General features: G+C 41.8%; 4 protein-coding genes across 8 annotated transcripts; 2 read left to right on the top strand and 2 right to left on the bottom strand.

The window, feature by feature from the left end:
* Window positions 1-28786: 28786 nt before the first annotated feature.
* On the bottom strand, window positions 28787-30318 carry LOC126780956 (uncharacterized). Its single transcript, XM_050505663.1, has 3 exons — window positions 30127-30318; window positions 29916-29992; window positions 28787-29255 (listed from the first exon to the last, which is right to left on the bottom strand). The coding sequence occupies exons 1-3, from the start codon at window positions 30248-30250 to the stop codon at window positions 28977-28979; spliced, it is 480 nt and encodes a 159-aa protein (XP_050361620.1). The 5' UTR covers window positions 30251-30318; the 3' UTR covers window positions 28787-28976.
* A 1589-nt stretch (window positions 30319-31907) lies between these two features.
* On the bottom strand, window positions 31908-35055 carry LOC126780954 (putative OPA3-like protein CG13603). The gene is made up of 4 exons (XM_050505660.1): window positions 34965-35055; window positions 33983-34169; window positions 33790-33869; window positions 31908-33703 (listed from the first exon to the last, which is right to left on the bottom strand). The coding sequence occupies exons 1-4, from the start codon at window positions 35043-35045 to the stop codon at window positions 33542-33544; spliced, it is 510 nt and encodes a 169-aa protein (XP_050361617.1). The 5' UTR covers window positions 35046-35055; the 3' UTR covers window positions 31908-33541.
* A 5220-nt stretch (window positions 35056-40275) lies between these two features.
* On the top strand, window positions 40276-44038 carry LOC126780932 (dynein axonemal intermediate chain 2-like). Its single transcript, XM_050505629.1, has 7 exons — window positions 40276-40472; window positions 40547-40694; window positions 41242-41979; window positions 42051-42229; window positions 43445-43577; window positions 43652-43756; window positions 43831-44038. The coding sequence occupies exons 1-7, from the start codon at window positions 40276-40278 to the stop codon at window positions 44026-44028; spliced, it is 1698 nt and encodes a 565-aa protein (XP_050361586.1). The 3' UTR covers window positions 44029-44038.
* Window positions 44039-44949: 911 nt separating this feature from the next.
* On the top strand, window positions 44950-54386 carry LOC126780936 (uncharacterized). Of its 5 annotated transcripts, XM_050505637.1 has the most exons (11): window positions 44950-45363; window positions 45446-45606; window positions 46182-46374; window positions 46755-46906; window positions 47008-47081; window positions 50405-50525; window positions 50602-50903; window positions 51017-51175; window positions 51248-51416; window positions 51833-51907; window positions 52237-52359. In XM_050505637.1, the coding sequence occupies exons 1-10, from the start codon at window positions 45072-45074 to the stop codon at window positions 51854-51856; spliced, it is 1647 nt and encodes a 548-aa protein (XP_050361594.1). In that variant the 5' UTR covers window positions 44950-45071; the 3' UTR covers window positions 51857-51907; window positions 52237-52359. The 5 variants fall into 5 exon arrangements, with proteins under 5 accessions (XP_050361594.1, XP_050361595.1, XP_050361596.1 ...); XM_050505638.1 differs by lacking the exon at window positions 51017-51175; XM_050505639.1 differs by lacking the exons at window positions 51833-51907; window positions 52237-52359 and having other exon boundaries at window positions 51256-51361.
* The last annotated feature ends 17703 nt before the right edge of the window (window positions 54387-72089 follow it).

The following is a 72089-nucleotide window of genomic DNA, read 5'->3' as shown; positions in this document are numbered from 1 at the left end:
GGATGCGGAAGGCGGAGGACAGGGAGCTTTGGCGCACGTTGGGAGAGGCCTATGTTCAGCAGTGGACAATGATTGGCTGTTGATTGAAATTTTATAGTAAATATACTTTGAAAGTTGTTTTTAAAGAAAAATCGTTTCATGTGTAGTTGCTACAATAAAACTAGAATATATATAAAGTCTATTTCGGAACACATGTTTGGTCCCAACGGGAAGTTGTTCTCGGCAACTTCATAGTTGCGGCGGTGAGTTGAGTATTATAAGTATTTTTGAACAATGGATTTGGATTAAATTTTTGTAATATTTTGAGAAACTTTTATATCTTAGTTGAAATCTTGTATCAGGCATAAGAGATACGACATCTCAGTTCGCAAGGTTGGTGTCGCATTGGACATTTAACCATCAGGTGGCCATTTTCCAGTCCACCATACCTACTTTGATTAAAGAAATGAGTAAATATTGATTTTGAAATTAAAAATTTGAAATAATACTTTATCTTGTTTCGTAATAATCCAGATTGTGATGTGTACTCACTAAGAGCACTGTATTCATAACCAGACTTGAAGCGAACGTAAACACATATTGGGGACATGTCATCATATGGCGTCACGGTTTCGTTCGTTTCGTTCTCGAGTAGTAAGTAAATAATATACAAAATGCAATAAAACAAGATTTTGTTCAATGCATTGTAGAGAACGCAAGATTGTATTTTACCGGTTAATTGTATTATATTTTTACCGGTGTATTTTAATCGGTTGCGTGAGACTGGCTTAAAATGTAGATGAAGTTGTTTGTTTAATAATAGTTTGTAAATAATATATAGCCGCTTGGCGATTTTATATTCAAGGACAAAAAAAGTATTTTAAAATTGTGACAAGGTAAGATCACGTCTGACAGAATAACAGACGCAGAACGACAAATTAGACCTTGTGCAAACTCATCGGCTCAACCGCCAACCAGTAATGCAATGTGTTGCTTTATTCTACTTTAAAGAGTGAATTAGTCAGCGTTATTATAGGCACAGGGACGGCATCTACTAGCGAATGTGAACTCCAACCATCAGGTTACTTTCTACCTACATAAAATAAATTTAAAAAAATATGTATACATATACTTTTTTTTTTCATACATAAATATTAATTAATATTAGTTTTTTATTTTTAAAATAACACATAAAGGCCTTGCTCATTGCTAGTCAGAGGTAATTGAAACGAAAGCTGCAGTAATATTTTAGTTTATATTGCGATGCTTTATATGAAAAGCCATTAGTAATTATAAAATAAAAAATATATGTGTGAAGTAAAATATTTATAGAACACTGCATTCGAACAACGTAATATATTGTACTTTTACTTATAGACTACTGACGACACGACCGGCCTCCGTATTGACAAAGCGGTTTATGGATTTTGAATTTTTTTGAATTGCATTCATTTATAACACATGTTATGTCCAAATCAAATTTAATGAAAGTCGTAAAACGATATCATACGATAATATGAAGCGCTGATGGACATTTATCTATACTAGAAAGAGGAATTTTAGAATTTGTTGAAATGTAAAAGATTTCACTTTAACTGCAAGTTCTTTAAATGTCACCATTGCTGTTGTCTTATATTTCCCAAAATCAAATATCACATTTTACAATCACTAAATTATTAGTACTCAATGTCGTGTTGTTTAACTATAAGTACTCAAAATTCAGCCCGTGGGTGTCGGAAGAGTGCCATCGGCACTTTTTTTTTTATAGAATAGGAAGGTGGACGAGCATATGGGCCACCTGATGGTAAGTGGTCACCAAACGCCCTTAGACATTGGCATTGTAAGAAATGTTAATCATCGCTTATATCGGCATTGCCAATGCGCTACCAACCTTGGGAACTAAGATTTTATGTCCCTTGTGCCTGTAATTACACTGGCTCACTCACCCTTCAAACCGGAACACAACAATATCAAGTGTTGCTGTTTTGCGGTAGAATATCTGATGAGTGGGTGGAACCTACACAGACGAGCTTGCACAAAGCCCTTCCACCAGTAAACTTAGCGTAGCTTAGACATCAAAAACACTTCCCATGTAGGGCTGAAAAAGTAATACAAGCCCTTTTTCTTGCAGTCTCGTAACGCTTATTGCGACGAATTAAAATTAATGGGATAAGGGTAAGTGAGTTATGACGAATTATAATTGTAAATGATAGGAATTAATATGTATAAAAAAACCAGATAAAAATAATATACTCTTTATTGCAAACCACTTTTAAAAACAATAATCATAAACAAAAAAGCAAAGATAGACGTACAAAGGCGGTGTTATCGCTAAGAACGGTGAAGAATTGAGAAGTAAGTTTAAGTATCATACTAATCCCTTAAAGAGATTTTATTTATTTTATTATCGTATGGAAGCCTTGTGTTTATGAATAATATCGGACCTCCAACTCACTACTGAAACAGTAAAACAACGGATTTATATATGCCGATAGCAGTTATGGTGGGTGGACGATATCGCCCGGACAGGTAGCACTGCACTGGGCTCTAAAACTACTGGATACAAAAGGTATCGTATAAATTGTTTCTGTGTAAATAAAAAAGTCTTTGTTGAACTAAAACACCGTTCCTGTAGTTTGTCGGCGCTTAAATTTATTGCATCGAGTACAGCGCGCGAGCTCACTGAACTGTAAAGAAATCCCTCATCAGGTATTACCGTGGAGCAGGTTACAGCCGGTTACAGCCGGTTACAGCCAGCTCACTGAAATGTTGTGTATTTATTTTATTTTTAGTGCTTTTACTCGCCAGAACCTGTTAATATTATCGCTGGTATACATTTATTAAAGTGAAGCAAATAATTCTATTTTCGTTTTATTTCTATTCTTTATTATTAGTAACTGACATGCAGTATAAACAAGGTTAATCGGCATGTTTATAACCTCTGAAAATAATATTAAAATTTAGTAAAATCATTTAACCTCGAAAATTAATCTGATATAGAATATTAAATATTTCTTAATTTTTACTTTCTTGATTGTAAGTCTACAGTATGTCATATGTTGACCATTTGTACCACGCAACCCAAAAACCTACCGCAGTGGCACCGCAAGCTTTGTTCCAATGTATGATCGAACCATACAGATGCATTATTATAAATTTTGTAAAATTATAATTCACTTTTGTAACAAAACTTGTACAATTGGCACGTAGTCTTAGGCTTATATTTATTAAAATATTTTAAGCAAAATATTATCGATCTCATTGCACCCTCGCCAGCGCCCGTACTTACTTAGAACGAAAACAATTATAACGTTGGTTAAATTATAATTTTGAATAAATAAATGTATTAAGTAACTTATCTCGTAACTTAATCTTTCTTATTATATGTATAATATTACATGTAATAATAAAGATTAAGACTTAATGTATAAAATAATATGTTTTATTATATTTTTTGGAATCAAGATGGAAATAGGTTTTTTAAAGAGATAAATCAAAACAACTATACAACAGTAAAGTAACTATAAATTTAGACACAAAAATAGAACAAAAGAATCAAGACTGAGCAACTGAAACATTATTTATGAGATATCCGCCACAACCGAGAGTTCGAGCTGAAGTGTGTAAAGCCAGCCTGGTCGGCCGATGAGCTGGGCAGGGCCAGTCCCCACCACGATGACGTGATCAAGTCGAGCCGCTAGGCCACGCCCTTTCGGAAGATATTCTTAACAATATGATTTTGTTACCAGCACCAAAACTGCTTGCAACTATAACAGTTTAAAACTCAGAAGCAGTGATAGCTAGTCTATCTTTTTTATAGTATAGGTAGGCAGATGAGCATATGGGCCACCTGATAGTAAGTGGTCACCACCACTCATAGACATTGGCATTGTAAGAAATGTTAAATATCGCTTTCATCGCCAACATTGTTGTGAAACTAAAATGTTATGTCTCTTGTGCCTGTTATTACACGGGCTCACTTCCCCTTTAAACCGGAACACAATAACACCAAGTACTGCTGTTTTGGGGTAGAATATTTGATGAGTTGGTACCTACACAGACAACCTTGCACAAAACCCTACCACTAGTAAAATATCTCTGCGAGAAATACGATTACTTCTCACCAATCATTCTACGAACAAAACGTTATAATATTCTTAAATTCGATACTATCATGGTCTAAGACGCTAAGAAGAAGAGAGACACTCGTCGCTCTTCATTGAAACTCTTTCTTTTTTCATAGTCGTCTCGCCGGTGCTATTTGCACGCGACCACGGCGAGGGGACGTATCATCTTAGAAATTATTTGAACTTAAAAACTTACAACGTAAGCTGCAACTATCTAATATGTTATTATGTAAAATTGCTTCGTTAATCCAGTTGCTCGTAAGGCTGTAGTCCCGAACTCCTGGGTATTATTTCCGGTCAGTCCTAATAAAAAAAATTTAAGGGGGTAAGGGGGGAACGGAACTACCATCTAAACCGACCCAATTGCCAACCTCTGGTGCTCCCTGCTAGATAACAGACGAGGCTCTGGCGACCGATCAATGGCGGTATAACCATACGCACCATGATTGGAAAAAGGGAAACAGCGACCTTGAGGTACAAGTAACCTCTAAAATGTCTGGTGCAGAAGGCAACGGGAAACCACTGCACTATTATTCCCTAGTTATCGTCAGCTTTATGGAAAAGTCTAAGAAAGAAATGGCCCCGAGTTCCTGGCGTCCCTTAGATGGGACAGAGGTGCTAAGAATCTCCAGGTGGAAAAAACAACAAATGAAGATAGGAACGTGGAACGTCAGAAGTTTGAAGAGTCCTGAAAAAGTCTGCAATGTCTGCAAAGAAAGGCAACGAATGAAGATTAACATCATGGGACTAAGTGAGATTAGATGGATAGGCAAAGGTAAACACCAAATAGATAATAATTACACCATGTATTACTCTGGTTCCGAGGATAGCTCCAACAAGTATGGAGTGGGAGTAATCATAAACACAAAATACATTAATACACCTGTTAACTTAGTACCAAAATCAAACCGAACCATGTTACTTCAAATAGAAGCCAAGCCAAGAAATATCAACATTCTTCAATTGTATGCTCCCACTACAGATGGGTCAGATCAAGAAGTTCGAAACTTTTATAAAGAAATAGAAGATCTGCTCCAAATGACAAAAAATCACGAAATAAATCTAGTGATTGGCGATTTTAATGCTAAAGTAGGGAAAGGAGAAGTGCCAAAAGTAGCCGGGAAGTTCGGACTTGGAGAAAGGAATGAGAGAGGAGATGCCCTCGTACAATTCTACCAAGAGAGTGATTTTGCTATCATAAACACTTATTTTCAATTACCACCAAGGAGGTTGTATACATGGACGTCACCTAAGAATACCCCTCAGCAAATTATAAGAAATCAGATAGATTACATCCTGATCAATAATCGCTTTCGTAATTGTGTCAAAAGTGCTAAGACCTATCCTGGGGCTGATATAAGATCTGACCATAATCCAGTTGTAGCGACAATATCATGTAGACTCAAACAACTAAAGAAGAGAACACAGTACCACGCAATAGACGTGAGGAAACTTAAAGAACTTAACATCCAAGATAAAGTGGCGAAAGAAATAAACGAGTGGGCAGCAGATGAGAAACCTGGGATAATGCGTACGGTGGAGGAAGAGTGGTGTTCAATGAAGAACAAAATATTAAACGTCAATAAGACACACTTGAAAAGAGATTGGATTCCTAAGCAGAGTTGGATGACAGAAAAAATATATGATCTTATCGAAGAAAGGAGAATCTACAAGAATTCCGACAATAGCAAGTATACTGAGATTGATAAGAAAATCCGGCGTGAAGTTCGTTATGCTAGAGATGCTTGGTATCAGTGCAAGTGTGATTTTGTGGAGGACCTTTATGCTAAACATGATGCATTTAACCTGCATAAGGAAATAAAATCTTTGGTAGGACACAAAAAGACCACTCACCAACTTACGGATGAAAATAATATTCCCATATTAGATATATCAGGAAAAAAACACCTATGGGAACAATACATTTCATCAATGTTTGCCGACGATTTCCGAAGCATAGCGGTAAATTGTGATCCAAATGAGGGATATCCTATCCTGAAAAATGAAGTCACAAACTCTCTTAAAAAAGCTAAAACGGGAAAATCTACCGGACCAGATAATGTTCCCATAGAGGTACTCAAACTTATTGAAGACGAAAATATTAACTTCCTGGTTAAATTCTTTAACTTGGTATACGACTCTGGCCACTTACCCAAAGACTGGCTAACCTCAACTTTTATTACGCTTCCTAAGAAGACCAACGCAAGAAGGTGCGAAGAGTTTCGAACGATTAGCCTTATGAGCAAAGTATTGAAACTATTTCTGAATATCATCCACGAGCGAATAAGAGCTAAATGCGACGAACATCTCGCAGATAGTCAGTTTGGTTTTCGAATAGGAGTGGGCACGAGAGAGGCTCTTTTCGCAATGCAGGTTCTCGTACAAAAATGCAGAGACATGCAACAAGACGTTTTCCTTTGTTTCATCGATTACGAAAAAGCCTTTGACAGAGTACTGCATGACCGTCTAATTGCAATATTACATGATATCGGCTTAGATGACAAAGATGTACGTATTATCCAGAATCTGTATTGGAACCAGAAGGCTGTACTCGGAACAAATAATAGCAGAAGCAATTGAAGGCCAAGAATGTGGAGTCAAAATAAATGGCCGGTATATTAACAACATCAGATACGCTGACGATACAGTCCTAATAGCATCATCTCCTGAAGAGCTGCAATTAATTATGAGCCGTGTTAATGAGTGCAGTGAAAACGCTGGTCTGAGGATGAACCTATCAAAAACGAAGATCATGGTGTTATCTAAACATAGCTTCGATGACATTGCTATCATTGTAGCAGGCCAAAAAATTGAGAGGGTGCGCAAGTACAAATATCTGGGGACATGGCTTAATGACACCTGGAGCTGTGAACAGGAGGTAAAGACTCGCATCGAAATAGCTCGAAGTGCCTTCTGCACGTTGAAAAAAGTACTCTGCAATCGCAGACTTAAGATCCCTGTGCGCATACGACTCCTACATTGTTACATCTGGCCTATACTTCTTTACGGATGCGAGGCGTGGACAATTAAAGAAGACCTCAAAAAACGTATAGAAGCTTTCGAGATGTGGGTTTATACACGTATGTTGGCCATTAGTTGGACTCAAAAGGTCTCGAACGTGGACGCGGCGGGAAAGGAGGCTCCAGCCGCCTCCCACGCAACTGAGGGCGTCGAGGTCAGCGCCGCCAAGCCTGCTGCTGTCAGGCCGAAGCGGCCTAAGAGAAGTATGGCTGCCCAAGAGGCGGCAGCCAGGAGGGTGGCTCCTCAGTCGTCAGCGGAGCCGGCCGCCACTCCGGCTACGTGGAGCGCCGTGGTCGCGAGGCCAAACAGGCCAAAGAAGGCCGAGAAGACGCGCGCCAAGCCAGCGGCGGCGAAGCCGACTTCTTCCGGGGCCACCAAGAAGGTCCCGGTTAGGAGGAAACTCTGCCCCCCTCGCACCGCAGCGATAACGCTGACGCTGAAGCCCGGTGCTGAGGAAAAGGGGTGGAGCTACGAGAAGGCTCTGGCCCTGGCCAAAAGCCGGATCAGCCTCCGGGAGGTCGGCTTGACGGCGGTACGGTTCCGGACCGCGGCGACGGGAGCGCGGATGCTCGAGGTGCCGCCGGGCACCAACGAGGCCGAGAAGGCGGCGGATGCCCTGGCGGAAAAGCTCCGCGAGGCCCTCAGCCCGGAGATCGTCCAGATCCATCGACCCACAAAGTGTGTCGAATTAAGGGTACTAGACCTGGACGACTCCGTGACGGTGGCGGAAGCCGTGGCGGCGGTCGCTGAACAAGGCGGCTGCCCTACCGGGGCCATTAAAGCGGGCATCATCGCTGGCGGCTCGAGCGGCTCGGGCTCTCAGTGGCTGAGCTGCCCCGTTTCGGCCGCGAAGAAGGTCGTGGAGGTAGGTCGCATAAGGGTCGGGTGGGTGTCGGCGCGAGTTATGCTGCTCGACCCCAGACCGCTGCACTGTTTCCGGTGCCTCGAGCGGGGGCACATGGGGGCAAAGTGTGACCGGGAAGTCGACCGAAGCCGTCTGTGCTTCCGCTGCGGTCAGCCCGGTCACAAGGCTCGGGAGTGCTCCGCCGCCGTAGCCAGCTGCGTGGTCTGCACTGCGGCAGGTAAGCCAGCTGCCCATGCCGCCTGCAGCAAGTCGTGCCAGGGCGGAAAGGGCGCCACGCAGAAGAAGAAGGCAGGGAAGGTGGCGACGAAAGGCCCGGTAGCCGCGTCTCCACGCACAGAGGCGGAGCCGATGGAGACCGCGCAGTGATGGCCCTGCACTGTCTCCAGGCCAATATCAACCACTCTGCCAGGGCTCAGGACCTCCTAGTCCAAAGCATGGCAGAGTGGCAGATCAACGTGGCGGTGGTATCGGAACCCTATTTCGTTCCCTCGCGGGGAGACTGGGTCTCCGACCACAAACGGGTCGTGGCCATCGTCGCCCCTGCGGTCGCTGGCGCTCCGGCCATCGAGGGTGTTGCCAGGGGCAGGGGGTGCGTGCTGGCCGTCGTCGGCGGTGTGACGGTCGTCGCCGTCTACGCCTCGCCCAGTAGGAGTCTCGCCGAGTTTGAGCAAATGCTGGCAGAGGTCGGGACTCTGATCGGGCAAGCGGCGCCCGCACCGGTGTTGGTCGCGGGGGACTTCAACGCCAAATCAACGGCTTGGGGTTCTCCTGTGGCCGATGCCCGGGGTGAGGTGCTCGAGGAGTGGGCGGTCTCGTTGGGGCTGGCGGTCCTCAACAGTGGGTCCGAGAGCACGTGCGTGCGGCGGCAGGGCGAATCGATCGTGGACGTTACGTTCGCGTCCAACGCCCTGGCCCACCGTGCTCAAAACTGGAGGGTCGAGACTGGCGTGGAGACACTGTCGGATCACCGATATATTCGGTTCGATGTCTCTGCGTCGGCTCGTTGGGATGTTCGGCCCACTGTTGACGGAAGAACGGAAAGTCGTCCGCGTTGGTGCCTGGGTCGCCTCGACGGACAGTTGGCGAAGGAGGCGGCCATCGTCGAAGCTTGGGGGGCCGGTTCCGACCCGGTCCTCCGGATCGACAAGGAGGCCGACCGGATCGACGGCGCCCTGTCCCGGGTGTGCGACGCGGCGATGCCGAGGGCTAAGCCGCACCCGCAACGTCGGCGGGTGTACTGGTGGCGTCCGGAGCTCCGTCGGCTGCGCAAGGCGTGCGTGGCGGCACGGCGCCGTTACGTTTGGTGTAGGAGACGAAGGGTCCGTGATGACGACGCGGAGGAGGTCTTCTACACCGGATATAGGACCGCCTGCCAGGCCCTACAGAAGGCCATAGCACAGGCCAAAGAGGCGGCGTGGGAGGAATGGCTGGAGACGCTCAACGGCGATCCGTGGGGGCGTCCGTATCGGGTCGTGAGACAAAAGCTCCGACCCTGGGCTCCTCCGCTGACCAGCAGTCTCCAGCCGCATCTCTTGGCGAGGGTTGTGGACACGCTCTTCCCCGAGCGGGGAGAGTTCGTGCCACCGGCCATGGTGCCGCCCGCGAGCAGGCCCCAAGAGGAGGACGACGGGGGACCGGTGACTCCGATCACCGAGGCGGAACTGCAGGCGGCTGTCATCAGACTAGGGTCGAAAAAGACAGCCCCTGGGCCCGACGGAATCCCTGGTCGAGCCCTGAAGATCGCGTCGGAGGAACTCGGCGAGAGCATGCGGCGCCTCTTCACCGCATGCCTGTCTCAGGGTAGGTTCCCGCGACGGTGGAAAACAGGCACGCTCGTTCTGATCCGCAAGGACGGGCGTCCGTCCGATCAGCCGTCAGCCTACCGCCCGATCGTGTTGCTCGACGAGGTGAGCATGCTCTTCGAGCGGGTGCTCGCTGCCCGTCTCGTCGGCAGTATGGAGCCGGGACTCGACGAGCGGCAATACGGGTTCCGTCCCGGCCGCTCGACGCTCGACGCGATCGCCAGGGTGAGGGGCTTGGCCGAGGAGGAGGTGTCTCGGGGCGGGGTGGTGTTGGCAGTATCGCTGGATATTTCCAATGCCTTCAACACCCTGCCCTGGGAAACGGTGATGGAGGCCCTGCGGTTCCACGGTGTGCCGGGCTACCTGCGGCGTACCGTGGCCGATTACTTCTCGGGCGCCCTGCCCGAGAAGTAATCGGCCACGGTCGGTGGCCTTCCCGACTGCGGACGGATGGGCCGTCAGGTCGTTGTCGTGCGGTGTCCCGCAGGGGTCGGTACTAGGACCGCTCCTGTGGTGCATCGGCTACGACTGAGTGCTGCGCGGGGCCACGTTGCGGGGGGTCAGCGTCACGTGCTACGCTGACGACACCTTCGTGTCGGCCCGCGGCATTTCATACCGGGAGGCGGCCTATCGCGCCACGGCTGGGGTGGCGCACGTGGTCCACCGAATCCGCGCGTTGGGCCTCGAGGTGGCCCTACACAAATCCGAGGCCCTCGTCTTTCACGGGCCTCGGAACGCGCCACCTCCGGGGGCGGCGATAACGGTGGGCGGAACTTCCATCGCCGTCGGGTCGACGATGAAGTACCTGGGACTCGTGCTCGACGGCAGGTGGAAGTTCGAAGAGCACTTCCGGCGCTTGGCCCCAAAGTTGGTGGCTGCAGCCGGGGCGCTAGGGAGGATCCTCCCGAACGTGGGTGGGCCAGGAGGTGCCTGCAGGCGCCTGTACACCGGCGTCGTGCGCTCGATGGCGCTCTACGGGGCGCCGATATGGGCGGACGCTCTGAGCGCCCGTAACGTCGCCTCGCTGCGACGTCCGCAGCGAGCGATGGTGCTCAGAGCGGCTCGGGCGTACCGCACGGTGTCGTACACCGCGGCGTGCCTGCTCGCCGGAAGCCCGCCATGGGACCTCGAGGCCGAGGCTAACTCGAGGGTCTATTGGCGGATCAAGGCGGCAGTGAGAGCGGAAGAGAATCGGCCCCACCCACGTGAGGTTAGGTTGTGGCGAGAGGAGGCACGCGAGAGGTTATTCGCCGAGTGGTCGGAGAGACTGGGTTTCCCGGGTGCTAGCCGGGACCTCGTTGCGGCCATTCGGCCGGTGCTAAGGAAGTGGGTCGAGCGCAAGCACGGCTCACCCACGTATCACCTCACACAGCTTTTGACCGGCCACGGTTGTTTCGGCCGGTACCTGTGTGAGATGGTCGGTAGGGAGCCGACGGTGGAGTGCCACCGTTGTGGCGGAGGAGCCGTGGATACGGCGGAACACACGCGCGTAGAGTGCCCGGCTTGGGCGGAGCCTCGCGCGGTCCTATCCACGGCCGTAGGTGGAGACCTGTCGCTTCCGGCCGTCGTCGAGAAGATGGCCGAAAGCGAAGAGATCTGGGCGGCAGTGTCCCGGTTCAGCGGATGGATCGCAAAAGGAGGAAGCAGAGCGGGAACGGGAGGACGACGTGGACTCGCTCCCGCAACGAAGAAGGAGACCTCTTCGACGGCGACGTGCCTTCGCAGGCCGGACGCTACCGCAGAGTTAAGGTGTGGTTGGCGGCGGAGCAAGTTTGTTTGTTGATCCGCCGCGGGGCTTCAAGCCCTGACGCCCAGCCTCCAGTGGCGGACTCGGGGGAGTCCGTCACGTAACAGGACGGAGGCACAGAAAGGAGGGAGGCGCGCCCTAACATCCTGGCGCGCTCTCGAGATGGGTCGCCTTATGGCGACGACCGCTGGTGGGGTTGCGGTTGTAAGTCACAACGTTCCCGTGACCCCGCCGCCTTGCGGAGAGGCGGAAATCCGGGGAGGTTTTAGTGGGTAGGACGGTGGCCCTCTGCCCCGTGAGTCCCACTTACCCGTCCCGGTCCCCTCGGACCGGGCGGCAGGCGTAAATGTCTTTCCTCCACGAAAAAAAAAAAAAAAAAAAAAAGGGTCTCGAACGTGGAAGTTCTGCGACGCGTCAACCAAAACCGGTAACTTTTGGAGACTGTCAAGAAGAGAAAAGTTGCATATCTCGGACACGTGCTTAGGCATGAAAGATATGAACTTTTGCAACTGATTATGATGGGAAAAAATGCCGGAAGGAGAGCTGTTGGGCGCAGAAAAAAGTCTTGGCTGTGCAACATCCGTAAATGGACGGGAATCGCGAGTGCTGTCGAACTCTTTCACCTCGCGAAGAACAAGAAGGAGTATTTAAAGCTGACTGCCAACCTTCGCTAGTCGGAGTGGCACTCGAAGAAGAAGAAGTTTTTCTTCGATGGATGCCAATAATGGAAAACAACATTTGACGCGGACACTTCATCATCATAATGAACTTAACTCTCAAATAAAATACAATTTAGTCCAGCTTTGTTTTATTAACAAAAATAGATTACACAATTTAAATCGATTTTTGGTCCATCGAGTAGCCGCAGTCGCCCCACGAGTGACAACGCGAGCCGACACTCGCCGAGCTTCGTGCATTATGATTGTCGTAAAAAGAAATTATATCACAAAACATTACACCGAAATGAGCCTGCAACTGCCCTCAATAAAACATTCTCATAAATTCATTTAATGGGTAAAATTCTGCAACGACAGACCTGAACTCACCCATGACACACTGATATACGTTAATTATATTCTTTTATTGATAATCAAAATATTATTTATTCAAGTAGTCATATAAAAACTTTTGAATCGTCATGTTACAAGATTTAATCGAATAATAACTAAGACAGAAACTTGAAAGGAACTCAGTAGATACTCTTTTTATCAAATGAGATACATAGAACTGTATTCATTAAATTAACATGTCCTGCAAGTGTGCAATATGGTTTATTATTGCTTTTTTACATAATCGTTTATTTTATTAGTAGACAAAGTTAAAAATATCTGCGGAATTTAATTACAGAGACGAACACCTCGCCCCGTAAGGATGTACTTGGCGAAGTCGGAGACTTTGTATCATAAGTTTTCCGTAACTACTTGTGTGTGTACAATGCTTATGTTACTGAAATGTTGTACAAGTACGATTCTTGTCCACAACTGTTTGTAGAGATCATCACGTTACTGACACTGCAAAAGTTCGTATTTGAAAATAGTTCATACGTGTACAAACATAAGTATAAAAACTGATTAGTTCCTTATTTTTATTAGTATATATAATTCGGATTATTTCTTGAATACTCAATGGTAACTAAATTCATTTTAAAAAAAAATTCAATTTTTAAAAAAAATACGTAAGACACTTCCATAACAGTAGATATATGAATGTACGTAGAATGAAGTCGTTGTCACCTCGGCACGGTTATAGGTCAATAAACAAAACGTCATAATCGTAAAATGACAGATTTCAATTTCAGTTTGAAGGACCAAACCAGTCGTCGGAAGCTTAGCATACTATAGTTCATCAAATATGAGAGCTCGAAATTAAAACGTTGTTCATGATTAAACGCAACTCGCGAGCGAGTTTTATGATATTTACAATTTCTTCTCGACGTCAAATTACGTCTCATTTTCCAGCATCTCTGAATCTCTGCCGTGAATAATAAGCAAGCCGCTTGCACAAATTCGTACCTACTTTATAAACGGAATTTGCTCCGTTTCACTAAAATATATTGCGACTAGCGATATGATTAAAACGAAGAAGTGTTTGTTTAAAACATTAAATTAGTTATGCATCTCTGAATCAGCACTGCGGGTATTGTTGTCGCCGGCCGGACAGTAGTTAGCTATTAATTAAATATTTGCTCACGTTTTATTAAACTAGGAACGCCACGAAGCAATCGCCACAGGAGCTGGCTGGCTGGCTGACTTGGCAAATATTATATAGAATCGCGAATTATTCGCCTTGGGTCAAAACTAAGCTATTTTAAATTCATTTAGAAATTTATATTGTTTTTTATTGCAAATATGTATAGAAACAAACGCAATATAAACTGTTTACAACCATTATTTCGTTATAACCATGTCGAATACACAGCTTTACTTACGTTCAGCGTGTGGTTGTCCGATGCCGGCGCGCTGCGACAGTCGCGTCGTAGCTTTGTCGCTGAGTAACTGCCGCTCATCGATCACGCTCAGGCTCATTCTTCTCCGAGCTAAGAATTGTTCCACTATCTTTATTACACACACATACATGTATATACCTATTGTAAATATTATGTAAGAGTTGAGTTGCTTTAAAAAAAATAGAATCATATTTATGTACACACGCAAATATTACGTTGTATAGCATACAAGTAGTCCAAATACTATAATTGCGATCACAGGCTCACGGTAAGTCTGCTCTCAATTTTTGTATTTTCACTATGCGAATTTAGAAGTACTTAATCTTAAATGCGATTTCAAAAACACTAACAATAATTAAAGAGAAATACTGGACATTACGTCTGTTAGAATGAAAAAAAGAGAAACGCGATGCTTTCGCTTCAATTGATTTGTCTCTGGTGACGTGATGATATCGCTGCGGCATCGCAAATTGAGTGATTGATAAATACTGGCTGCGGCTTTCAGATTCCTCCATCAATAACGAAACTGTGCTGTAGTCACGATATTCACAGTCGAATCACGGAAACTCACACTGAAATTCAAAACTAAAAACTGTTACGTTAAGCAAACACAAATGATGAGTGTTCCAGCGTAAATACACGAACTATGGGCAGAACTATATAATTAGTGATTTTATTCCTCACAATCGTCTAATATAATCCAAAAATAATTTTAATACAAAAAAATCATGACAATAATCACCTGAAATTAGTTTACAAACCCCGTTCTTATGATTAAAAATATCTGCATTTCGAAGAGAAAATTGTCAACGAGAAACAGTTTACTTGTCGCGAAGCAACATTTATCGTAGAAACTCAAACAAGATTACTTCCGAGGCAAAAGCCACCGACTCATTTACGAAGCGCGTCTGATGTCTGTTATTAGTCGCTGAGGCGCGGCTCGGAGCGGAGAATGCAATAAATTGTAAGTAAAAATCTGAGAGACAAGCGCGCGGAAGACGCGAAATTGCAGGCCAAGAACTAGCACCGACTAACATCACGTAAAAGTATTTGATGACTACATTTTTAAACTTCTTTCTTCAACATAAAACTACACGTTGTTCTGTTTATTTTATTGTTTTAATTAAAATAACACCTCGTCAACAATCAGAGTTCGTCTCTTGTTAATGCGAAGTAATTGATGCTTGTTCAACCACCCAAAATACCCATCCACCTGGCATAGAATATCTTTAGCCAGACGCAGGCTTTACAATGTTTTTGTTCAACGTCATGCATGAAATCAGATAAAATTTATCAAGAGACAAAATATTTAATACATGAACAATTCAAAACGCTAAGATTCATCTTAACGAACTAGCTAACGGCTAAACAGCTGGTCATATTTCAAATTAGCTCTCCTGGCTCTTATTTTGAAACGCCAAATGTAAATTGTTAGAAATACAAAATTAACTTTTTTTTAAGGAAACTGATGATTTTTTTGATGCAAACAAAAGAAAATACGAGAGTAAAGTAAAACAAACTATACATTACAAATTTATAGAAAAAAACACGCCGTCTAAAAGATTGTCCTGTGGCATTTTTACCTGTGGCGTTGTACCCAAGACGCACTATTCCTTTTCTGAACTCCTACTCTGCCTTTGGGCGAAATAAGCGACAGCTCTTGGGTCACCAGAAGTGTGGACCGGAAAGAGTTCAGGCGCAGGACCAACGGTTTTCCGTGCTATCTGAGGTACGGGAGTGTACACAATTCCAACTTTCAAACTCTCGGCTGCTACTGAAGAATTTTTGACAGAAAAACCCAATAACTTTTTGTTGGCCCGACCTGGGATTTGCCCCAGACCTCTAGATCAACGGTCGTATCCTAGGCCGGTAACAGTAATTCGTAGTTTACAGGCACAGTGTTTTATTCAGTAGCGCAAAGCGATTAGATGATTGCAAACATTGGGAATAAATAAAACGGCTCCAGGTCATTTCTAGCAAAAAAAAAAATTAATAATATTATTGTATAAAACTTATAATTGTAAAATTTGAATTGAATAACGTGAGAACTGAGGTAATGTACATAAATCTAAAAAGGTAAAGAATTTTCAAATATGGGAGTTGCAAATCCATTTCACAATTGAGCAATTAGAACAGTTCAAAAACTGCGCAAGTAAATAAAAAAATCCATTAAATTAATTAATTGTATTCCAAAAAATACTTTCTTAGTAATATGAATTATTATGAACTATTCTGTAATTATTTTCAAATACGCAGATTCGATAACAGTGTAACTCGAATTCCAAAGAGTTTCTCTGAACAAAGGGCCGCCGGGCGGACACCTCGAGCTCCCGACACAATAAGACACAATTGGTGTTTTTTCCAGGACAAAGGCTCAAGTAACAGAATTAAAAGATTAAATAAAGCGCGTCCACAGCAAAATAATTAAACGCGGCATAACAAAAGCTATTATGCGAGAATGAGTAATTGCACGCCATAATGGCCGCTCCGCGCGCTGACCCGCCGACTCTCCGCCTTGACAACCCACTCACAAGGGAGTTTTATTTTCTTACATTATACTTTTTACGGCAGCTTAAGATTCCGCGCTAATGAAATCTTACGAGCTCGGTGCGCTTGTTTTTATTGGGAAAATTACTATTTTCTTAATGATGTCACGATAGCTCGTTCTTATGTCAAGAGATATAACATAATACATTCACTTCGCTCGGGAAAAACTAAGGATCCCATAACATTATTTTCAACAATGAAACATTAAAAAGTTGATATCGATCATCTATCTAAGCCGCAAATCTTTTTTCCAGCGTAAACGGTAATTTTATGGAAGGATAGATTGGAAGATATATGAATTAAACTATTACCGGGCTTTATCAATGCAATAGAACCCAAACCAATGATTGTTAGAATTTTTGTCTGTTCATCTGTGCATTTTTGCACGCTTATCTTAGAAACAGAACTGATTTGAGAGTGAGTGTTTCACTAACGTATTGTGGCTAACTTCACTTAAAATTTAGTGTTTGTTTTATTTCAATTAGTTTATAAATAAAAATTTTATGTCAATTTAAAGAATCACGTCGAACATTTATTCGATAAAAATGCGATGCGAAGTATTACGGATTACAAAAAAATATAACGATATATGTTATACACATTTCATTTGTTTTTTGATATTATAAATTAAACTAGCTATAGCCTGCAGCTTCACTCGCGTATAAGTGTAGGTAAAAGATGAGTTGTATGGAAATCTATGATTTTATCATGGAAGTCGGTGCAACAAAAAATAAATAAATACCAATATCCCACGAAAATAAAACTAAAAATATTGTACATACTGAAATATTATAAGTCTGCTCTTAGTGATTTCTTTAAGTTATACGTGGGTGAAACCGCGGGAACCGCTAGTTGTTAATATTTTCCGTTCAGCTTCAGTTTATGTAAGCAGCCAGTTATCTTTACATAAAAAAATTAACGAAAACGAAAACGCAACAACACATTCATACTATTAGTCAACACGAATTACTCATTAATTTATAATATTTTTACAAAGCACAGTAAGGTTATGAAGGTGTAAGCAATGATTTGATAGAGTGCGGCTCGCGTCGCGAGACTTACTGCTAATGAAACACTGCGGCGACTCCCCGCCGGGAGTCGAGCGGCCAAGGGACCGGCGACCTCATTATAACTCACTTATAACAGGAAATATACACGGCAACATATTATGTATATGATTGCACTCAACGTGTGTGCGTGCGTGCGTTCTCACTGCGACGCGAGTATGACGACTTCGGGGCTCACTGTCAGCCTCACGTCCATTCGTAATTATTGGTTCGTCGTTGAATTAAATCATTTATAAGATACTAGCTGTCCGTCCCGTCCCGACTGCGTACGGGTAAAATAAGATTTTTACCTCGTGCTATTTTTAATCAATGTGATATAAACATTCACTAATCAATCTATTCGCCTGATAAGGAAGTTAAAAAAATAAAAGCAAAATGTAAGTTTATTTTACGTATTTCAGGACAGTCAAACTGTATTTGAGATAATAAAACGGCTACTATAACATGCATTCGTTATTTAAATTTAAACATATGTTACTTATTTAAATAGATAATTTGCTAAAGGATACTTAAGAAAAAATATAAACCGCTGTATATTAAGCAAAACAATTTTAAAGCAATCCACTTTGTCTGAAATAACAATTCCAGTACAAAAATAAAACCGTTTATTCTTCGGGGAACTCGTTACTAAGACGAATAAACAGTCGCTCAACTATTTCTTTTGCCGCTACAAGAAGAGCACCAGCTTCGAGTATTATAGTAGGAATTGGATTAATTCATTTTATTCAAATTTCTAAAAAGAGGGAAAATAAATTTTGGAACTCGTATAGTATATTTAAGAACTGAAATAAAAGATAACGATGTCTCAGAAGTGAATACGCCTGCGTTTAAAGTTATTACCATAGTAAGCAATAATAGTAATAATAATAAATTTTATTTTATTTCTTCACAGAAAGTATACAATTTGACATATAACGTTTAATTATCAACTAAATAATGTGAAGACACCACTCTTCGTCAGTCAAGCACCAGCTTGCAATAGGAAAACCTGTTCTACAAGACACCAGGCCTCCATTCCCGTTTACATGAACATTGATGTTGTCATAACAACTAATCATTTAATAAAATTCCTCTAAAAACATCCAAAAAGAAAAAATAAATAACTATATAGTAATGGAGTAGAAAACAACCAAAAAAACAGTAAATGTATAAAACTGAGAAGTATGAAATAATAAATATAAAAATGGTACAAATAGGGTATGATGTCCGTGTTTATGTGAGCGTGTAAATCTGTGTGTGTGGGTTTTGTGTGGGTGCGTGCGTGCGTGCGTGCGGGCGCGCTTGTGTAATGAATTTAATTTAATTTTTTTTTTTGCCATGGGAACGACATTTTGCCATGGGAACTTGTATTTTGCAATGAAATGATTGAAACAAGTATTAGATGCTGTGCGTTTAGCCACATAAATGCCCTGTATAAGGCCATGTGAAGCCAAATAAATGTTTTATAATATAATTAAAATATAATCTTAATTTGAAAGATCCGTGTGAAAGTATTAGTCAGTTTTGAATAATTGTAAAGTAACAGAGAATGTTCAGTTTTTATTTCATCACGCTACTCCGAAGCGGTTAGTTGGATATACATGTGGTAGACTTTCATAAGACACAATGATAATAATTACGATGTTTTCCTTGAGTTAAGCACCAGTTGCATAATAAACACGAATTTTTAACCCTTAGTACTGTACGAGCGAATAGATTTTTTTGTGAATGTTTATAATATCTCATTGATTTTAAAATATCACGGGATACTTTAGACTATATTTATGAGCTTGTAACACCATCTTATATACATACATCTTATTTATATACATGTTAGCTTCGATAAAATAAATAAATGCAGCGACTAAAAAGCAAAAAGGCAGAACCGTCAAAGTGGCGAGCAATAACAAGTGTCCTTACACCTTCGAGAATAAGAAATAAAGCGCTCGCGTGTTGCAACACGGTGATGGCTCCCGTCGAGGGGAGCCGAGACGAGTTACGAAGTGCTGTGCGATGAGCACTCGCCAATAAGAGCTCGCAGTAGGTGTTTGTGAATGGCTTAAGAGGAGCAAACAATACGTCACATTGTTGATGTTTACAACCCGAGACCCGAGAGTCGTGTTCTTCTTACACTCGCCTACACAGTAGCATTGTTATATAAAATTATTCTTCAAATATGATAGTAAAGCTATATATAGTATATTCCCAATCAATCAATCAAAAGCCAATCGTTGTCCACTGCTAGGTAGGTCTGCAACATAGGTCCGCCAAAGCTCCTTGTCCTCCGCCTTCCACATCCAGTTGGTGCCCGCCACCTTCTTAAGGTCGTCGGTCCACCTGGCTGGAGGGCGCCCTACGCTGCACTTGCCGATTCGCTTGGAGCTTGGAGCATGGTAGGTCGGAGAGTAGACCTCATCATTCTCGATCTTTCGGCTTTGAAGTCGATATTTAGAGTGCCTCGAACCAAGCGGTGATCACTTTCGGTATTAAACCTGTTGATCACTGTAAAATCTCTAAATATATGCCTTTTATTCGAAATGATAAAGTCTATCTCGTTCCTTGTCACGTTATCGGGGCTTCGCCAGGTCCACCTCCTCTGAGGCTTCTTTTGAAAGAAAGAATTCATCAAAAAGAGCCCCTGCGCTTCGAGAAAGTTTACCAGCATTTGCCCCCTGTGATTTCTGCAGCCCAAGCCGTAAGGTCCGACTTTCGATTCACCGCTATCTTGTACTCCCACTTTAGCATTAAAGTCTCCTATAACAACATTGTAGTGGGCCTTCGAGGTGTCGTTGAGGGCCTTTGCGATGTCCTCGTACATCGCTTCGACCACATCATCAGAGTATGTCAAAGTTGGCGCATATACCTGTACGACCTTCAGGGAGTACCTGTCGGAAAGTTTTAGGACAAGGTACGCTACCCGGTTCGACACACTACTGATTTCCACAATGGTGCTAATGAGATCCTTTTTGACTAGAAAACCGACACCACCCTGGGAGAGGTTATCACCTTCGCGGAAGTAGAGTAAGTTACCGGACTCTAGAGTTATCGTGTCCTCCCCCTGTCATCGGACTTCAGATAACCCCAGTATATGCCAGTTTATATGACTTAACTCTACTTCTAAATCGGCGAGGTGATGGTCCAGCCTCATCGAGCGTCCATTGTACGTTGCCATGTGAAGTCGTTTTATACGGTAGCCTGCCGTGAACCAGTGATTCTTAGCACCCCCTGTCCTGCCAATACCGCGACCGCTACCTTGGTCGGGCCTAGCGGGCTTGCCGGTAACTGGGGGCCTTTTTTTGGGCGCATCTGTCATTAAGGAGGGTTTGCCCATACTCACCGCGCTGGGCAGGCGTATTGGCGAGCCCAGTAGGGGGGTAAGATGTTTGTTTTCCATAAAAATAAAATAAACAACAAACATGTGTTAGAATGATTCTTGGTCTCGCCTTAGAAATGACTGTATTTTTTTCCAGATGTCGGGTGAGGCTGATCTATCGAACACAAATGTACCGAGTGCTACGTGGAATAAAGTAAATAAATTATGATCACGCAGTTGGCGGCGACATATCGATTTATGCGTGCACTCTGTTAGTGTAGGTAGACAAGTAACGGTCCATTACTTCGTGTTACGCATGAATATGGAAACATCACACGGATGCGCTATTATTATATCGAGTGTCGCGTCGCACGCGCTACGTCGCTGATCGCTGACCGAATATCTAATACGCGGTCTGAGCAAAGTGGCAGTAGGCTTAAGCCTTCTTTTCAATGACCTACTTTTTTTTTTTTTTATATTCGCCGGGAGGGCAAATGACTCTACTCCACCTGTTGGTAAGTGGTAGTAGAGTCCAAACGCGACGACGGCCAGTACAGACGGGAAAAACGTTCTGCACTAGCCGCCTTCGCCTTGCCGGCCCGCAAGATGCCTCTTCACGCCTCGTTTGAAGGAACCCGGGTTGTAAGATTAGGGGAACACGTGAGCTGGTAAGGAATTCCATTTTTTGGAAGTGCGACAAAGAAAGGAGTTGCCAAATTTCTTTGTTCGCGATGGAATTGATGTCACAGTTAGGCGGTGACATCGAGAACCAGCTCGCGTGGACTTAAGAAGGAAGGGGGAAGCAGGAATTAGAGAGAATAATTCCTCAGAGCACTCGCCGTGATACAGTCGATAGAAAGCGCTCAGTGCTGCTATCTCACGACGCAACTGTAAAGGTTCAAGGGTGTTTGTGACCTTTACATCGCCAATAATGCGTACGGCACGTCGCTGCAACCGGTCCAAGGCCTCAAGTAGGTACTTAGCGGAGCCATCCCAAAGGTGCGAGCAATATTCCACGCAAGACCGTACCTGTGTTTTGTACAGCAGGCACAGTTGTTGTGGCGTGAAAAAGCGCCGCACCTTGTTCAGAACTCCGAGTTTCCGTGAAGCTGTTTTTATAACAGCCTCGATGTAATCCCTTGGACTAAGGTCGCAGCGAACGTCAATCCCCAGCATGGCGATTTTGCTTTGCATCACCAGCGGAGTACCACAGAGGGAGGGAAGAGGGGAAAATGTTGACTTTTTCGCCGTGAGAGCGCATACCTGTGTTTTCTTGGCATTAAACTCAACAAGATTATCAGAGCCCCATTTGGCGATGAGCACTAACGTCCTATCGAGTTCAATGACAAGATTCTTCCGCCTCTCCTCAATTTCCGCTCGCCCAGCCACTGCGCGTCCGTGGTATCCACCATGCACTGTACTATCGTCTGCATAGCAATGTATGTTCCCAAGAGAGAGCATATCATTGATATGCAAAAGAAAGAGTGTGGGAGATAGCACAGATCCCTGGGGACCCCAGCATTCACTACATAGAATTGTGAAGCGCAACCATCAACTAAAACACGAAGGCTACGCTTGTGTAGGAAGCTGGCAATCCAGGTGCATAGCTGAGCAGGCAGACCATATGCCGGCAGCTTGGAGAGAAGACTTCTGTGCCAGACCCTGTCGAAAGCCTTGGAGATATCGAGGCTGACAGCCAACGATTCTCCATGCTTGTCGATAGCTTCACCCCAGAGGTGTGTTACGTACGCTAGAAGATCACCTGTGGACCGTTTTGGTCGAAACCCGTATTGACGATCATTAATTAAACAGTGATCTTCTAGGTAATGGATCAGTTGGTTGTTTAAAATCCGGTCCATCACCCTACAAAGTACTGAGGTGATAGCTATTGGCCGATAATTTGCCGGGTCAGACCGATCCCCTTTTTTGGGAACCGCTTGCACATTAGCCCTTCTCCAAGCCTCCGGCACACATCCCGAAGAGAGAGAAAGTTGGAACAGGCGCTTTAACACAGGAGACAGCTCCGCTGCGCACTTCTTCAGCACTATGGCTGGTATTCCATCGGGACCGCTAGCTTTCCGTACATCAAGTGATTGCAGCTCCGCACGCACATCACGTTGCCTGATTTTAATGTCAGGCATCGTATGGCCACATGAAGGTATTGTAGGTGGCAGCGCACTACAATCGTCGATGACGGAATCGTCGGCAAAGAGTTTAGCCAGGAGATCAGCTTGCTCTTGCGGACTGTGAGCTAGCGATCCGTCCGGATTTCTGAGCGGTGGCAGCGAAGGTTGGCAGAAATTGTTTTGCACAGACTTGGTCAGACGCCAGAAGCTACGGGAGCCCCTAGGATGCGAAACAAGGTCATGACCAATCTGTACAATGCGCTGTGCATCCGCTCTCGTGTATGCCTTTCTACAGGACTTGGAATTTTTATTATAGTTTGCTTTCAGTGAGTCAATGTTAGATGCCCCGCTAATGCAGCCGTTGATCCACTTGCGATATGCCGCCTGCTTAGATGATACAGCATCGGCACATTCACGAGTGAACCAACGGTTACGCGTACTCCTACTGACGAGATCTGAGCTAGGAATGTAGTATTCCATTCCCAACATGATCTCGTCAGCAACAGCAGCGGCACCAGCTGTCGGGTCATTCCCACTGAAGCAACGTTCCTTCCAAGGGACCGACGCATAGTAATCGCGCATACCATCCCAATCCGCCGACTTATAGTGCCAAACGCGACGTTTGCATACCGCTAGTGGCGGCAGCTTGGCCTGTGGCACTCTAGTAGATATAAGGCTGTGATCCGAAGAGCCAAGAGGAGCCTGAACCACAACCTGATATTCCACCGGGTGAGAAGTCAGCAGAAGGTCCAGTAGAGAAGGTGCTTGCCCATCAATGTCTGGGATCCTGGTGGGCTGATCAACCAGTTGGGTCAAGTCATGTGTGAGAGCAAAAGCATGAGCAGTCCTTCCAGCATGGTCAGTTTTGAGGGATTTCAACCAGGATTCGTGGTGAGCATTAAAATCCCTCAAAAACACCAATTCCGCGTTAGGAAATTGCTCTTGCGCAGCATCTGCCACCCGACTAAGATGGTCAAATAATCGGCTTGTCTCCAAGTCACCATTGTGGGATCTGTAGAGGCACACGTAGACTCGGCTCTGACGAACCAGGTCCACACGTACCACCAACATGGAGAAGGAGGGGTCCTCCAAGCAGCGCAGTCGGTGACAGCAAACATCCGTCCTGACGAACAAGCATACTCCGGCTTTCGCTTTGAAGGATTCTTCAAGCGTGTAGCCGGGATAATTAAGGTAGCTAGTATCGGCAGGACGGAGTATTTGTGTCTCCGTGAGAAACAACATTGCTGGCCGTGCTGTCTCGAGATGGTGGTGGACAGCGTTGAGGTTAGTGTGGAGTCCTCGGATGTTAGAGAACTCGACCTCAAACAGCGAGGGTATGGTGGGGGTGTGCACCGCTGTACGACCGTTATTTCTGTTTTGTTGCGCCATTTGGGAAAAATAGAATGGAAAAGAGACGTGAAGCGAGCGATGTATTGCCACGATAGGGATGGGCAAAGCGTGGAGGCGTGTTTCCCCAAGTGGTTGCCAAAAGGGAAAATACACTGACCCGCCGGACGGAAGGGCCCCCGAACCCCCCCGGAAGTGGCCGCCGGGACCCCACCAACCGGTCACCAACCGGCACGACGGTCCACCCCGAGATTATGCGTGGCCTGGTGGGGCAGCCTCACGAGCTGGTTAGGCACGCTCGGGCCCCTGTACTATGCCACGGGCGGCCAGCGGAACAGCCGTTTCTTCGGGTCTCCCTGTCCGGCAGGTCAATACAGTTTCCCCCGGCATTGGTTCAACAGCCGTCTCCAATTGGACCAACACCCATCGCGGCAATACTCGCTCGGGCTCTGGCTGTGCGCTGGCTGACCTCGAAACGCGGCTGCAAGCCACTTCACGAGTTTTTCACCATGCGTACGGTGGTAACAAGCCAGGCGGATGTTAGCATCCTACCACCAGAGAAATATATATATATAATACCTACTGTAAATAAATGACCATTCTATAAAGCTATGAATAATAAGAAAGGACAAACTGTGTATACGCGTCCCAGTGTGCATATTCTGTGCATATTATTGCGATCTATTTGAAAAACATTGATTTAAAAAATACTCAGTAGTGTCCCTGACGTCCCACTAATGGTTAAACGGCAAAGTATTGCTGTTTTGGGATATCACAAGCGGTGAGTGGGTGATACATAGTTGTAACACCGGTATAAAACTTTTTTTTTTACATCTATAATATATTTGTTTATTTCAATTGTAATAAGCGGTGCTGAATAAATAGTTTAACAATACTGAAGTAGAGTGGTTCTGCGTTGCGGCCGAGATTACCGCGAGTCAGTCGTGCGCTATCGCTCCCATCTGCTTATAATTCGTCTACAATTAAACGAGCTCTTCTCCGGGAGTCCGTGACGCCACAAAAACACATTCCAACCTAATTCGTCTTAGGACTTCGCTCTCTGAGAATACAAGGGCATGTTCAGTTTAATTAGCGTGTAGACTAGTGTATAATTGCTTTGCAGTAAACACAAGTTGTTCGCTCGAGAGGTATAAAGTTGCGTCCTGCGCGCGCAACCCCGCGCCGCGCCCCTCGTAGCGCAGCGCGGAACTTAATGAAATTCTGTTTCGGAGACTACTTAGGACTTGTTGAGAACTACCGCCGAACCTATTAACCGAATACACGCAATTGAAACTTCATATTATTTAACTTCGCAACTACACAGACACGGGAGGGTCGTCGACGTCGGGAATGTTCATTGTGCTGAGATTGAAACTGTCAATTACTTTTTGAAACGGATTATTAGTTTAACAATACCGAATACTGAATATTTCCGTATTAAAATCTTAACTTTCTCCGTAAATGCTACAAAACAACTAAAATCGTGTATCATAGTAGTGTCAAGTGCGATGTGTGCAACTCAGAGTGCGTCATTGAAATGCATAGATCGTCGTAAAGTTATTCGCGTCCCTTCTCATTATAACAAGCAAACGTCTTTTGTGTTGCCAATTATTTCTCTACAGAAGTGCAACAAAAGTGTATTGTGATGCGCCGGACGCAATCAGACGCCTCGTTACGCACGGGCCCGCCGACGCGACGCGACTTGTACGAATGCAGACATCGACGCTTCGCCGTTCGGATGGCGTCCTCACGTTCGTTACGTGACACACACAGCAACGTTCGAGGATACCTTGGTACTAGGAATCCTTTTTCAATTACCATTAAGTACGTCTCAATTTTATTTAGAGCTATAAGACCGCCTACGGAATAAAACCATGGACTTTACTGTAATATTAACTTTACTGTAATATTTTACTGGTGGTAGAGCTTTGTGCAAGCTCGTCTGGGTAGGTACCACCCACTCATCAGATATTCTACCGCAAAACAGTACTTGATATTGTTCTGTTTCGGTTTGAAGGGTGAGTGAGTCAGTGTAATTACAGGCACAAGGGACAAAAAATCTTAGTTCCCAAGGTTGGTGGCGCATTGGCGATGTAGGCGATGGTTGGCATTTCTTACAATGCCAATGTCTATGGGTGTTAGTGACCACTTACCATCGGGTGGCCCATATGCTCATCCGCCTTCCTATTCTATAAATAAATAAATATGACTAATTTTACTAATCACGACAGCGTTACATTGCTTGAATTTTATATAAGTGTTGGCAATTTCTAACAAAATATCTTATAAACATAATCTGAGAATACTTTGAACTGGTCTATCTTTACAAATAAATAAAATTGAAGTGTCTGTTTATAATATCAAAATTACTGCCTCTTTTTAGGTATTATTAATATTAATTTAAATTTGCGAGTTACCAAAACTAAAACAATCATTATTTTATTTATGTCTGTCTCTTTGACCGGGGTTATCTTTAAAGGTGAGAATCCGATTGCATAATGAAGTTGCCCTCGAATTTTTTTCATCCGGAGCTGCAGCAATTGTATTGGAAGGTGGACAAACTTCACATTCTGCCATGAAACTGCCATTAAACATACTAATCAAAATCCCCAGAAATGGGAATATTCTAAAAGTATGCAAATTTCGTTTTATTTTTGGAAGGTAAAATAAAAGTTTTTACGAAAAAATAATATTTCAGGTCACGTTAGTTTTTTATTTTTTCAATAAAGAAGTCGATAAATAATAAAAAATCGTCTTTGTTTCTCTAAGGGCGTAGACACATGTCGATGGTGCGGCATCGGCCACCGTGTTACGGCACGGCACTGCTACCGGAAAACGGTGCGGCGTCGTGCCGCAGCACGGTGCCGGGCACGGTGCACCGCAATGTTTTGCTGTTACTTAGTTCGTTCGTGTTAATAAAAATTACTGACAATTTAGATGTCAACTTTTAAATTTACCTAGTTGAAGCACTCCCACCATGTGTCTACGTCCTAAATTAAACAAAAAGTTAAAACATTAATACCATATTATGTCAAATAAAAAAGTATTCGAAGTCATACTGCTTATATCATATCATCATCATCATCATCATCATCCTTTTCACGTCCACTGCTGGACATAGGTATCTCCAATGGCACGCCACTGAGCTCGATTTTCACCTCTCAATCTCCAACCGTTGCTACCTTGCGTGTATATATACCTAGCTGGAGGGCGTCCTACGCTACGTTTGCCAATGCGTGGTCTCCACTCCAGAACACGTCTACTCCAACGGTCGTCGGTTCTGCGACATATGTGTCCAGCCCACTGCCGCTTCAGCTTACTAATCATTTGGGCTATGACGATAACCTTGGTTCTCTGTCGGATCACCACATTTGAAACTCGGAGCATAGCCCTCTCCATAGATCGCTGAGCGACCTTAAAATGGTGGACCAAATGCACTGTCAGTGTCCACGTCTCGGCTCTGTGGGTCATAACCGGTAGACGCACTCGTTGAAGACTTTTGTCTTCAAGCATTGCGGTATCCGTGACGAAAAGACTTGACCGAGTTTTCTATACGCTGCCCAGCCCAGCTGTACTCTTCTTCGTGCCTCCCTTTCGAAGTTGTTTCGACCCAACTGCAAATTTTGCCTAAGGTACACATACTCCTGAACAACTTCGAGAGGAACTCCGTTAAGAGCTATTGGTTCCGGACTGACGTGTTCATTGAACATTATTTTGATTTTCTCCAAGTTCATCCGGAGATCAATTCGAGCAAAAGCATCAGCCAGGCTGTTCAGCATATATTGCATGTCCTACACGGTTTCTGCCACGATGACGCTATCGCCTACAAATCTCAAGTGCGAAAGGTACTCGCCGTTTATGTTTATGCCCCGCCCTTCCCAATGCAGCGTCTTGAATATATCCTCTAATACATTATATCACATCACGAATAAATGCAAAGGGTAGTATTATAAGCACGAACATTTACGATGTTACACCGTTTTGAAAACAATGTTACATACTAGTTTCCGCTCGTCAATTCGGGGAGAGGTGAAGGGCTGGCACTCTCCGCCTTTTCTGTACCCCTGACAACGTGTACGCCAAATTTTATGATTTATGATGATCATCTGTCTAGTTAAGATATGGAAGCGTAACAGGTAAACAATTTCAACATCACATCAATAATATGGCTTGTAATTTAAAAAAATAAAATAATTATGTTGATGTTTCAACCATTAATAATAATTCCGACATATTTACGCAATTCGTCTAATATTAGTAAAAGATTATTAACAGATCTCAATCTTGATAACCTAAGCCATCAATCTTTGCACTTAACCCTAAGTGTGTATGTGAAAAGTCATTTTCTGTGTCAGATCAAACTCAGTTCAATCTCGCGGGAAAATCTCGTCCAAGGATAGCCCTCACAAGTAAAACCATAGTGAGAGAATTGTATTTATTTTATGATTGCTTTAATTTTCACATACAGTGTGGTCGTTAAACATTCCAATGGCCACGTTCCCTTTTAATAACGAATTTAATATTTAAGAAATAAAATAATAATAGAAATCGCTTTTACAATTCAACTTAATTTTATAATATAAATCACGTAGATGCAATCGCTTGTGGTTCTAATCAATTAGAGTTCGATCCGCTGATGCTGCGGGTGCTGCGGGTAAAGTAGCTATAAAACGGCGGCGGCGTCGGGGCCGCTTCAGCGACGGTGACACCAGGCAGCCCACGTATACGTCTACCTCGGCAGTCCCTGAGCAGACTCCCCACAGGTCCTGAGAACGAAGAATGGTGACGTTGCGTAGATGCCGGTTGATGCGAACCGTTGGGAATGACGTGCCCTCCCGCACCATCACTCGCACTGATCCCGCTACACCGCCGACGCCGCACAGTAAAGACTGAAAAAAATGCAAATAATATAATATCCTGGGACATTTTTCACACACGGCCATCTGATCCCAAATTAAGCTTATACAAAGCTTGTGCTATGGAAACCAGACAACCGATATACTACATATACTACTTTTCTTTTGTAAATACATACTTATATAGCTAATTACACCCAGACTCAGGACAAACAGACATGTTCATGCACACAAATGTCTGTCCTGGGTGGGAATCGAACCCACAACCTTCGGCGTAAAAGGCAAGTATCTACCAACTACGCCAACCAGCTCGTCGCAACGCAAAATTTGTATATTTTTCATAGATCAACCAACATAGATTCTTATCGTACCTTGTATGTATCATAATGTGTTTTTTTTTAAATATAATTGAAATGATTCCCGAAAGAGAACCTGGATAAGCAAGTGTAGTAACAGCCTATAAATGTACCGCTACCATGCTTAGACCTCTCTCCTCAGAGGTAGCTTGGAGCTTGTTTCATCACTCTTCTCCATTTCGTGTTAGACGGTAAACATACATAAATTTGGTTGAATTGTATTCAACACATTAGATTATATAAATTTCCACATGACATATTCTTTACCATTGAGTTTGGATTGAAACCCCCGATCCTCCACAATAGTGAGGAATACGCTAGATAATATAATGATTACCTCATCAATGAACCCGCTGCACTGATAATTGGGAATAGTGAAGCTTGAAGTTTCCCTCGGCTTGTACCCCGCGATGCCTAGCGAACAAAACAAATAAAATCGTTTTGCAACCAACATTTCATTAAGGTTTTCTTTTTCATTAAAACTAAAATCGAATCGAATTAAATACATTATCAAATTTTCGTTATTTTAAGTTTACAAATTAATTTACTCTTTTCAGCTATAGTTGTGTATGGATGATTTTCCGAAATGACGGCGGGCAACACTGACAGCAGAGCTAGCAGCCGAAACACGCTGGTGAAGTAAAGCTTCTTCGAGAGCTGTGCCGCGTCCATGCCGAGGGAGTTGTGTCAACGACTACCGCAACTGCGAGTAAATATCGTGAATGTTCGACAAAATATATGCTCATTACGCAATTAATACCCGTAAAATGTGCCTTTAAACATTTTGCTACGCCATAATTAGCTACACGTGGACTTCAGTCTCTTTTACAGTTCATTCATATATAATTGCATTTGCTTAGTTATACTTACATACAATGATATTTCAGCTGGCTTGTAGTTTGTATGTTGAAAACTTTTCGTAATCAAAATATGACGACGATTGGTGAAAATGTCAGAAAAAAACCTGCAGACTTTGTATGATTTTATCTGACTGATCTGTGCGCCGCGTAAACTAAATATGTGTTATGAGTAGCTCGGCTATATCATAAAGCACTTATTTTATCCAAACACTCCTAGTGTTTGGATAAGAACCGCTAACTTGATATACCTAAAGTATATCAAGTTTTACAATGAGTTATTTATAACAAAAATAAATTGTTTAATTTATTTTTTAATATATAATTATATATTTAATACATAATAATATTTGTGATATGATTTATGCAGACCATGGAGTACTCGGCGTGTATGTACATTATATCTATAAAAAAAGAATTAAAGTATTAATCTCTAAATTAGACACACATCATGGTAAAGTATAATACAGCTAATCCGTAGCAACAAAACAAATGAAAGCCACTCCTCATTAGTTGTATCAAGTCAACTATCAGTCTATTCAGATGATAGCAATTATTCCGCTTACTTTTGAAACATATTTACGTAATAATGAAGTATTAGTTCAGCCAGCGATAAAGTTAATGAAGTTTTTTTAAGGTCAGAAAAATAAAGTTATGACGAGAACTGAGTCAGCAGCTTAAGTTAGACAACCGGCGCGAAGCCGCGGCGGAGTAATTAATCTTCGTCTGCATTACCCGCCATTATTACCTCCTACCGATCCGCTGTGATTTATGAATTGTTTTATTAGCCGCAGATTACGCGAATAAAGAAAATCAACGTCTGTGTTTACAAAGATAAACCATCGCTGGTCTAAGTATTAACCTAACTGGTTTAATGATTATTTAAACTCGTACTCCAAAATAAACAAACGTAATAAAATAAACTTTTATTTTATAAAAAATAACTATATTTAGAACTAACTAAAAATGTACATATTTCAATTAGAATAAAAGCGTCATTGTAGGAGAAAAAAATCATAGGGTACCCCCCTATGATTTTATTTTATCAGGAACGGAGCCGCCGTAGAGTTCGTGAAACGTCTTATGCGTACAGTACTCCATTCGTATCTAAATTACAAGATTTATTGAAAATGGTTTTTTATTTATTTTTGGAAATTAATAAAAAGAATACCTAATAATTTATTTCACATAAAGGTTTATACATTTACTCAGTCTAAACAAGAGATAACTTATACAATAATTAAAGTAACAAAGACACTTGAAAACAAAGTCTGGTCATCCTAGCTAGATTATAAGAATAACCTGTATTAAGGATGGCCAGCCATCCTCCCCCAAGTGCGAATAATTAGTTAATAGCACACGTAACTTTTGTGTCATTTATTTATATAAGCAATAGCAACAATGTTTACAAGCTTTAACAAACTATTCTTAAGAAATTATGTGAGTATGTATGTGTGTGGGGACATATTTTATTGTAATCTAAGCTTAAGTTACACTTTACTTAAACTCGATCCTCTTTGGGTCTGGCTATGGCTTAGAAAAGCACTTCAAGCGTCTAGTCGCTCGGATCTAGAAGATAGTGGGTGCCATGCACAACCTAATATTGGGGGACTGAGGGCTAAAATTCGCCTCCTTTATGCTGGTCACGGTTACTTCGCTGGATACCTGTGTAAGATCAGACACGAAGTGATGACGATATGCCACCACTGTTACGTGCACTGAGACACCTCCCAGCATACTGTCGAGTCTTGCCTCACCTGGATCGCGTAGAGAAAGATCGTGGTCAGCATATTCGGACGAGACTTCTAACTGCGAGCAGTCATGTCGGCGATCCTCCACAGGTAATCGTCGTGAAAGACCGTACGGAAACGGGAAAGGGTCGATTCTGCTCAGTAAACAGACGCAGGCGTCAGCCTGACTAGAAAAAGCCTGTGAATACCCCACTGCTGGGCTAAGATCTACTCTCCATGTTTGAGGAGAAGATTTGGAGCTTGAATGCGGTTCGGTGGAAAACACATATGGCAGAATTTCAGTGAAATAAGACCCATGCAGATTTCCTCTCGATGTTTTCTTTCTATCTACTAAGATAAGTTATCTACTAAGACATAGCTGTTCAACCCGGATGAAGTCGGGGCGTGCGGCCAGTCACTAAATTAACACTGTGCGCGATGACAGCGGCATATTGTGCACTTCCGAAAAACGGCTTCTAACTTTTGAATAGTAATAAAAAATGCCTGTAGGTGTTATAGTTCCAAAGTAATTAGTGACCTTGCGGTAACATATTTCGTTACATTTGGCTGTTCGTGTCCCCCTGGTAACTAACCGAAATGAAAGTCGTGTAACTTCAATAGTATGTTTTCTTAATTTTATTTTAATATTTAAAAAAACTTGTATGAAATTTGTTTCATTATTTTATTTATTGCAGGAAAGCTGTTAGACTTATAAGCAGATAATAATAATAATAATAGTCACCGCATACGGGCCACACGCGACAGCCACAAACGCCGCTATGAGAAGCTAGAAGTGGCCACAAAGATAGTTGAAGCGCGCGACAGCCACTTGCCACGACCCTAAGGATTGCCACACACACGGGCCTCCAGCCACAACCACAAAACGCCGCCACCGGCATATTTTCTGTAGTTTTCACACATTTTATATGGACTCGCTGCACATGTTTGACGCCGGTGGCCACTACTCTCTACAAATCGTCGTGACCCGCGCCGGCCACTAAACTCCGACACAAAACGCCGCCACACGCTACTCGCGCAATTCCCCACTCCTCTCTCCCTTACCTCAGGTAACCTGTTTGAGTCCCATGGCTTAAAAAAGTAGCAGCCAGTGACCGCAAGTGTCGACCACCGGCCACAAGTGCCTGTCGTGCTCTTCAGTTACCTTTGTTGCCACTTCTAGCTTTTCATGGCGGCGTTTTGTGGTTGTGGCCGGTGGCCCTTGTGTGGCGACCCTAAACATCTTTATTGAACACACAAACAAAAGAATAAATAAACCAGAAAAACCTAAGACTGATATAAAATTCACACAAAAATATTAATTACAAAATTAAAATTAATGAAGGTCATTGATGAAGTTGAATGGTTCACGCCCCACTTTAGCGTCGTTCAGAGGGACTATTATCTTGCTCTTGGAGAGACCTCAGTTGCAGCAGCGTAGAGCGCAAGTGCTCGATGTCGAGTTGTTGCAGAGTCAGCTCGCGTTGTAGCTCCTCCAGAGACAACGCGATCGCCAACCACTGTGACTTCTCGTTTAACACCTTAATTACATTCAAATGTAAACTGTAGTGACTTTATTTTGATTAAATATTCTAATTTAAGTTGTTTTTTTAAATAATTCAATCACCTTATCCTCTTGTTTATTTGCCTGACGATTGACTTCGAAAATAATTATAAGTGAACTCAAGGAAAAAATTATGATCTCACCTGCAAAATAAATATAAAATAATAAAAAATAATTTATTTAATACTTTCTTATACAAATTCAACCATTACAGATGCAACTTATTTTGCCAATGTTTGCAAGACAAATCTTCTACCTAACAGATCGCCACCTAGATTGACCGCCGTGCGAACGGGCAGTGGAGGTGGTCGCGCTGTCGCCGGCAGCGTGATGCCTGCAAGCCGCAGCGTCCACGCGCGGGCGTTCCACTCACACCAGTGGAATAGATTAGCGATACGAATGCACACTGCGGTGCCGAAGCGTGGATGTGAGACAGCATACCTCTACAAAAAAATACTCTACACTAGTTATAGAGGAACAGTTGCACGCAGTTAGATCGAGCCCTCATAGTGCATTGCGTTGCGTCGCGTCGTCGCTGCTTCGTTTTATATAATATATACTTTAGTGACATGCCACATTATGTGTTGCGTCGCTGCATGTGACGTGTGTAAGATGAGACACACCACTGTTACGTGGACTGAGACACCACCCAGCATACTGTCAAGTCTTGCCTCGCCTAGATCGCGTAGAGGAAGACCGTCAGCAGATTCGGATGAGACTGCGAGCAGTTATTCAGTAATGTACTACACGTTTCGACGGATCGACGGACAAGTGGTGAAGCGGGGGAGGGTGATTCGCTGCATTGTCGCAACTCTAGTGCGACGACGGACAGTACTCCACTGCTAGGGGTAAACTAGAGGTGCATACTGAATACGCAACGCAGATGTGGCATACAATGTGTTGACCCGTTGCGACGACGCAAAGCAACGCACTAATGAGGTTTCATTGCGGTACAGTTTATTTTGATGGCGTTCGACGCTAATTTGATTATTATTTACTTATATGTATAGTCCTGTATTTAAAATTTATATTTCTTTTTTTATAGGATATTTTAATTTTAATGATGAAACTAAATAAAGTATGTCTTTACTAATTATTTTGTTACTTATATAAAATTAAAAAATAAAGTAAAATATTTAATGAACAACTTTTAACATATTTGTTTCTATTGTATATTTAATGTATCTACTGTTGGTTATCCTAAATAAATACATCCGATTTCCTTCATCAAATCTAACCTTAATTCGTGCAGCGATGGGCGAACTGAGTTGTCGTGCCATTAGAGTCGCGAACCGGAACATCGGAAACTGATTCGTCATTTCCTCAGCTTCTGTTATGCTTGTTATCTCATTAGGTCTTACAAACAATTATTTTAATACAGTTTTATTATATGTATATACGGGGTCACAACTCTAAGCTTTACACTTTATCACCATAAATGTGAAGTTAACTAATTAGGTAAATATTTGAAAATACATTTAATATATTTGAAAATCTCACTTTTTTTTTCTTTTCTGGCGTGTGTCTACGCTATTTGAGTGCAAAATATTCTGCCAATGTGACCTATAAAAATCTCGCTATATTTTCAGATAAAGTGTGATAATGATTTTGTGACAATCCAACGACATTGACAGGAGGGCGTAGTTGTAGTTTTGGGGTTACTAGTTAACAAAATTTCCATACTTGTAGTAATACATCAATCCTTATTATTGAGTTTTGCTTATTTGGAGAAAATTTTCTGAATTTTATATTATTTAATAATAATAATAACTTATTTCAGACCATATCGCGTAGAAACCGTCCACGCGAGCATCCCCAAACATTGCCGGCATTGTCTAGGCTTCCCCATCACCACCCTCAACACATTCTTGTACTGGAAACTGTATGCCTTTTGCGTATAGTCAGACCACAGACTGTACGTACGTACGTGTAGAAAGATTGACATATTTGCGAAGAAGAAGTAGAGTAATATTCCGAAGAAGAAGAAGAGCATAGTAGTTAAGCTCCCGCACCGGATATTTCCTTACAGAATATCGTAGCTATTGTATCGTATCGCTCAATTAGATAACTATGCGTACATTGAAATATTTGTCTATTTCACAAGGCTTGTTAATTTTACAAATCAACAATCACGACTACTACAAAAATATCACACTATTACTACGCTAATCTCTTGACTATTTACATATCATTGTTCAAATCGCTGCATCGCTGACTAAATATCGTAATGATCAAGATGGTTATATTCAAATGTAAATTGTATTACTGAATAAATTAAACACAGTTATGCAATAATAAAATATCCCTTACCTATTTTTCAAATAAAGTACTATGATTGCATATAATAAATGCATACTACCTACCGTGTAAAATACTAGTGTCTTCTGTCTTTTTGCTTAGGTGAGTCTACAGCGAAAGTGAACTGATTCAATTTATAGACATTTATTCCTCAAAAAAAACAATACAGTCACTTACATGAGAAATGTTTACAATTTTAAAGAAAATATTATGCAAGTAGTTCGTCGTTCTTGTAATATTAATAATTTAGTGAAAGTAATATAATATTAAGTATGTTATATAATAATAAACTAATTATAAAAAATAACTCGTATCATTACGAGTATAAACAAAAGAAAATAACAATTAAACTGGTTAACAATACGTTGGTTGTACATGTGTATATAATTAAAATTAAAAATAGTTCTTTATAACATGTTGTGCTAATTTGGATGTAAACATTTGCATTTAGTTACAATTTTTAATTGTTGGAGGTAATTTGTTATAAATCTGCGCACCTTCGAAGGTAAGGAAGCTTTTTGCCAAGAATTTCCAGAATATATATAATTTAAGCCGTGAATACTCGGTACTGCCAACACCAGATGTTACTAATCCATATGGCAACGTTATGTCACTCAGTAAATTGTTCGTAGAAGAAGTCGACGTTTTGAGATGTCTTTAGTCTTTAAATACGAACAAATCACCCGGTCCTGATGGATTACCTCCATTATTTTTGAAAAAATGTGCAAAAAATTTGTATAAGCCCTTAACCACAATTTATAATAAGTCGTTAGAGACGGGCATATTCCCGTCTATGTGGAAAAAAGCTCATTTAATACCAATCCACAAAGGGGGTGATGTAGGTGATGTAACTGCTTATCGTCCTATATCATTACTATCTAATTGTGGTAAGATACTTGAGTCAATTGTGCATAGGGCAAATACTAGGCCATGCACGTAAACATATAAATTGTAATAATCAGCATGGCTTTTTAGCAGGTAGATCAACAGCATCAAATTTAGTGTCTTATGTATTGCAAATGCCTTAGATAAGAAAAAAGAGGTTCATTCAATATACACTGACTTCAGAAAAGCGTTCGATGTTGTGAACCACCGGTTATTATTGAAAAAAATTGGACACATGGTCATGGTTCGTTATTGAGATGGGTTGAGTTTTATCTACAGAAACGTTCACAATAAGTTAATATTTGTGGTTTTAAGTCCGCAGAAATTGAGGTAGCTTCATGAATCCCTCAAGGATTACATTTAGGCCCTTTACTTTTTTAATCTTCGTAAATGATTTATGTATTAATATAAAATCGAACTTCAAATTTTATGCTGATGACTTGAAAATTTATCGCGTAATAAATAATGATTTAGATAAGCTAATATTGCAAACGGATATAAACTATATTTGTGACTGGTGCCACACAAATCAAATGTACCTCAACCCCACAAAATGTTTTTACATAAAATTTTCTCGCAAGATTATTTTTGATAAGGTGACATATTATATCAATAATAATTCAACTATCCAAGAAGTAACGAGCATACGTGATCTTGGCGTTATACTTGATAGTTCACTAAGCTTTAGGCTACATCTAGATCATATAATAAAAAAAGCGTCAAAACTATCTGGATTTATTAATAGACAGTTAAAAATATTTAAGCAACCGAGTGTTTCTATTCTTTTATTTAATACCTTTGTTCGAAATATCCTGGAGTATTGCAGTGTAGTGTGGATTGCCCTTGATATCAGGTGCACATAAATAGACTAGAATGTGTTCAAAAGAGATTTTTATATCACCTTTCTTACACCGATAATAAATGTCTCGAACTGAAATCGTATGCACAGAGACTGAATTTTTACAGAGCAAGCTCACTTTACACTCAAAGGAAAATAAATGATATCATCTTTCTATACAAGCTAATTCATGGACTTATTGACTCGTCCGATATCCTGCAATGCATACATGCATATAGTTTTCCATTCCTCGCCCAAATAGTCGCATGCGATATTGTATGACCTTTTGTCTTCCTACCTAAAACAAATGTACTTAGCCACTCGCCTTTATACCGCATATGGTTCTCTTATAATAGTATTCGTTTTAATTATGATATTTTTACCGACAGTTCTATAGCCTCATTGAAAAAAAGTTTAAAAAAAACTGTTTCGATAGATTAAATTATTTAGCTATTAAAAAAACTAATAAGCTTAGGTCTTTGTTGCTGTCACAGACTAGACGCTTTTTTCGCACTTAATCAAAAACGCATGTCGTGTCTACAACAAGAGAAATGTAATCATTTGAATTTTTTGATTGTCATTTTGTTTTGTAGACCTATGAACATCAAAAAAAAAATAATCATTTTTTTACCGTAGTTCGTTCGAGTCTTCGGGATTTCCAACCAACTAGCTCGGCGACAACTTCGCTTTGTTACTCCGTGTTTAAATGTGAATGCCAAGTCAGTATGGAGAGAATTTTTTAGTAGTTTGTGTATTCATATGCAAATATTGTAAATATATAATTGTTTAATATTCATAATTTTAGTGTGTATAAATTTTTGTAGTAGGTGTTAAATATGGGTACAGAAAAATTAGTTTAATAACTTTGTTTTGAATAATCTGAAGCTCTGCTAAATGAGTTTTTAGCGGCAGTAACCCACACCTCAACTATTTATAAAAGATGTAGTTTAACTGGGGAGTTATAGATGTTATAGCGTAGTGGTCGTGGAATACAACGAACAACATTACAAATACGACCAATGCACGATTGGTTGTGAAATACGCATATTATGTGGCAACGTGAATGCAAAAGAAATCGTGATAATTGTTTGTATATTTAAGATGGTAAAGCTTTACTGTCAGGGGGGTACCGTAGATTGAATAATGGAGTGATCTAAATACAAATAAACAGAGTTACGAATAAAACTAAATCTTACCAAATTAGTTATTCAGTTGGAAAATAACTCACATTAACAATTACTAATTTCAGAATTTTATGATTTAACAGCACATTAACTACAATGCAGCAATTAAATTAATCTTTATTTTAAATAAGTAGCAATCGGGAACGCGTATTAGCTTCGGCTCCGTATCAATTGTTGAGATGACGATCCCATTATCCATCGGTCGTTCACGTGGAACCGATTTATATTGTAAAAAGAAGAAACAAGCTCCGACCTGATTATTTAGATATATGGTGGTCAAAATTAAAGGATTGTTTCTCTTAAAAAACAGCCGAGATGGCCCAGTGGTAAGAACGCGTAAATCTTAACCGATGATCGTGGGTTCAAGCACTACTGAATTTTATGTGCTTAATTCGTGATTATAATTTATCTCGTGCTTTACAGTGAAAACATCATGAGGAAACCTGCATGTCTAATTTTACTGAAATACTGCCACATGTGTATTCCACCAACCCGCGCTGGAGCAGTATGGTGGAATAAGCTCCAAACCTTCTCCTCAAAAGAGAGAGGAGTCCTTAGCCCAGCAGTGGGACATTCTCAGGCTGTTACCTACCTACTTACCTCTTAAATATTATATAAGACTTAATCGTTCCCAAATTGTACCAATAAATAAAAATAGTAGAACCACATATAAAAAAATATCCATAGTTTTAAGACAAACTGTTTAAGTTATTTCAGAATTTCTATTATATCTTTTATATATTTTATACTCTAGAAGATATATAATTTTTATATCGTCGCGGAATAAGGCTTTAATTAATTGCATATAGGATTATTATCACAAATTAAAACTCAATTACTATTATACATTCCGTGATCGCGGTACCGATACCAGTACTAAGTATGGTAAGGCTTAGTGTTGGTAGTGTGACTGGTCAGGGTCAAGTTTTCTTTATTTCATCCACAAGCTGAGACACACAGCATCACAGCATCTCAACTACTTATAATTCCTCGATTATGGGTAGGTCTGAGAAGAATGTAACATCCATGAAACGTAAACAGGCAAGAAAACATTCGCGTTCGCGCTCTTCACGAGCTCTCTCAACGTGAAGCCTTCATTGTAGTAGAAATCAGAACCAATCTACTTACCTACCTAGGTACCTTTTTCTAATAACGAAAAACAAACGCCTGATAGATAGCACTAGTACTAAAAGTTTCCCTCGGAACTTAAATATCTTTAAACATAGAAGTTATTTTAAAGAAAATATAAACTTCAGAATTGACATTTTATGTCAACTGTTTATTCTTTCATCATAAAATCATAAAAATCATAATTTTCTATTAACCTTACGAATATTATACCAAATGGAAATAGCGTATTCGTACACAAAGAGACGCTGTGATTTCGGTCGCCAGCCGCTCTTCTGCGAACAAGGACCCGAGCTCTGCGACAGCATCGCTGTAAATGTCGCAGAACATAAACAATATATCTTGCGAAACCCTGTACACCAGCCTACGCAGAACACACCGTCCTTTTCAGAGAATCATATCAATACTATTCGGTCAGTCTTGGTTCTTATACCTGCATGTATTATAAAATATCGAAAGTTAGGTAAAATCTCTATATATATTTTAGGGCTGAATATACAACAACTGGCGCTAATCATGCCGAAGGTGGTTGGCCAAAGGATGTCAATGTCGTGGACCCTGAAGCCACTCAACGTTATCGAAGAAAAATTGAAAAAGATGACAACTATATCCATTGCGTTATGTCACTGTCCTCGGTACTTTCTTCTTCCTCTTATTTAATTAATATCTTAAGTTATCTGTCTCTTATGGCACTTCAAATGTTAAGTAACTAAAAAAATAAATAGACAATAATATAGGTTTTACATCAATATATAAAAACTGGAAGTTCGAAGCTATTATCCTGTTTGTGCATTTTTCTCAAAAACCTTATCTTAAATAATACAATTGCAAACTTGGCACATATTAGGTATCAGAATAAATAAAACTATTTTGATTATAATAATATCCTAGGACATTTTTTACACACGGCCATCTGATCCCAAATTAAGTTTGTTCAAAGCTTGTGCTATGGAAACCAGACAACTGATATACTACATATACTACTTTTTCTTTTGTAAATACATACTTATATAGATAATTACACCCAGACTCAGGACAAACAGACATGTTCATGCACACAAATGTTTATCCTGGGTGGGAATTGAACCCACAACCTTCGGCGTGAAAGGCAAGTGTTCTACCAACCACGCCCACCGGCTCGTGATTGTATTTATTTCATTTTAGAATTGAATTAACTTCCAGGGCATGGAACATTACGTTCTTCAAAATAATGCTATCGACATGTATGGTACGTATTACGCAGAAATGTCGACACAACCGCCTATTGAGAAGAATAGCTGTCGTACTGTTAATGTTTATCGCGATACGGCTGCTGGAGTTGGACGACCTATCAGTTCCATCTGTTGGCACCCAGAGGGCCATAGTTTTGCCGTTACCTATGTAGATGTTGATTTCAATCATAGCCCACGAGCTCCTATTGAGTCTTATATTTGGGACTTGGAAAATGCAAACTACCCTGACATTATAATTACTCCTCCAGCAGCACTCTTAGACTTACAGTTCAACCCCCGCGATCACAACGTACTAATTGGTGGACTAATGAACGGACAAGTGGGCGTGTGGGACAAGCGGCGTGGTGGAGTACCTACCGTCGCATGCGCCCCGCATGTGGCGCATAGAGAACTTGTAAAGAATGTTTTATATATAAACTCAAAATCAGGTCAAGAGTTTTTTTCTGGGGGATCAGATGGGGCTTGCAAATGGTGGGATATCCGTAACATGAGTGCCCCCACCGACGAAATGATCATGGATGTTGTAAAATCATCCTTCGACGTACAAAATATGGCATCAGCTAATGCTATTAGTGTTCTCGAGTATGAACCAACTATACCAACACGTTTTATGGTTGGCACTGAGAACGGTCTAATCATCGGTGGAAATCGTAAAGGCAAAACCCCTATAGAGAAATTACCAGCCAAGGTGACATGCTAGCTTATTAATATTTTTATTGTTTTTATAAAATATTAAAACGAATTCATATAAATTTATAGTACGAAGCACATCTTGGCCCGGTGTGGTCACTGGAGCGAAACCCTGGGTTCTTAAAGAACTTTCTAACTGTAGGCGACTGGACGATGCGAGTTTGGAGCGAAGACTGTCGTGAGTCTGCAGTACTGTGGTCTCTGCCAAATCGCCATAAAATTACTGCTGCTACATGGAGTCCTACTCGGTACGTCTTATAATTACTATCGATTACTGCTGCATTGTTATTTGTTTAAAGCATTTCATTTTTCTTGAAACTACAAGTTTTAAAAATAAAGTTTTATAGTGTGACCATATTTAAAGATAGTTTTTATATTAGTAAGTAGGAATAATAGGCCTCTATCAAATATACAAAAACAAGCTTCCGTTTGAGGCAAGTGTCAAAGTAGTGTCAATTTCTTCATTTAACCTTACAGAAACAGAATTTCGATGGTGGCAAAAAACAAAATGGCCCTCATTGCCAACAAGTTTTCCACTTTATATAACACTGTATAATAAATTAAAAGTTATCCCCTTTCTCTTATGTTGGTGCCGTAAGAAATTGAAAGATAAAAAGTAATACCATTAGCCAAAAACAGTCACCAACAAGAAGCCCCCCAAGCAAAAGTCATCTTGGGTAGATCACTCTCAAAATCCAATTGGTTATTCAGTTTTTAAAAGTTGCCTTAGAACGTAACTATTTCGGATTGCGTAAAAGTTATCTTTAAAATTCGTGATAAACAAATATGTAAACTGCCTAATGTTACCTTTATCTTATTTATTTACATATTTATAAAAGAACGTAATGACTCTCAATTGTATTCTTTATACATCTAAAATAAACAACCAAAAAACATTTACAAGTTTTATTACAATAAATATGTATTTATTTCAAATAAACTTAATTTATTATTCCGACATCTTATATCTACCGACTCCGATATGGAATCACACATACATTTGACTTTTGCTTTGGTTTTGCTTTATGCAAATCGTTACAAGTTATAGTTTTTTTTTTTTTATATATATAGAATAGGAAGGCGGACGAGCATATGGGCCACCTGATGGTAAGTGGTCACCAACGCTCTTAGACATTGGCATTGTAAGAAATGTCAACCATCGCTTACATATCCAATGCGCCACCAATCTTGGGAACTAAGATTTTATGTCCCTCGTGCCTGTAATTACACTGGCTCACTCACCCTTCAAACCGGAACAAAACAATATCAAGTATTGCTATTTTGCGGTAGAATATCTGATGAGTGGGTGGTACCTACCCAGACGAGCTTGCACAAAGCCCTACCACCAGTAAAAAGTAAGTTCAATAATAACTATAATTACCGTCTTCTACAAAATAAAATACATAGTTACGTTATTCTTTTATTTATCTAAATTTAGTTAGTATTAACATTGCACTACACAGGTTATCATTGATGCTTGTTTTGCAATGGAATGGAGTTTTGGCTATGTGGGATCTGCTGCGGCGCCAGCACGAGCCCGTGCTCACCATGCAAGTTTGCGAAGAGCCGCTCCTACGCGTCCGCATGCATGAAGCCGTGCGTATGAGCATTCCTTCTATGCCTTCTGAAATTGTAAGATAAAAATAATAAAGTGATTGCCTGAATTACAGGGGATGTTGGCAGCATGCGGCAGTCGCAAGGGAAACGTTTACATGATCGAGCTGTCCCAAAATATGGCACAATCTGACAAAAACGATAAAAGCTTATTGACTGCTGTGAGTATTACGAGGCATCACTAAGTCACTCTTAATTATTTAAAACGTTTTAATTGGCAAACATTATTGTGCAGATCTTTGAACGTGAGAGCAAACGTGAACGCATCTTGGAGGCGCGCATGCGGGAATTCCGTCTAAAACTGCGACAGGCGGAGGAAGGAAGCCCGACCGTGGGCGCTTCCGAGCTCGAGCTGGCGGTGGGAGACCGGGACCTGGCCGAGGCCGGCGCCGAGTACGCTCAGCTCGTCAAGAAAGAGCTCGCTTTGTTCTAGTTTCCCGCTTGAGGGATTATTATTTATGATATTCATTTATTTCTTTAAATCTAAATCAAGTAACATTGTAATAAAGCAAAATAGTTTAATTTTTTATACAAATCATACATTATATCTGGTATTAAATAACGAATCAATGGAATGAAAACTAATTCATTTTATGAGCTATTTTGTTTAAATTATACAATCAAGTATTTGTAATCTTAAAATATTAACTATTATTATTATTTATAGTAATATAAAGGTATTAACTTAAATCAAAATCTATATTTAATAATTATACTTTTTGTCATAATATTAAAAACTTTTTCAATTTATCATTTAAATATCATGTTAATTAGTGCATTATTTTATTTTAATATTATGAATAAAATAAAATTAAATATTGTTATTTTTTATGATTTCTTTTTAATGTAAGGTATAAGTTTGACTTAATTTATTATATATATATTTATACATTGGCTCACTCACCCTTCAAGCCGGAACACAACAATATCAACTACTGCTGTTTTACGGTAGAATATCTGATGAGTAAGCGGAGAAGCAGCGATTTTGTTTGATCTATTTATTATAGATTTGTTTCAATGCCAATTACATAATAATTATAAAGTAAGTAAGTAACAGCCTGTAAATGTCCCACTTGAAAATTCAGAGGTGCTTGCCCGGGCTTGAACCCACGTTCATCGGTTAAGATTCACGCGTTCTTACCACTGGGCCATCTCGACTCGACAATAATTATAATCAAGTGCTTATTATATTCATATTTTTAAACCCAACTTAAATATTTTTAAATAAGTTGTTGTAACGTGTATAGGATAAGAATATCATCTATCTCTGTCTTATTGTATTATTTCTAATAATACTTGTACACTGACAAAGAATAGTCGAATCATCCCACAGTCGCTCCAGCCGTGATTCGGAACGCATGCAGAGCTATAAATACAACAGAGTACACGTGCGCGTGCACGGAATCGCTAGAACAGTTGAATATCTTTAATATTTCACGCGCAGAACTCCCATTATTACGATAATGATTTACGGCGATGACAGATCAAGGAAAATGTGATACCGGGAAAGACAAAAGAGAACCATCACGAGCGCAAGAGTGGCATTGTTGGCAAGGTACAGGCGAATATGAGCCGTATACTGCTGTAGTACTGGACTGCATATTCGCTCGGCTGTCAGCACAAGCACTGTGGCGATGTGGAGGCGTTTGCCGGGCCTGGCGTCGCGCCGCCTGCGACTCCACTCTATGGCGACACTTACTGTTACCAAATGCGACGCCACAAACGTTGCGCGCTCTTGAAGCTGCACAGAACGTCGAAGATCAAAACGGTAGATTTATAAAATTATTGATTTAAAAGTGCCCGCTGATCTCATTCGTATCGAAATAATTTTACCCAAAGGAAAATTTCAGATTTATGGTCCTGGCGTAAGGAGTACGCTTTAGAAATTGCACGCTGGAAACGATGCGGACGGCTTCAGGCTCGTGGTGCGAGTTCGTCGCCGCTGCTGTGCGCGGCGCTACACGATAACGACAGGTATCTCGCGCTAGTCGATGAGGACGCACACGTTACGGTAAGTGAGCCCAACATTAATAAAGTTTTTTTTTATAATTTAGTAAAGTAGACGGGTGATGGCCACCTCACGGTAAATAGTCACCATCGCCCATAGACATTGGCGCTGTAAGGAATACCAAAAACCATTCCTTACATCGTCAATGCGCCACCAACCTTGGGGCCTAAGATGTAATGTACCTTGTACTTGCAGTTACACTGACTAACTGACCTTACAAACAGGAACACATAAATACTAAGTATACCTGCTTGGCTATTGAATATGTGCTGAGTGGGTGTTACCTACCCAGACGGGCTTGCACAAAGCTCTACTACAATATATGGTGGTTATTGCACTTATCAAATTGACCAAGAAATTGTAAAACTAAATAAAAATATTAGAAAAAAAGTTTTGTCGTAACGAGCCATTTATTTCATTTGTAGCAGTGCAGTTCTTAAAAATATGTATTTTTTAGGTCGTCCTCATCTCAACATCCAAAATCAGAACATGTTTTTTTTATTTATTTATTTAATTTTAACTATAACCAATATAAATCCATGACTAATTCTAATCCATAACATTGTATGTTATTATAGATTTGGGAGCATTTACGCTCCAAAACCGATACAAGCACAGAATCGGAATGGACGGTCTGCTGGAACGGTGTGGTGAGTCCGGAGTGGCGCGGAGTTGCGCTCGCGCAGTGGGCACCGCGCTCCACGCGGCTGCTGCTTGCCGGCCGACTGACGCTCGTCGAACGATATGAAATGATCGTGGTTCACTTTGATGGTGAGTTACTGCACTATTAATGTTGTATTATTTATTTAAAAACTTTATTGAACTATTTATATGCAGTCGGAACAAAAGGCGGACTTAATGGCTGAAGGCATTTTCTGCCAGTCAACCTATAGGCTAAACAGAAATCCGTGAAGGCGGTTATGAGTAAATTATATTATCAACAATAAAAATACATAAAAATGTACCCACATATACAAAAACTATAAAAATAAATGAAAATATACAGCATGTTAAGGAGAATCAATTGTCGACTGTGTAAATTAATTTAATTTAAGTTTTATTTTATTGTAGTTCGCTTTCAATCACTTGTTATTCAAAACTCGAATTTTTAGAGATAACAAAACAATAAACGTATACATTTCACTTTTTAGAAGAGTGGTGCAGCCGAATAGTATGTCGCAGTGCAAGCGGGCCGGGGGGAGCGGGGTGCTGGGTAGACGATGATGTTTTCTTGTCCTTGCGCTTACGACTTCTGGCTCCAGGGAGGGCGTGCACCACTCTGTGGCTCAACGCTGCTACACAGGTCATTTCTTCGTGAATATTCTTACACGTTTTTATAGAGCTTATTATATTAAAGTTTTTTATGAAACTTTATTAAAAGAATTAATAGATTTAAACTTTTAGGAAATTTATTCAGAATATGCAGGAGTGACGACGCCACTTCTTCGCGTTTATAACGAAGCCGCGACGCATATTTCGTAAGAAAGACTTCCATTTTTCCTTTAGTATATTTTAATTGTTCGAAAAATACAATAAAAAACAATACATGGGAATATGATACCGTCGCAACGTTACATACACAAAAATCACGTGCGGTCGGAGAACCCCGTCAGGAACGAAGTTCTTTGCGAAATATTTCAACCCAAAACGTGTCTTAAAATGTAGGTTTTTATTGATTGTTGTATTTTTATCAAACCAAAAAGTGCATTCATCTTTTATTTAGTTCTCTCACTAATATTTATATTTTATTGATTAAAAAATATATGGTATAAAATCCTTATTTTACCCGTACGAATTCGAGACGGGCAGCTTATCTATACTCTATACTAATATATAAAAGTGAAGAGTTTGTTTGTATGATCCCGCTTATCTCAGGAACTACTGAGTTGAAAAAATCTTTGTGTTGGTAGCCCATATATCGAAGAATCATCACGCTACGACCAATAAGAGCGGAGCATTAATGAAAAATGATGCAAAAACGGGAAAATTGACACCTTTTGAGAGCTTAAGTTGCGTGCGCTGCGTAAATGGTTTAAGTTACGCAACAATCATGTATGACAGAATTATTACTCTGAAAAAGTAATTAGAAAAGTCCGCGATACCATACGTCTATCTTTGAAGATTGACTCACTATAACCTTTTTTATGGTAATCATTTTTTTTCGAAAGTTATGCATTATTTGCGAAGTCGTTTTCATAAACATGGTATTAATTCTTATCTAAATAAATACGTTATTTATCACACCTTACATCAATTTCCCTTTGATTTCAATGAATATCCTAGCAGATACCACAGTTTTAAATAATTTCGCAGCAAAATAATGATCAATCGGCGGGCCTTCATGTGTGCGGGAGGTCGGTCACTAGCTCTGCGAGGTAGGTAGCATGCCGCGCGGCTCAGGCCCGTGGTCGGCTCCCAATGGAACGGTCGTGTTCAGCGAACTGCTTTTTTATATGTTTTTACGATATCTCATCGTATCATAATTTCATTTGTTTCTTTTGTTAAATTTATACTTAGTCGGTTACTTGATAATAAGTACTTATTTTTTAAATACACAGTTTTTCTGATGGCCAATTGTACGTTGCGAAAACCAATAAATACTAATATCCCACGAAAATAAAACTAAAAATGTTGTATATACTGAAATATTATAAGTCTGCTCTTAGTGATTTATTTAATAAAAAGGTATACAAACAAGGTATACGCGACAGAAACCACGAGAACACCTACTATAATATATTTGTGTAATTTTGAAGCCGGGGACTGGCTAAATAACCTAAATAACTTATCAACTTGGTTACCGAGTAATCTTCATTAATAAGACAAATGGAAAATAAAATATTAAATTGCTTATATGTCTGCCAATCTCTATTGATACTATGCAGGAGATATTATAGAGCACAAGTGAGTGCGCAAACACAAGTGCACTCTCTATTCCCTAACTCTAATAATCCGATGGGACGGCAATCCGACACGACCGGAAAGAGTTCAGGCGCAGGACCAACGACTTTACGTGCTTTCCGAGGCACGGGAGTGTACACACTTCCATCTTCCAGACTCCGGGCTGCTACTGAGAATTTTTGACAGAAAAACCCAATAACTTTTTATTGGCTTTTTATTATATATTAGTCATTTTATTACTAGCTGACCCGGCAAACGTTGTACTGCCATATAGATAATATTTACTATTTATTTATATGGATTTTAAATAAAAAATAACGAATTTATTGTGAGTGTGTGGGGATGGGATCTATGACAGAAAAAGGAAAGGAGCGCTGTAGACGATAACCGCCGATAAAAACAAAAAAAAACACCAAACATTCATTTCTCAATTCAATGTATTTCATTAATGTAATGGACATATTCATTGTTTAATTAAAAGTTAAATGTAAAGTGAAAAAAGTAATATATATTGTCAGTCCGTCTTTAGCCAACACAAATAAACTCGATGGTTTGCCCACCCGAGAACATGCCATGCATACTTGTTCGTGTGATAAACATGATGTGCCCAAATCTAAGTCACTAACGGACATTGTTTGGCCTTGCGACTTATTGACTGTCATTATACATATATGCATAAAGTAACACCCTGCGAATTTTTCATGCGTTTATTTATTATTGTTTTCTTAGTCTACAGATTTTGTGTGTGAGTGGTGGCTCATCGTACATTCGTCCCACATTATGAGACAGAACTTTTAAAAAAGGTGGTCCGTTATTTGTTTTCTTTATAATATTGGTAAATGGTCATCCCCACCCGTATACATTGGCACAAAAAAATCTGGGTAGGGACGCCCTTAACACCTAGCCGTATGAAATCTACTTTACGGCCGATTCTCATACCTCCTCGGTCGAGCCTTTTCGGAGGAGTTCGACCACAAACATCATGACACGAGATTTTTATATATTAGAGATATATATACGACGCTAAACGCTGAACGCTTATAAACAAGACGCTTACCCTATGATTTCACTATTATATTTCTGTACAGCATGTAAATAGAAAACACTCGAATCATATGTATATTGAATATATGTAATATGTAAATACTTGTAATAAGTTATATAATTTATTAACTTATTTTTCTATGTTTTCATAATTTACACTTGCTGGAGTTTGAGTTTCTCGTCATAAATATGCAATGAAGACACGATACAAATCCCGAGTAAATCAAAAAATAAAAATATTAAATGACATTTACTTGGATAGTATTCTGGTCGTGTTTCGCTGACCGTAATGGGCGCATATCGCGATCTGTCGATAATAGCTATCAAATATTGATCTTTTTGTTTTAATTTGTCATTTATACGAATCCACGACCTGCGGCGCGTCATTATTATAATATTATATTTGCAATAAAATAATGCTGTAAAGATTAGAAACAGCTCTGACGTTGAGCATTACATTTCAGTCGTCGCCGTAGTGTTCACTTTACTATTCAGCAATCGCCTGCTTACACTCTAATCAAACCGTGTATACAGTAAATGTACGACTCGCGTTTTTTTATCCTTTAAACCTTTACATTGATGCTTCGATGTGTGAACAAAACTAAAAGAAGTTTAGACTTAAACCCGTCACAAACCCGTTTCAGGAAACAAACACATGGTTTCAGGAAACATATTGGTCAGGCGCTAGGGACAATCGTGTGATGAATATAACGAAATGCGTTATACAGTCAATAAATTTATATTGATCAGAAAAATACACAACTTTGGAACAGTTCAAGATTTAAAGCGTAGACTATGTCTAATTTGTTTAAATAGAAGTATTTTATTATGTTGTAATGATTTCCATTATCCCCAGACATATCTTGGTGGCGGAAGTTCCTAGTGAAGAAATCGCTCACTTCGAGAGTGAAAATAATATAGGAACCGAGCAAGTCAGCAGCGAACCGCGTGCACCGTATTACTCTGCACTTCGACCGGTACGATACATTTAACCACGTATGATAAATACTTTTAGTTTGAATGTTCACTTAAGCGTTTGTGTTAATTAAATAGCGTAAATTCACGGAAGATAAGAAGAAAAAACGAATTCTGATAGCAGCGGGTGGCGTAGCCGGCGGTGCTCGTGGCAAAGCCCAGGCCTTGTTGATGTGGCCATTGCCTTCTCTGGAGATGCCCATGTTGTGGGTTAGTGACCATCTTGCACAGCGCGTGCAACAACACCGCAACCGCATGCGCGCGCCAGAACCACAACCAGACGACGAACCAGACGAAGACACCGTTCGTGCACTTTGCAGCCAGCCCACGACGTCTTGTTTTTTATACGCACAAATCTTTGGAATAGTTTTACATCCCAGGTATCAAATCGATAACATAACTTACATATACATAACATCACAATATTTTATGTAAGTTAGATATAAAGACATTAATAAATTAGTGTCATCACAAACGACTGTGTCTAATTAAGGGGAGGATGCGTATGGGCAACGACTGAAGCTGATGTATGGTGCGTGTCGCTCCCGGCACTGAAGCCGGTACTGAGGCTGTCACGAGCCTCCTCTGCACCCAGCGTGACTGAACTACCGCACTACCTTTTTCCCTGTGTGGATGATGACTACTTTATCACGTAATTGAAAATGTTTATTTAATGGCTATGAATTTCATATTCGCTCTTACAACTATATATATGAATGCTTAGTCCAGCAGGTGATGGTTCAGGCCGCGTATGCCTGTGGACCATCCGCAGTAGCCGCTGCGGTGCACAGTTGCAACATGACGCTCCTGCACTTGCCGTGTTTCTGCCGAAGCACACACACTCAGTTCCTGGTTCACGTCGTCTACTCGTTCTCGCGGCCGATGCACTTCATGTATATTTTTTGTGTATTCTAACAATGATTTGTACGCTTACGTCGTAACCATTACCAAGTCCGAGTTCATCCGCCTGCATAGCAGCAACAGGAAATAAAAAAATTCTTCTTATTTATATTTTTAACATGACTTCAGAGTTACATTTATACCTAAATTATTCAAATGACTGTAGAAATTATAATAATATGTAATGTGAAGCGTCAATACCGCAAAGGTTTACTTGCCGCCTGGCAAAGTAAAAGTCGCAAGTTTAATCCTGACTATGAACCTCCCGCTCCTAGAACAAGCTGTACACTTGATTGGAGGGGTAAATTGGAATATTAGAAATTATTTTAAAGAAACGAGCATTACATGTTTGCATTCTTTTGACATAAATAAGTTAAAAAAATTAAACTAACACAATATTGCTAAACAGGTGTGGCAGAGCCTGGTCAACTGAGTGTAGGGTTCAGACATCGGCCAAGTTTTCAAAACCAACTCGCATGGCAAAGTAAGTTATTGTAATAAAGTAATGTAATTTTAAATATAGAACAATAATGAATTACATTCAAAAAAAGATAGATTGACCAGTTGACCAGTTTGTGTTTTTTATAAACAAAAAAGTTCATAACCAACTAGATTACGTAAATTCATAGACCATGGCCTACTTATTAATTAGTAGCATTAGTTTCAACTATCACGCACAGAATGGCCCTGCACGATGCACCTCGCGCCCTAGCTCGTACCACATACCTCGGCCGTCTCGTAAATAAAAACTACAGAGGTATCATTTTTATATTCTACAATTTTAAAAATTATAACACATTTTAATTATTACAGATAGTACGAAGCTTAACTGGCGACAGTCAAACAGATAGAGCGCGACGTGGATCGTGCACTCCAATCAAAGCACAAAAATGCGCCCCGTGCGGGCCCAAGCCACGTCCGGCGTGCCGCGTGCCTTCTGCGACGTGCCCACATGGCGTGCGTCTCGTTTGTTACCCCCCGTCCACCGGAATGCGTCCTCCGTGTGATTTAACGAACCCTCCTCCTCCATTATCCTGCGACTATAATAAAAAGCTGGTAAATATTGTTGCTGCATACATTTAAATATATAATATGACTATAGTTACTATTATTATGACTTAATGTTATTTTTTATAGAATTGGAAGGCGGACGAGCATATGGGCCGCCACCTGATGAAAAGTGGTCACCAACGCCCATAGACGTTGGCATTGTAAGAAATGTTAACCATCGCTTACATCACCAATGCGCCACCAACCTTGGGAACTAAGATGTTATGTCCCTTGTGCCTGTAATTACACTGGCGCACTCACCCTTCAAACCGGAACACAATAATACCAAGTATTGCTGTTTTGCGGTAGAATATCTGATGAGTGGGTTGTACCTACCCAGACGAGCTTGTACAAAGGTCTACCACCAGTATAAAATGTTTGTCACCCTTAGTACTATTTGTACATTTTACTACAAAAAAATAATTAAAATGAAATAAATATAGTTTTTAATTCTCGTTACTGTAAATTTAATCATCTGTAGTTGTTTATTTTCTTAGAAGACGAAGACAACGAAACACACTGAAGTACAAGAGAATGGCGAACAGAACAATTTCTGCGGAGCTCAGTTGGACCGAGTAGCGATGCGCTTGGCAGCTGCTGAGCGCTTGCGTCGTTTGGATTATGAACGTGAAGTGGCACTACAAACTCCGCCTCCAGCTCCAGTTCCTGCACCTTATCAGATTGCCGGCGAACACGAGTGCTTGAGAGCAATAGACGGTCGCGATTATACAGTATCAAAGTTACGTAATGATACTGAACATTCTACTCAAGATACACCTACTTGTCCAGTGAAACTAAAGCCTGTTGACAAATGCGAAATAAGTCACAGTCATCATCTTGATCCTTGTGAGCACCATCCACGCATTTTTCTCGAAATTGATCGTAGTACATGCAACAAAAGCTCTAATTCAATATCTAACACTGCAGAAAAACACAATGATGATTCGAATACTGCAAAAACTCTACCTCCGAAACAATTGTCATCTACCGGACGTTTTACACCACGTTTCCTTAAGAGCCTTAAACGTACTGAAAATAGTGTTTGCCCACGCCAAGTATGTAGGTCATCATCTAACGAAAAGAGCTGGTGTGTAAATTTACCACCTCCGAAGACCGTTCCAGCAAGCTGTAAAGAGCAATCGCTTCTTGAACGCCTCCGTCAAAGGCCAGGATGTATGTCTGGTAAACTAGGTAACCCTCAACGCCATTTGCATTCAAAACCGTGTAATGAGCCTCCCTCTGTTAAACCAAATATTCCTAGCTTACAAGAAAAGACAAAACAAGATAGACTAACAACTGTATTGCATGAAAGGATGCAATTGAAAGAAGCAGGACGTGGAAGAGTGGTTACAATAGAGCAAAAATCAAACAAGAAAGTAAATATTGGATCTGGTGGCTTGGAACTTAAAGTTCCCCCTAATTCAGAGGCTGTGCGAGTTCGTGTATCAGTTGATTTTGAAACCATTGATATTGCTACAAGTAAAAATGACCCTGCAGAACTGAAGAATTACAATGGTCGTGCTATTTCTTCTTGTATTGGAGGAACTGATTCCTGGTTGTCAATAAAAAATCTTCAAAATAAATTTTCAGGCTACCGTAAAAATGACGTTTCATCAGAAATAAAAAATCACGGAAAAAATGGGACCAGTCAACGTCCAAATAATAATAAAACATCTAATTCAGTAAAGAAGCCCGCTTGTATTTTGCCTCCGAGAAGTAAAAAAACAGTTGAAAATTCTCCCCATTCTAACACATCAACTTTACAAACACCGCGTTCTCAGTCACCTTGCTCTTCTGCACTCCCGCATTCAAAGCAAACCATATCACCATACATCTCTCAAAATCTTCTGACTAGTTAGTGTAAATTCTTAAAATTGTTATTATTAAATGTTTCAGCAAGAACTACCTTTTTATCATTTTTTTTATTTAAACAATAAATACAAGATGTGAACAAAATATTAAATACTTATTTTTTGTAATCATATTAACATTAATGCACAAATATACATACTTAAAACGGGAACTACGGGGATTTCTTGCAATTTACAACGGCCCGCTGAGTTCGATTGCTCCAGTACAAAATCAGAATATATAAAAAAGTGTGCGGCGTATCTAATGCCCAGGTGAGTTAACTTCTAAAGGAGTGTTTTATGTTGCAGACAATCGAAGGGAAAACCCTAGGGGATATCCCTAGGGCTTCTCAGGCCTCAAAAATATTTTGTTGAGCTGTTTTGAGAAGAGTCAAAACTGTTTAATTTGACATTAATTGGTATTCTGTATTACAAAATCACTTTCACATTTAGTAACAGCCTGTTAATGTCCCACTGCTGGGCTAAGGCCTCCTCTCCCTTTTTGGGGAGAGGAGGCCTTAGCTCCTCGTCTACATAAGCTCATCTCGTCGTATCGTAGGTACCACCCACTTATGAGATATTCTCCCGCAAAACAGCAGTACTTGGTATTGTTGTGTTCCGGTTTGAAGGGGGAGTGAGCCAGTGTAATTACAGGCACAAGGGACATAACATCTTAGTTCCTAAGGTTGGTGGCGTATTGGTGATGTAAGCGGTGGGTAACATTTCTTACAATGCCAATGTCTTTGGGCGTTGGTGACCACTTACCATCAGGTGGCCCATATGCTCGTCCGCCTTCCTATTCTATAAAAAAAAATTGTGTTTACCTTTTTTAATCTAATCGGCTTGTTTAATAAATTTCGGTAATTAAATCGGAGTTCATTCTTTCAAGTGTTTACTATCTGTTCAATTGATCGATGTGACACCCTGTGGAGACGCGTAGTTTTTTTTTTTTATATGAGTGTAACTACAAACTCATATAAAAAACAATGCGAGGTGAGGGCGGTGAGAACCCAAGGAAAAGCAAGTATCTACCAACCATGCAAACTATCAACCATATTGTACATAAGGAATAACTCCTTATATACATTTTGTTTATAATAATTACATCCGTTTAAATTAAATAGTTAATGATTAAAGAAGTTATGTAACGTACATCTTGAAAATACCAAAAATGCTTAATACTTCAACTAACAAGTGTTAAAGTATTTATTTAATATCAAATTACCAACAAAAGTTACAATATTACAACGTAATAAGACTTAATGTAGGCCTAACAAGATTAATTGCACTTTTAATAACAGTAAAATTAACATGCTTATTATTAATATTTGTATCAACTAAGTAACCAACATATAACATTAATTATATTTTCAAATCATTAATTTACATTAACAATAAATAAATCCATTCTTATAGAGCAAAAATATCAAGAATTAAAATGTAATGTGAACAATATTGAGACATAATCTAAAGAAATAAAAAAGTGTTATAAAATAATTAAAAATTACAAACATAATAAATACATAATAAGAGAAAATCCAAAAACAAATTAATAACAAAAAACATATCTGCAAATGATTTAGATTAAATAAAATTATGACTTCTTTATTTACATATAAAGTATACAAAAATTATTGATTCACTATCAAATAAATCAAATTCCCAAAGAGTCAAGTGTATTAGACTTAATAAACCGAAACAATAAACTGTTATATTCAAACGAATACAAAAATATTATAATGTTTAATAATAAATTGTTAATGTTAATCTTTGATAGTCGGTTAAAAGCTTAAATTTACTATTTCAAAGAAATTAACAAAATATAAACTTGAATCTTATTGCTTAAACATTACTTTATGTAACAAGTTTTTTTTTAAATATAATATTAAGATAATAAATGTGTAATTTAATCAGGCGCAGTTCCAACACAGCAGTGATAATAAATATGTATAAACTACATTAACACTTACACTAAGTCCAGTTTAAAGTTAGTTCAGTAAAGTAAAACTTCTTCCTTTAAAGTTTCCAAAAATCCATGAAGACATCATGACAATATACATTCTTATATTGACAATATAATCTTAAAAAGGTAAATTATAAGATAAGAATGGTAGAACATAATCCACGATAACCATTGAAAATAATGGCTGAAAATGAGAAATAATGTTTGTTACAATCCAATTACGTCTTTATAACTATATTTTTTTTTTATAATTCAAAAGACTTACCCAGACTATCCCAATTTTTTTCCAAAAAATAAAAAAATGCATCATGGGTAAATATTTTTAAGTAAATTTTTAAGTAAAGTAAAGAACCACACTTGATGTTACAAACCAGATTATTTTTTTTTTTTCAAATATTAGGGATAACTATATTATATAACATAACCTTAGTTGTACATGTCAAAAGTCAATTGACACATGACAACTAATGATTGAGGTGAGAAGTTCAATGAATTCGTTGATTTTTATTTTAAACAAATGTAACATGCGCTTTAATGACGTTACAAATTTGTTATAAGCTCCGATGCAAATTATAATAATTCATCCATTTAAAATTTAATGTCTAATAATAAACTTCGACGCAAGTCTTATATGATGAATTATAAATTGTATTTAAAAAGTAAACAATTAATATTATAAATATTTATTGATAATAATTGAATATATATCGCCCACTTGCGACGATAGTGTGATATACGATCACATCACATCGATATGATACGATCTTATTTTTTTAAATATTGCACAGATCATGTAATACTGTAAGAGCGTATTATAGATCAACTAATATTGAAACTATTCATGTAAAAGTATCGTAAGTTTTCTAACAAAATAACGAAACTATCACGTTTTTTAAAAAAAAAACAATACTTATCACATTGTTCCTGAAATAGGCAAAATTTACGGTGTGCTACAATTAAATAACACGTTGAAGATGATGAAATGATTTACTTGATGCTTAGTCATTTAGTAATAAAACATTGTTGTTGAAAATGTTTCTTTATTAATAAATCGGAAAGAACAATAAAAATAGTGGTATCTTATAAAAGTAATAGTAAGTTTTACTTGACAATAATATGTTTATGATGAGATTAACATCTCTCCGTCTCGCCAGACGACTTGACGAGTTCCAGCCCCCAGAGCAAGCCGGCTTTCGATCAGGCTACAGCACCGTGGACCACATCCATACTGTTCGGCAGATTGTGCAGAAGACCGAACAGTACAATCAGCCGCTGTGTATGGCATTTGTGGACTACGAGAAAGCCTTCGACTCCATCGAAACCTGGGCAGTGCTCGACTCATTGCAGAGATGTCATATCGATTGGAGATATATCGAGGTACTGAGATGTCTGTACAACGCCGCTACAATGACTGTCCACATTCAGGACTGTAAGACGAAGGCGATCCAACTGCGCAGAAGGGTGAGACAGGGGGATGTAATATCCCCGAAACTGTTCACCAACGCGTTGGAAGACGTTTTCAAAACGCTGGATTGGACTAGGTATGGAGTCAATGTAAACGGCGAGTACATCTCACACCTTCGATTTGCCGACGATATCGTCATCATAGCAGAGTCGCTGGAACAACTCACCGAAATGCTGCGTAGCCTAGGCGAGTCTTCCCGGTGTGTCGGTCTCGGTATAAACTTGGACAAGACCAAGGTCATATTCAATAGGCATGTCGTGCCGGGACCGATATACGTCGAGGGGAAACCTCTCGAAGTTGTTAGTGAATATACCTACCTAGGACAGATAATACAAGTCGGTAGGAACAACTTCGAAAAGGAAGCCGATCGAAGAATTCGCTTGGGATGGGCAGCATTTGGCAACCTTCGTCAAGTCCTCAAGTCGTCTATACCGCAATGTTTGAAGACGAAAGTCTTCAACCAATGCGTCTTACCTGCCATGACATACGGTGCCGAAACGTGGACACTAACTGCGGGACTAGTCCACAAATTCAAAGTCGCTCAGCGTGCTATGGAGCGAGCTATGCTCGGAGTAACTTTGAAGGATAAGATCAGAAATGAGATTATCCGGAAAAGAACCGGAGTCACCGACATAGCTTGCAAAATTAGCAGGCTGAAGTGGCAGTGGGCTGGTCACGTATGTCGTAGGACCGATGGCCGTTGGAGCAGACGAGTCCTAGAGTGGAGACCGCGAATCGGCAAGCGCAGCGTAGGGCGCCCTCCAGCCAGGTGGACCGACGACCTTCAGAAGGTGGCGGGCACCAACTGGATGCGGAAGGCGGAGGACAGGGAGCTTTGGCGCACCTTGGGAGAGGCCTATGTTCAGCAGTGGACAATGATTGGCTGTTGATTGATTGATTGATTGAGATTAACAACTTATGTAGATTTAAAAAATATATACAATAAGTCACATAAAAGAACCATATTTACCCACTCTTATTTTTAATCTAACAATATGTTTTATAAGAAAAATAACACAAATTAAGCTTTGAATACGAACAGTAAACAGGCTTGTCACCTTCCAAAATCTTTTTTAGATATTTATTTAAAAAGGCATATGGCAATAAGCCGAGATGGCCCTATGGTCAAAACACGTAAATCTTAACTGATGATCGTGGGTTCAAACACAGGCAAGTACCACTGAATTTTAATGAGCTTACTTTGTGCTTGACGGTGAAGGAAAACATCGTAAGGAAACCTGCATGTGTCTAATTTCACAATTGAAATTCTGCCACGTGCGTATTCCAACAACCTGCATTGAAGCAGCGTCGTCGAATTAGCTTCAAACCTTCTCCTCAAAAAAGGAGAAGAGCCCTTAGCCCAGCAGTGGGACATTCACAGGCTGTTACTTTTACTGTTATGTGGCAATCTCATTTACACCTCAATGAGCCTGTGATTCGTCCCACAACTTTCAACTTTTTAAAATTGTAGATTGTTAAATTCAATACATTCAATTTCGATTTATAATAAAAATCAAAAAGATCGCCTTTAGGGCACTGAAACACATTTTGATCATAGACGGCAACTACTATGACATCTTTCTTTCTCTCCTTCTCTATTCGGGACAAACGTTTTTCTTCGAAATGTCGTTAATAGTATCATTCCATTTCATAATTAGTTTTAATTTTTTTTTTATATATGCGCCGGGATGGCAAATGACTGTACTCCACCTGATGGTAAGTGGTAGTAGAGTCCAAACGCGACGACAGCCAGCACAGTAGGGAAGAATGTTCTGTAATAGCCGTCCCAGCCTTGCCGGCCCGCAAGATGCCTCTTCACGCCTCGTTTGAAGGAACCCGGGTTGTAAGAGGAGGGGAACACGTGAGCTGGTAAGGAATTCCATTTTTTGGTAGTGCGACAAAGAAAGGAGTTGCCAAATTTCTTTGTGTGCGATGGAATTGATGTCACAGTTAGGCGGTGACATCGAGAACCAGCTCGCGTGGACTTAAGAAGGAAGGGGGAAGCAGGAATTAGAGAGAATAATTCCTCAGAGCACTCGCCGTGATACAGTCGATAGAAAGCGCTCAGTGCTGCTATCTCGCGACGCAATTGTAAAGGTTCAAGGGTGTTTGTGACCTTTACGTCGCCAATAATGCGTACTGCACGTCGCTGCAACCGGTCCAAGGCCTCAAGTAGGTACTTAGCGGAGCCATCCCAAAGGTGCGAGCAATATTCCACGCAAGACCGTACCTGTGTTTTGTACAGCAGGCACAGTTGTTGTGGCGTGAAAAAGCGCCGCATCTTGTTTAGAACTCCGAGTTTCCGTGAAGCTGTTTTTATAACAGCCTCGATGTAATCCCTTGGACTAAGGTCGCAGCGAACGTCCATCCCCAGCATGGCGATTTTGCTTTGTATCATAAGCGGTGTGCCACAGAGGGAGGGAAGAGGGGAAAATAGGGACTTTTTCGCTGTGAGAGCGCATACCTGTGTTTTCTTGGCATTAAACTCAACAAGATTATCAGAACCCCATTTGGCGATGAGCTCTAACGTCCTATCGAGTTCAATGACAAGATTCTCCCGCCTCAAACAGCGTGGGTATGGTGGGGGTGTGCACCGCTGAATGACCGTCATTTCCAAGTTGCGCTATCATTTCGAAAAATAAGGAAAAGAGACGTGAAGCGAGCGACATATTGCCACGATAGGAGTGGGCAAAGTATGGAGGCGTGTTTCCCCAAAAGGGAAAATATACTGATCCGCCGGACGGATGGGCCCCGGAACCCCCCCGAAAGTGGCCGCCGGGACCCCACCTTCCGGTCACCAACCGGCACGACGGTCCACCCCGAGATTATGCATGGCCTGGTGGGGCAGCCTCGCGAGCTGGTTAGGCACGCTCGGGCCCCTGTACTATGCCACGGGCGGCCAGCGGAACAGCCGTTTCTTCAGGTCTTCCTGTCCGGCAGGTCAATACAGTTTCCCCCGGCATTGGTTCAACAGCCGTCTCCATTGGACCAACACCCATCGGATGCTTAAACACTTAAGAAACAGGAAAGAAAGACCAAGACAGGAAAGTAATTGCCCGAAGAAAAAGAAAAAAATAGTGATAAGTCCTACCGATCATCTATCACCAAGAAAGATATACCTAAACGAGCGAACCTAAGCCAACTCGCAAAGAAATACCGAGCCAATATAATTCAAGTAAAACGACAACACCATCTAAATTATTAATGGAATTTGGGAAATATTGAAAGACAATGGTAATTATGTCAGAGTTGATGAGAGCGGAACACCAGCTTCAAAAAGAGAAAATAATAATGTATTCTTTTGTTAACACTTTAGCTATAAACAATCGGCCCATAGAACTGTATTAAAAAAGAAAAATAAAGAAACAAAAGGTCTATTTACTTAAAGATAATCATGGATGTCAATCTAATCATGCACACGTAGATGATGCACTGAAAAATGCAGCAAGAGCTTTTATTGATCCTAATTCTAAAATTGTATCTCACTACATACGGTCTAATTCAAAGAAAAATTACATTGATGGAAGTAAAACCATCTCAGATATTTACAGAGATTATGTGGAACAATGCAAGACTAATAACGTTTTTATAGTTAATAGTATTATGATTTGTCGCATATTTAAAGGACTTCAATATATCTTTCTTCATTCCGAAAAAAGACTTGCAAATTTTGCGAAGCTTATAAAAACAGTTTCGTTGAAGAAAAAGAATTAATGATCGTCAGTACGGGTTTCGACCAAAACGGTCCACAGGTGATTTTCTAGCGTACGTAACACACCTCTGGGGTGAAGCTATCGACAAGCATGGAGAATCGTTGGCTGTCAGCCTCGATATCTCCAAGGCTTTCGACAGGGTCTGGCACAGAAGTCTTCTCTCCAAGCTACCGGCATATGGTCTGCCTGCTCAGCTATGCACCTGGATTGCCAGCTTCCTTCACAAGCGTAGCCTTCGTGTTTTAGTAGATGGTTGCGCTTCACAATTCTATGTAGTGAATGCTGGGGTCCCCCAGGGATCTGTGCTATCTCCCACACTCTTTCTTTTGCATATCAATGATATGCTCTCTCTTGGGAACATACATTGCTATGCAGACGATAGTACAGTGCATGGTGGATACCACGGACGCGCAGTGGCTGGGCGGACGGAAACTGAGGAGAGGCGGGAGAATCTTGTCATTGAACTCGATAGGACGTTAGAGCTCATCGCCAAATGGGGTTCTGATAATCTTGTTGAGTTTAATGCCAAGAAAACACAGTTATGCGCTCTCACAGCGAAAAAGTCACCATTTTACCTTCATCCCTCCCTCTGTGGCACACCGCTGATGATACAAAGCAAAATCGTCATGCTGGGGATGGACGTTCGCTCCGACCTTAGTCCAAGGGATTATTATTTTTTTTTTATAGAATTGGAAGGCGGACGAGCATATGGGCCACCTGATGGTAAGTGGTCACCAACGCTTTTAGACATTGGCATTGTAAGAAATGTCAACTATCGCTTATAGCCAATGCGCCACCAACCTTGGGAACTAAGATTTTATGTCCCTTGTGCCTGTAATTACACTGGCTCACTCACCCTTCAAACCGGAACACAACAATATCAAGTATTGCTGTTTTGCGGTAGAATATCTGATGAGTGGGTGGTACTTACCCAGACGAGCTTGCACAAAGCCCTATCACCAGTAAAAAAAATGATTAAAAATTAAAAAAATATATAAAAACAGCTTCACGGAAACTCGGAGTTCTGAACAAGGTGCGGCGTTTTTTCACGCCACAACAACTGTGCCTGTTATACAAAACACAGGTACGGTCTTGCGTTGAATATTGCTCGCACCTTTGGGATGGCTCCGCTAAGTACCTACTGGAGGCCTTTGACCTTTGAATGTGTCGAAATCAATCTGTAGATGTCAAAGTCAATCTGTCAATATGAATGTGTCAAAGTCAATCTGTCTTTGTTAATTCGTCAAAGTCAATATGTGAAAGTCAAACTGTCAATGTCAATGTATCAAAGTCAATCTTTCGATGTCAATCTATCACTGCCAAATGTCAATTTGTCAATACGTCAAGGCAATCTGTCAGTGTCAAAGTCAAGCTGTCAGTGTCAAATGCCAATTTGTCAATGTGTCGAAGTCAATCTGTCAAAGTTAATGTGTCGAAATCAATCTGTAGATGTCAAAATCAATGTCAATGTGTTAGTCAATCTATCAAACTCAATCTGTCAATGTCAATGTGCCAAAGTCTATACGTAATTAAATTGTAATCATCGACTATTGCTATAAGGATTAAGAATTAAGTTTTGCTTTGACACAACGGTATATGTTAACATCATATCGGTTCGGTTCCGATCCGAATAAATATTGATTAGTCATAGTTTGATCGGAATTGAATCGGAAACGTATCGTAACCGTTATAAATTAGTAGAATTTGGCCTCTTGTTTGTTTAATTGTAATTTTAGAAGTAACTTTTAATTCTATTTTTATTTCATTTTTGTCGACTACATCATAGCTACTCATAATTATTATCCTTTGTTTTTAAAATATTAACATGAGGTATAAGTTTGACCTACAAGTAAAGAATACTTCAATATTGAATCCGATACAATAATATATAACTACGTAGATCAGCACTATCGCCCTGAATACTTATATTAACTATACCCGATCCCAGCGAATGAATAACCTTGCCACCGAATCCTACCGTAGGTTTATTATCACCGTTATCCCATTTTTTTAAATTTCACATATCGATATTATTATTTATTAAAAGAAAGATTTATTCAGAAAACGAAAAAAAGATTATTTAGAAAACGATTTATTTATTAAAAGAAAGTATTACTTTTTTTCAGCTTTTTTTATTACTAAGGTATTCGATATCCAAGTGTCCTTTTTTTTTTTTTTTTGTTTCGCTGGAAAAACGGGAGGAGAAGATGCGCATAGCGCCGACGCCGTCTCCCCGGTCTTATTCGGCGAAGCGAGTCAGCGGAGGCCCTCTCCTCACGCTCCCGCTCCACTGCCTCGAGGGGGATCCCGACGTGGACCATGGAATAGGAGGGCCTCTGTTTTGATGACAGAGACCCTCAAGTCCAGCATCCAAATCCGGTCCATTGTGAGCAACACTCCGACCTTGGCCAGGCGGGCCGCATCCTGAAAGGTCCGCCCCGTCACCATGATGAGGGTGTCATCTACGTAGCACAACACCCTCATCCCGGGAAGGATAGGGGCCCACAGGAGCTAATCGAATCCGACGTTCCACAGAATTGGGCCGAGTACCGACCCCTGTGGAACGCCGCAGCCTACCTAACGCCGGACAAGTCACCCATCGCCCCCCTCCCAGAGGACCACTCGGTCCCGGAGGTATGCCCCCAACAGCCTTCTGAGATAGAAAGGCACCCCATGGTATCGGAGTGACTCCCTTATAGTCTCGAAGGGAAGACTGTTGAAGGCGTTCGCTACGTCCAGCGATACCGCCAGGACTACATCCCCTCGGGCCACCGCCTCCGTGGTCCAGGTCTTTAGGGCGTCCAGGGCGTCAATGGTTGATCGACCCTCCCTGAACCCGTACTGAGCCTCTGAAAGACCCTGCCCCACCTCGTTGAGGTGCTGAATAAGACGGGCAGCGAGGATCTTCTCGAAGAGCTTGCCCGTCTCATTCAGCAGCACAATTGGCCTATATGCCGAAGGGGAATCGAGTGGATGCCCCTCCTTCGGCAACAGAACCAACTTTCCCTCCTTCCACAGCTTCGGAAAGTGCCCACTGGAAAGACATTCATCAAACAGTTCCCGAACCCTCCCACCTAGATGTTCCAGGGCGTCACGCAGAACACGCCCTGGAACCCCGTCCGGAGCTGGCGCTGTGGTTCTGGCCCTCAATCGATCGAGGGCCATCTCCATCTCTCGCTCCGTAACGTGTGGTGGAGCCGCACTGTCATCTGTTACATAGCGAGGGGACATAATTGGTGAGACGTGTTCGCCTGGTTGGGGAAATAATTCACCAACCAGTCGCAGGAGGAGATTCGGCGGCAACGTTTCCTTCGCAGCACCTCCTTTAGAGCGCTGCGCATGCGGTCCACCAGCTCGTCGACACTGGCACCCTCCCTCCTTCCCGCGGAACCCCACCGCTGCACGATAGCAGCTTCTCTGACCAGCTCACGATCCAGCTGGCCAAGGGACCACCTGGGGAGCGTGGTTTTCACCCTCAGAGGTTCCGCTGGCCTGCAAGAGGTGGAGATCTCATGCCAGATGTATCTATGGTCCGACAGAGTCTCCACCTCCTCCTCCAATCTCCAATTTCACACTCTGTGCACCATGCTGCGAATGATAAGTCCACCACGGACCCTCCCTGCTGCCTCACGCAGGTGTGCACCTGCCCCCTGTTAAGTAGGGACAGGCTGGTGAGGAGGGCCCACACCACGCCAAAGCTCCCTGTCCTCCGCCTTCCGCATCCAGTTGGTGCCCGCCACCTTCTTAAGGTCGTCGGTCCACCTGGCTGGAGGGCGCCCTACGCTGCGCTTGCCGATTCGCAGTCTCCACTCTAGGACTCGTCTGCTCCAATGGCCATCGGTCCTACGACATACGTGACCAGCCCACTGCCACTTCAGCCTACTAATTTTGCAACCTATGTCAGTGACTCCGGTCCTTTTCCGGATAATCTCATTTCTGATCTTATCCTTTAAAGATACTCCGAGCATAGCTCGCTCCATAGCACGCTGAGCGACTTTGAATTTGTGGACTAGTCCCGCAGTTAGTGTCCACGTTTTGGCACCGTATGTCATGGCAGGTAAGATGCATTGGTTGAAAACTTTCGTCTTCAAACATTGCGGTATAGACGACTTGAGGACTTGACGAAGGTTGCCAAATGCTGCCCATCCCAAGCGAATTCTTCGATCGGCTTCCTTCTCGAAGTTGTTCCTACCGACTTGTATTATCTGTCCTAGGTAGGTATATTCACTAACAGCTTCGAGAGGTTTCCCCTCGACGTATATCGGTCCCGGCACGACATGCCTATTGAACATGACCTTGGTCTTGTCCAACTTTATACCGAGACCGACACACCGGGAAGACTCGCCTAGGCTACGCAGCATTTCGGTGAGTTGTTCCAGCGACTCCGCTATGATGACGATATCGTCGGCAAATCGAAGGTGTGAGATGTACTCGCCGTTTACTTTGACTCCATACCTAGTCCAATCCAGCGTTTTGAAAACGTCTTCCAACGCGTTGGTGAACAGTTTCGGGGATATTACATCCCCCTGTCTCACCCTTCTGCGCAGTTGGATCGCCTTCGTCTTACAGTCCTGAATGTGGACAGTCATTGTAGCGGCGTTGTACAGACATCTCAGTACCTCGATATATCTCCAATCGATATGACATCTCTGCAATGAGTCGAGCACTGCCCAGGTTTCGATGGAGTCGAAGGCTTTCTCGTAGTCCACAAATGCCATACACAGCGGCTGATTGTACTGTTCGGTCTTCTGCACAATCTGCCGAACAGTATGGATGTGGTCCACGGTGCTGTAGCCTGATCGAAAGCTGGCTTGCTCTGGCGGCTGGAACTCGTCAAGTCGTCTGGCGAGACGGTTCGTGACGACTCTTGAGAACAGCTTATACACGTGACTTAAGAGGGAGATTGGTCTGTAGTTTTTCAAGAGGGTTTTATCATCTTTCTTGAAAAACAGTACCACCTCACTCCCGCTCCACGTTTCCGGGGTCTTGCCATGTTGGATAACGGAATTAAAGAGGCTTGCTAGCTCTTTCAGGACCGGAGTCCCGCCTGCCTTAAGCAACTCTGTTGTGATTCCGTCATCTCCCGGAGCTTTGTTGTTTTTAAGCTGTTCTAGAGCCGCCCTAATCTCGCCTTGGTCAACGACCGGGAGCTCCTCGGAGTAATGGCGCGTAAGAGGGGCGCGCTGGTCATCAATACTGATTCCCACGGGTTTATCCGATTTTGAAGAGAACAACTGTCCATAAAACCTCTCTACTTCTCCGACAATCTCAGGCCTAGAGGTAACGACCCCATCATTTTCAGTTTTAAGTTTTGTCAGACGCGGCCTCCCAAACTTGCGAGCGAACACTTTCGATCCCCGATTTTGCTCAATCGCAGCCTTGATGGCACGGGTATTGGAGCTTCGGAGATCGCGTCGCGTCAGCGTTTTTATTGTTCGATTTAAGGCCTATCTGACAAAAACGATGGTAGTTCTCGTCGTTTTCTCATGAGCTCGAGTGTCTCAGCAGAGAGTTTTGGTGCGTTGTCTCTTCTCTGTGGCGGAAAACACTTGCGGGATGTGTTTTGCAGTATTTTGACCAGCGTGTCGGTTTTCTCATCAATGCTGCTTACGGTTTCCAACGCGGTGAATTGATTTTGAAGTTCCATTTGGAACTTTTCGGAGCCTTGAGCAGCTAGGAGCATGGTAGGTCGGAGAGTAGACCTCATAATTCTCGATCTTTCGGCTTTGAAGTCGATATTTAGAGTGCCTCGAACCAAGCGGTGATCACTTCCGGTATTAAACCTGTTGATCACTGTAACATCTCTAAATATGTGCCTTTTATTCGAAATAATAAAGTCTGTCTCGTTCCTTGTCACGTTATCGGGGCTTCGCCAGGTCCACCTCCTCTGAGGCTTCTTTTGAAAGAAAGAATTCATCAAAAAAGCCCCTGCGCTTCGAGAAAGTTTACCAGCATTTGCCCCCTGTGATTTCTGCAGCCCAAGCCGTAAGGTCCGACTTTCGATTCACCGCTATCTTGTACTCCCACTTTAGCATTAAAGTCTCCCATAACAACATTGTAGTGGGCCTTCGAGGTGTCGTTGACTGCCTTTGCGATGTCCTCGTACATCGCTTCGACCACATCATCAGAGTATATCGAAGTTGGCGCATATACCTGTACGACCTTCAGGGAGTACCTGTCGGAAAGTTTTAGGACAAGGTACGCTACCCGGTTCGACACACTACTGATTTCCACAATGCTGCTAATGAGATCCTTTTTGACTAGAAAACCGACACCACCCTGGGAGAGGTTATCACCTTCGCGGAAGTAGAGTAAGTTACCGGACTCTAGAGTTATCGTGTCCTCCCCCTGTCTTCGGACTTCAGATAACCCCAGTATATGCCAGTTTATATGACTTAACTCTACTTCTAAATCGGCGAGGTGATGGTCCAGCCTCATCGAGCGTCCATTGTACGTTGCCATGTGAAGTCGTTTTATACGGTAACCTGCCGTGAACCGGTGATTCTTAGCACCCCCTGCCCTGCCGATACCGCGACCGCTACCTTGGTCGGGCCTAGCGGGCTTGCCAGTAATTGGGGCCTTTTTTTGGGCACATCTTAGGCCATTAAGGAGGGTTTGCCCATACTCGCCGCGCTGGGCAGGCGTATTTGTGAGCGCAGTAGGGGGTTAAGATGTTTATGGGGGGGGGGGACGCTGCTGCCCATCCCCCCTTTTCCCCGTCCCTCAGTCGTCTCTTACGACACCCACGGGATGAGATTGGGGGCGTACTATTCTAAGCCGGTACTCCACGGCACATATAATTAAAGTTATTTTGCTACAAATATTCGTTTTTATAAAACATTGCTACCTTTATTATACTTGAAAAAAAAAGTTTTAATTGATCTATTTTGTAAATACGCTAATACTTTATCTGTCCAGAGGGTGGAACTACCAGTTATCTGTCCGATAGCTGGTTGGAATCACTACGGGTACGCGACCCCGGACTGCTCTAGCTACTAGTGTCACATTCCTGTATCTTCCGTGATCACAGTATCCTCACCCCTCTCCTTGATACGTTGTTTCCCAAAATTATCCCAGCGTCACGCCAAAGAAGAAGGAAAACTAATATTAAACCCGGAGCGGTGCCTCCGTTTAGGCGTAAGCCAGTCACCTGCGGCCAAACCAGCACCACACGTATTGACTCGTCATTCCTGCGGATCCTGCTGGGGAGGAGGAGAGGGTGGCATGGGTACTGGGCAAGCCCGTGTTGCCATAAAGTCGCCTGGCCCAGGCGTAGCAGCATCCACGGAGAGGACACTTCGCTCACCTGTCTTGCAGGTGGAAAACAACATGGAGAGTGGCAGTCACCGGATATAAGTCAGCACGAATAGGCGTAAGTGCGGACGCCAGGGGCCACTCTTGACAGTAGGAGGATCCATCGTAGATCCATTGATCAGTTACCGCCTGCTTTAGGTCGGGCAGCCCCCGATCAATAAGGTACTGATCCGCCTCAGCGTTAACTTGTTCCGCCTGGGTGAACGGAACACAAGCCTTACAGCTAGACGTTGACGCTGTGACATTGACCACCTGCTCAAAGAAACAAAAATCTCAAAATCCACAACAACGCTGCTTACATGCGCTTTGCGACATGGAATGTCCGAACGATGAGGACAGGCTTCCCGAACACCTACGGAAGCTCCGATTGCGCCCAAAAACTGCGCAAAACTTACAGTATCGACGTGGAGCTTAAAAGGCTCAAAATCGATATCGTAGCCTTACAAGAGACCAGAACTGAAGACGAAGGGTCTTTGCGTGAAGCTAACTACACTTTTTACTGGAAGGGCAAGAGTTCCTTGGAAACACGAGAGCATGGTGTAGGTTTCGCGGTTCGAAACCATCTCATCAACGCCATAGAGACACCTGTAGGCGTTTCCGAGCGGATTATGGTCTTGCGTCTAAACACAAAAAGCGGCTTTGTCACGCTAATTTCCGCTTACGCACCGACGCTTAGTTCAAAACCTGAGACCAAGGATCAGTTCTACGGCCAGCTCGATGAGACAGTGCGCAGGGTGAATCCAACTGACAGACTGCATATTTTGGGTGACTTTAATGCCCGTGTCGGTCAGGGTACATCAGCCTGGCCTGAATGCCTCGGTGCACACGGCATAGGCAAGCTTAACGACAACGGACAACGACTGTTGGAGTTTTGCTCAAGGCACCAGCTGTGTGTTACCAACACCTTTTTTAAAGGCAAAATGATGCGGAAAGTCTCGTGGATGCACCCTCGATCTAAACACTGGCACCAATTAGACCTTGCTCTAACAAGAAGGAGGGATCTACGGGAAACGCTCCACACGCGGGCGTTTCACAGTGCCGATTGCGACACCGATCACAGCCTCGTCGCTACTAAAGTCCGACTTGTCCCTAGAAGAGTCCATTCTTCCAAGCCACTCGGTCGAAAAAAGATAAATCTTTTCAAGACTCGTGACATGGAAGTAGTGGAGTCATTTGGGGAACTCGTCCGCGAAGAAGTTGCAACTTGGGATAGTACGGCATCAGCGCGAGTCGAATGGGAAAAAGTCAAGTCTCTTCTCACTGACACTGCAGGCAAGATTTTTGGCTATCAAAAGGCAAAATCTTACGACTGGTTTCAAGAAAACGAGAAGCACTTACTTCCCTTGATTGACTCGAAACGCCAAGCCGCTTTAAATTTTCGCCTTAACCCTTGCGATGCGACGCGTAAAGATCTCACGAAGGCAAAAGCCTCACTCCAGCGTAGCACGCGCTTCTTTGTAAATGCGTATTGGACAGAGCTTTGCCAAAGCATCCAAGCGTGCGCATTCGCGGGGGATATTGGCGGGGTGTACGCGGGCATCAAAAGAGCTCTTGGACCTACTCCAAAAAAGACGGCACCTCTCAAGGAAACCGACGGTTCTGTTATAACAGACAGCACCCGTCAGATGGCAAGATGGGTAGAATACTACAAGGGGCTCTACTCGTGCCCAGTGGATATTCAGCCAGAAGCAATGGAGCTTGTCCCGAATCTGGCAACTTGGCACGAGCTAGACGTTGCACCCACAGTAGAGGAACTTTATCTGGCCGTCAAGAAGCTCAAATGTGGAAAGAGCCCCGGAAAAGACGATGTTGTCACCGAAGTCGTCAAGCTTGAGTGCCTCTTGCCCATCCTTCATAACCACCTGGCTAAGTGCTGGGAAGAAAACTACGTCCCTCAGGATATGCGAGATGCTAACATCGTCACTCTTTATAAAGGCAAAGGCGATCGTGGCGACTGCAACTGTTACCGCGGAATATCTCTTCTTAGCATCGTCGGTAAAGCCTTTGCCAGGGCCATTTTAGGCAAACTACAAAGGCTCGCCGACCGCGTATACCCTGAGGCACAATGTGGTTTTAGGTCCCAACGGTCAACTGTCGACATGATATTTTCACTCAGACAGCTACAAGAAAAGTGTAGGGAGCAACATACCCCCCTAGTCATTGCATTTGTAGACCTAAATAAGGCTTTTGACTCCGTGAGCAGAGAGGGGTTGTACTCGGTTCTTGTCAGAATTGGATGCCCCCCAAAACTCCTAAGGATAGTGCAATCGTTCCACGAAGGTATGGAAGTTACCGTCCTGCACAATGGCAACGCATCCACGCCATTCGACGTACGCCGTGGTGTTCGTCAAGGTTGTGCACTGGCCCCCACCTTGTTCGGAATATTCTTCTCAGTGCTTCTGAAGGTTGCTTTTGGAGATGAACAGCAAGGCGTCCACTTACACACGCGAACCGATGGTAGGCTGTACAACATCTCAATGCTCAAGTCCAAACGCTACAGGGAGGACTTATTTGTAGATAGTCTCCTCTTCGCTGACGACGCTGCCTTCGTTGCTCATGACCAGGCTCAACTCCAGAGTCTAATGGACAAATTTGCCAGAGCGTGCGACCTCTTTTCAATGTCCATAAACTGCAAGAAGACCGTTATTTTAGCGCAAGGATGCTTAGAGCAACCAGTCATCTTGCTTAACGGCGCACCTTTACAGGTGGTTAACAAATTTTGCTACCTTGGGTCACATTTGTCGAGCAATCTCTCGCTTGATGCAGAGATCGACTTCCGCATCGGCAAAGCAGCCTCTACGTTCGGGAGGCTCTGTTCAAGGGCTTGGGATAACAGACACCTTACGGTAAAAACGAAAATGCTTGTTTACCAATCATGTGTCCTAAGCACACTCTTGTATGGAGCAGAAACGTGGACAACGTACGCAAAACAAGAACGCCGACTAAACACATTTCACTTGCGCTGTCTTCGGAGCATTCTGGGCATCACATGGCAGGATCGCGTGACAAACGAGTCTGTTCTAGGCGAGGCACAGCTGCCTAGCATCATGGCCATTCTCAAAAAAAAACGGTTACGGTGGCTGGGACACGTGCATCGAATGGAGCAGACCCGTCTTCCAAGGCAAATACTACTGGGAGAGGTTGTGGATGCAAAGAGGTCTGTTGGGAGGCCTATGCTCCGTTACAAAGATTGCGCTAAGCGTGATATGGTTGCGTTTAACATCCCTAGCAATCGATGGGAGGAACTGGCAGAGGACCGTGCCAAGTGGCGACGCCTTATTCACGAAGGTCAATCAAAGCATGACAATGAC

This window comes from Nymphalis io, chromosome 3 (genome assembly GCF_905147045.1).
Source record: "Nymphalis io chromosome 3, ilAglIoxx1.1, whole genome shotgun sequence".
Lineage (NCBI taxonomy): Eukaryota > Metazoa > Arthropoda > Insecta > Lepidoptera > Nymphalidae > Nymphalis > Nymphalis io.
Note: the sequence above shows the minus strand (reverse complement) of the source record. Positions and strands in the feature narration are given on the sequence as shown.

Coding starts and splice junctions, on each gene's coding strand:
- LOC126780956 (XM_050505663.1), bottom strand. CDS start 30,250: ATGGACGCGGCACAGCTCTCGAAGAAGCTTTACTTCACCAGCGTGTTT. Junction 29,993..30,126: donor CACAACTATAGCTGAAAAGA/GTAAATTAATTT, acceptor TTTGTTCGCTAG/GCATCGCGGGGTACAAGCCG. Junction 29,256..29,915: donor GCAGCGGGTTCATTGATGAG/GTAATCATTATA, acceptor CATTTTTTTCAG/TCTTTACTGTGCGGCGTCGG.
- LOC126780954 (XM_050505660.1), bottom strand. CDS start 35,045: ATGACGAATCAGTTTCCGATGTTCCGGTTCGCGACTCTAATGGCACGA. Junction 33,870..33,982: donor TCTAGGTGGCGATCTGTTAG/GTAGAAGATTTG, acceptor TTTATTTTGCAG/GTGAGATCATAATTTTTTCC. Junction 33,704..33,789: donor CAAATAAACAAGAGGATAAG/GTGATTGAATTA, acceptor AATGTAATTAAG/GTGTTAAACGAGAAGTCACA.
- LOC126780932 (XM_050505629.1), top strand. CDS start 40,276: ATGGAAATAGCGTATTCGTACACAAAGAGACGCTGTGATTTCGGTCGC. Junction 40,473..40,546: donor AATCATATCAATACTATTCG/GTCAGTCTTGGT, acceptor TATATATTTTAG/GGCTGAATATACAACAACTG. Junction 42,230..43,444: donor GCTACATGGAGTCCTACTCG/GTACGTCTTATA, acceptor TGCACTACACAG/GTTATCATTGATGCTTGTTT.
- LOC126780936 (XM_050505634.1), top strand. CDS start 52,105: ATGGCCCTGCACGATGCACCTCGCGCCCTAGCTCGTACCACATACCTC. Junction 52,162..52,236: donor CCACATACCTCGGCCGTCTC/GTAAATAAAAAC, acceptor TAATTATTACAG/ATAGTACGAAGCTTAACTGG. Junction 52,480..52,970: donor GCGACTATAATAAAAAGCTG/GTAAATATTGTT, acceptor TTATTTTCTTAG/AAGACGAAGACAACGAAACA.